Genomic DNA, 72,089 nt, shown 5'->3' with positions numbered 1-72,089 from the left:
TCTGGTAGAAGTGCATTCCCAAAATGAAGCAAACGCTTATAAAGTAAAATATATCTTGATACTGCTATTTTACAGGTAATTTGGCAGCAGGAGGAAGCGTCACACAGTCATCAACCTATTACAGCTGGATCGCTGAACAGGCCATTGATTTCAATCCAGGTTTCACACAACCATCGTTAGCGTGCTCGTCAACCCATACTCAGACTAATCCATGGTGGAGGCTGGACCTGCGTAATACTTACATAGTTAGTAGAGTGGTCGTCACTAATAGACGAGACTGCTGTCCGGAAGGAATAAATGGAGCAGAGATTCGCATCGGAAACTCTTTGGAGAACAATGGCAACAACAATCCTGTGTGAGACCCTCTTTCAGTGGCTTACTTTCCATAGAAATCCCTGATTCCTCAAGGCTGAAAACACAAGTGCAGAAAGAATAAAGTCTAAATGAAGTTTTCTCTGTCTCTCTGTAGATGTGCTGTGATTTCTAGTATTCCAACGGGTGTTTCGTCCACCTACGCTTGTACCAAAATGGTGGGTCGATATGTGAATCTGATCAATCCTGGAAATTCAAGGTTTCTCACTCTGTGTGAGGTGGAGGTCTATGGATCAGGTATGATCAAACAAACTATTTGAAATATGTCCATTTATTAGGGGTGTGCAGCGTGACAATATCTGAAACAATTGCAAAATTATTTGTATCTGCATTTTCGTACAATTAGCCATCTGTTTTCTTCGTAGTTATTGCTGAACAAATATGTGTTGTATAACTGATAAAATATTTTATTTATTATGTATATAACATTTATTAAAATATCTGTCAGAGCCGTTAGCCCGGATAGACAGTTTGAGTTCAAGTCCCGGCTTGAGGACCTTTCATGATCCAATAAATAAATATGTATTTATCTTCTAAAAAAAACAATTATACTAAACAATAAACATGTTGAAAGAAAATATTCCGTGGGTCAAAATAAAAATTAAAACTTTTAGGTATACTATGCATACAAATGCAAAGCTGAACAGAGTGAGACAGAGAAATATCTTGTAACTTATATTATACAAAGTTTAAAAACATTTAAATAGACAAATCAAGTAGTAGAACATGTATATGTATCTTGATTATTAGGCTACTAGAGCTGGTGTTGTTTCTGAGAGACCCACAGAGACGGCAACATGCTGTTTGATATTACTCTTGCCAAGCTCAGTTTCTGAGAGATGCAGGCGTAGACAGCAACGCAGCTTTGATTTGCGCTCATTTCATTCATAAAGTTTCCTCACTCATTCACTTCACGCACTCATTGCATAGAGATTTTAGATGTTAATGTAGGCAATAATATAGTGATACTACTATCCCCTGTCTCACATGTTATCCAGCAAACACGAGGAGTGTGTCAGCCTCAGCCGAATATTATCTGGCAGAAATATTCGTTATGAAGCCATTATTCATGCCTTTCCGAATAAGATATTCGGCTTCGGACACATCCCTACTATTTATTATTTCAATAAGACACAATTGCTGTTGACACTAAACCATGTTCATCCTCACTGCAAGTGAAATTGTATTTAATGTCATTTGGGTTCATATTTTACTTTACTTTGTGTAGTTTTGTTGATAATTTTTGAGGATCTGACCAAGTTGCATCTGTTTAATTTTAAGTGACAGATCAATTTGCACCAGAATATTTTAGATATTATAGACACACAGCCTTTGATGCCAAAAGCAAAAGATGCAATGATGTACACTATATTGCCAAAAGTATTGGGACACGCCTCCAAATCACTGAGTTCAGGTGTTCAGTCACTTAATGGCCACAGGTGTATAAATCAAGCACTAGGCATGCAGACGCTTCTACACACATTTGTGAAAGAATGGGTCACTCTCAGGAGCTCAGAGAACTCAAGCGTGGTACCGTGATCGGTGGCCACCTGTGCAATAAGTCCATTCGGGACATTTCCTCACTACTAAATATTCCACACTCAACTGTTAGTGGGATTATAACAAAGTGGCAGCGATTGGGAACGACAGCAACACAGCCATTAAGTGGTAGGTCAAGAACAAATACAGAGCGGGGTCAGCGCATGCTGAGGGTCACAGTTTGCAGAAGTCACCAACTTTCTGCAGAGTCAAGAGCTCCAGACCTCCAAACTTCTGTGGCCTTCAGATGAGCTCAAGAACAGTGCGTAGAGCTTCCTGGAATGGGTTTCCATGGTAGAGCAGCTCATCCAAGCCTTACATCACCAAGTGCAATGCAAAGCGTGGGATGCAGTGGGGTAAATCAGAAAGTTGCTGGTTCTATCCCAGCAGTTGCCACTACCAGTGTGTCTCACAAGGCACTTTACTCCATGTTGCTCCAGGGATAATATGTAATAAATGCACTGCTGCTTTGGATAAAAGCGTCTGCCAAATGCATACATGTAAATGTAAGTTGAGCAGTGACAACTTTCTCAAGTAGCTTCGAGAGAAACGGAAGATGTGAATTTGGTCTATAATTAGCCATGTCAGATGGGTCTAGGCCAGGATTTTTTTAAGATAGGAGTGACTGTCGCAGTTTTAATTTTGGGGGAATAAAGTAGTTGTGAGATGAGAAGTGAAAGGGGCAATTAAATTGCAGGAGCACACATTTTAAGTAAGGCAGTAGGGGCTGGGTCAAGATGGCAGGACTACGAGTTTGATTAGCTCTGAGATATAAGCTGGGGTGGGAGGGTCAGAAGAGGAGAAGAGAACATAGATGGGAAATGATTATATATAGCTTACTATTTATTTTATCTTGGAAGATGTGTAGAAATCACTTGCATAGGTCAGATGAGTTACTCACGTCAGGTGCAGGAGGGTTAGTAAGCTTATCGACTATGGAAAACGGTAATGGATTCACAGATGTGAGGTTACGATAAGTTGTAGTGGATTTCAGCCTAGGGTAAGGAAGAGGTAACTTAAAGTTTAGTTCAATTAAAAGATGATCAGACAGACCAATTTGAGATCCAGGTCAAGTGTGTGACCTTTTGAGTGTGTAGGATTAAAACATTCAAACACTGACATAAGTTTGTGGGATTCTGCATAATCAGTATCAACATGAATTTTGAAATCACTGATTAATAAAGCATAAGAGGACATAGAACAGGAAACGGTTAACAGTTCACTGAAAAAATTAGAGATTGGTCTTGGAGGGCGATACAGGAGAATCACAAGCATAAGAGTTGAACCAGAAATTTTGAGAACTAAATATTCAAAAGTCAAAGTCTCATGAAAGTCAACAGTCTTTACTGAGATGCTATTGCAGTATGCAGTGGCCAGGCCACCCCCTCTAGATGTCAAACGAGGTTTGCCAAGTAACCATATGGGTTGGAAGGAGTGAGATGATTTAGATGTAAATAGTCATTTGGGGTTTGCAAAGTTGCAGTGAGCAGCAGGAGGTCTAGGCTTTTCTCAGTTATTAATGCAGAGAGTAAAATGTTAAACAGCGTAATTGAAAAATGTATGCAGTCATCGCGTATATGTTGTTTTGACAGAGACGGATCACAGGGTATAGTAATCAACGGGCTTCTTCCTCGATGAACAGCCGGCAGCATAGAATAACGGTTATCCGATCGGTCAGACCAGATAGACGGAATAGCTGAAGACGAGAGACAGCGGTGACAACAGGAACGGTGAACATAACGTGGACGCCTAGCAATCCCAAGCTCACTGCAGAGCATGTAATTGCGTTGAGTCTAGGATGTGAATTCAGTCTATGCAGTTGGAGCAGCGCAGAGACTGAAACATTGCAAGAGATGAAAAACATGGTTAGACTGCAGACGGATCGAGGAAACTGGCATCACTGGCGGTGGTATTCTGACCTAGTCTTGAAATTATATGCAAGAATACAACAGCTCTCTCGCTGATCTATCTGGTTCTAGTCTGGTAGAATCTGGTAGAAGTGCATTCCTAAAATAAAGTAAATGCTAATAAAATAAAATGTATCTTGATACTGTTATTTTACAGCTAATTTGGCAGCAGGAGGAAACGTCACACAGTCATCAACCTATGGCAGCTGGATCGCTGAACAGGCCATTGATTTAAATCCAGGTTTCACACAACCATCGTTAGCGTGTTCCTCGACCCATACTCAGACTAACCCATGGTGGAGGCTGGATCTGCGTCATATTTACAGAGTTAGTAGAGTGGTCGTCACTAACAGAAACGACTGCTGTCCGGAACAAATAAATGGAGCAGAGATTCGCATCGGAAACTCTTTGGATAACAATGGCAACAACAATCCTGTGTGAGACCCTCTTTCAGTGGCTTAATATCCATATAAATCCCTGATTCCTCAAGGCCGAAGACACAAGTGCAGAAAGAATAAAGTCTAAATGAAGTTTTCTCTGTTTCTCTGTAGATGTGCTGTGATTTCTAGTATTCCAGCTGATGTTTCGTCCACCTACGCTTGTAACGATATGGAGGGTCGATATGTGAATCTGATCATTCCTGGAAATTCAAGGCTCACTCTGTGTGAGGTGGAGGTCTATGGAGAAGGTCTAAACAAACACTATGTTGAAATATGTCCTTTTATTATTGATTATACATGCTCTCAGCAGTCAATAAAACACACATGTGGTCGACACTAAACCATGTTCATCCTCACTGCAAGTGAACCTGTATTTACTGTCATCTGGGTCATATTTTGTTTTAATTTGTGTAGTTTTGTTGATGATTTGCACCAGAATAAGATATGTATATTGATAGAGTGTAGATATTATAGACACACAGCCTTTGATGCCAAAAAACAAAAAAGATACAATGATGTATTTTACGATCCTTAAAATGCATGATTAAATGCTTGGTTATCTGCTGCCTGTGACCCATCAGAACCAGTGATCTAAACGATAGAGAGGGACATTGTGTGTGACACAAGCAGATCGCGGCACACATTGACTACCATAGTATTTTTCCCCGCTATGTGTTATATTGGTGAAAAAATATCAACTAGTTTCAACTTTCAATGCATCAACTCAATCGTTTATTTTTCCGGAACCCACACAACACCTACGGTAGCCTCACAGTGTCAGAATGTGCAACGTAAAACAGGCATCCTGAATAGCAGAACTAGAACTGTATATACATACTATATGTTTTACATGAACACAACACTATGGCTGCCGAGATCTGCTTGGTTACAAACACTTTTCCAAATATCTTCCTTCATGTTCAGCAGAAGAAAGAAATTCATACAGGTTTGAAACAACTTGAGGGTGAGTAAATGATGAGAGAATTTAAATGTTTGGGTGAACTATCCCTTTCAGGTCCTTGTTTAAAGCAAACATTTATGAAGCTCAAACTGAAGTCCAGCTCGAGTCTGTCTGATGCCGCTGCGAGAGCCCGGCTCCTGACGCAGGTGAGAGAGAGAGAGAGAGAGAGAGAGAGAGAAACACAGAAATCTGAGCGCATTCGTAGAGGTTTTAAGAGATGTTCTTGTTTTAGCTGGAATCTGTTCTGGCGGGAAGAGGGATTTCTGGTGTGAAGCTGCGCTGGTCTCAACTGCCCAAACAGGAAGTGATGCGGATGGAAGCTGCGCCAGGTGAGTGTGTTCATACAAGAAACACTGGAAAACTGAACAAGAATGTCTGTTAATTAAAAATACACTACAAATGAAATAGGAAACAACGTCTTTCTAATGTTATGAACTTTTCATTTACAGCTCAATGTGCTCAAAGAAAGAAGTGATGACGGGAAAACTTTTGGATCAGTTCTTCAAGCCATCAAGTCAAGTCTTATTTATAGAGCATATAAAGTTGAATACAACCGTAGTTGATCCAAAGTGCTTTACAATACAATACAATACAAATAAATCAATACAAATAAAAGGTCTTATTATGTTCATAATGTATTGCAAAACACTTTTGCTGATACTGAGGTGGGATACGGATAAATTTAGGGACAGGTGTGGTGGTATGGGTAAGTTTAAGGGTAGGTTTAGATGTAAGGGAATATGTTATTACATGCAGGTAATTTTTAAAATGTAAGTACAATGTAAAAACATGTATGTACACAATAAGTGCACTGTATCAAATTATTAATTAAAATGTTAGTACATGGTAGTTACGGCCACCTATTATAAAGTGGATCCAAATAAAATAAAGTGAAACATTACATTACTTGTATATTATCTGTTCCTCAATGTTGATCATCATAAAGTTGTATGTGAAACTTGAAATTACGGATTCCTGAAAATGCTTAAACTCTGAAGTTGCATTAAAGAAATTTGTATTGCATAAAGCGCTATTATTAAACATAAACTTAATTTGACCATTTAAAGCAGTGCTGTTTTATTCATAAAATGAATCCCTGGTGCCTCTCATGTCTCTTCCATACCTGCTTAATCTCAAAACTAGGGTTTGTAATGACAGAGCTGACCAATAAAGAAGACCCTTCTTTGTTCTACAAACTTAAACCCAAGTAACACCTTAAAGCATAAATCCTCTCGTGAAGACAGTACCAAGGCCCAAAATCCACATAGACCTAATGTAACGGATGCAGGCCAGTAAGAGCTGTGTGTGTAAACCTCACTCCCCTGGCCTCAAGAGGAGCACTAGCGACTGACACTAGAGGCTGTGGTCTTAAGTGACCTTGTTAGTGTGTACGCCTTCTACGCCGGAGACCCCAGTTCGAATCCCTTAGTAAAAACAGCACTGTACTGTTTTGCAAAGCTTCCAGAAGAACCAATGAGGTTCATTATTGTGTTACGCAGCACGTTTGAGCTTCAGCAAGAACCAATGAGGTTCATTCTTGTGTTACGCAGCACGTTTGAGCTTCAGCAAGAACCAATGAGGTTCATTCTCGTGTTACGCAGCACGTTTGAGCTTCAGCAAGAACCAATGAGGTTCATTCTTGTGTTACGCAGCATTTTTGAGCTTCAGCAAGAACCAATGAGGTTCATTCTCGTGTTACGCAGCATGTTTGAGCTTCAGCAAGAACCAATGAGGTTCATTATCGTGTTATGCAGCACGTTTGAGCTTCAGCGAGAACCAATGAGGTTCATTCTCGTGTTACGCTGCACGTTTGAGCTTCAGCAAGAACCAATGAGGTTCATTCTCGTGTTTCACAGCATGTTTGAGCCTCAGCAAGAACCAATGAGGTTCATTATCGTGTTACGCAGAACGTTTGAGCTTCAGCGAGAACCAATGAGGTTCATTCTTGTGTTACGCAGCATTTTTGAGCTTCAGCGAGAACCAATGAGGTTCATTCTTGTGTTACGCAGCATTTTTGAGCTTCAGCAAGTAAACCCTGCTCATAATCAGTGTGGGATTACAAATTTAAGAATATGTTTAAAATACATATTGGTACAGTTTAAGGTAAAGAGTGACTACTTTCTAACATGATCAGGTTAATCAGCCCATGGATTGGATACATTAGTCTTTTGTCTTTATGCACTTCCTAACCATTTACCATGACAAGCTTAGAGCAATACTGTCAGAGTGATTGGATTAGCATCTATGCATTTGAATGACACTGTTATGCTGATTGAATTAGGACTGATGACACAGGAATGTTTGGGGTGTGTCCCTATTTCCTATTGCATTGTATTGTTCAGAGTGTCTCCTCCCCTGCTGTATAATCCCTCCCCCTGAAAGGTAAATAAGTTACAGTGTTTGATACTGTTAAGTTAGACTTGATGACCTCAGCCGAAAGACAGCACGTTTTCTCAATAAAGAATCCTGCTGAAAAAACTATCCAAGTGTCACGGGGTGACCCAAAGCAGTTCCTCTTCGGCCGTCCGAAGAAGAACCGCTGTGTGAACCCCTTATCAGTGTCTGCTCCACTACTTACCTCTGGCTGTCCGAAGACGAACCGCTATGAGAATCTCCCTCCGCAGCCTGAAGAAGAAGAGAGTCGGATCAGCCCGTGTGCTTTTAGTTTAGGATTTATTATATTTTAAGTGAATAAAATACCCCTTTTAATACAGATTCCCTTGTTTGGTCTCATGGTGTCTCTGGGTAACTCCTCGAGGTAGTACGCCCAAAAAGGGGTGGTGCGAGACACGGGTGGGGCCACCCCGGCCTGTGACACATACATCTATTGACTAGCTTGTTCAGGTGTGTTTGATTGGGGTTGGGAGTAAACTCTGCAGGGCAGTGGCCCTCCAGGACTGGATTTGAGGAACCCTGGTTTACAAGATTTACTTGTTGCTACTGATATCTTAGAACGTTTGTAATATGAGGTTAGTCCTTTAAATGTAGAATTGTATTTTGCTTTTGTAAAACATGTTCTTAACATTTTCCAGAAGACACTAAAATTATATCAAAATAAAGAACTTGAATGTGTTCAGAACATTTAAAATTAAAATCAGACGGCATGTGAAAAAGTATTCAACCTAAGTTGAATGTATTCAATGAATCTAGAGAAGGCACACTAAATATACTAATATTGAATGACTGAAGTGAGGTCAAATTCATTGTACAATTATTGACTTTACATCTCAAAGACAAAAAAGGTCAGGAACCTAAAGACTCTTCAATTATGAAAACACACATTTGAGGTTCACACATGGAGCTTCATAAAAGCCAAGTGACAAAAATGGACCAACTAAAAATAATTTGTGATCAGAATGCAAACAGCCACTTCACTGGCCCTCTTTGTTCCACCAGCATGTCACAACATCTCATCTACATAAAGTCATTTTCTTAGCTTCTCTCCAAAGAAAAGATGACCAACATTATTTACATACTGTATAGGCATAAGAGTTGTCTGCCTATTCAAATGATTCATGGTATGATTACTCAAATGACAACAAAGTCTATCTGGGGCACAAAAAAATAACACTACAATCAGACATTAGAAATAAATAAGATTCTTGCCAGGTTAATGTAGGTGGATCTTAAAAATCACTTAAAACTCATAACATTGGCCTTATTGCTGGCATCACTACACACCAAAACCAAAGACGCCGGCACAGAGAGAAATTTGGGAACATTTACATGTAGATTTACATTCATGATTTTTTTAACATAAGCAAATGACTTCAAGAAAACTTGGCATGCTTATTGTCAAAACTTGCTTCAAACATGCTAAGTGACAATGAGGTGGACAAAGAAAACCACAGGAAATAAGAATAAGGAAAATAAATGTTTAATGAGGTGGACAAAGCAGTACCCAATACATCACTATATGAACACATGTTAATGTGTCCATTTTAAAGTGTTTCAACTGTTTTATCTTGTCATCTCTGTTAGAAACAGAGCTTCCCCTCAGGAAGGACAAGATACTGGATGGCTTTCACCATGAATTAGAAATGCCTTGTGAAAAAAATCTTGTGATCTTGCAGTGTCTATGAAATGGGAAAGAAAAAAACACTTTAAAATGGCAGGTACAACACTCAAGATGGAAACAACATGATAGATATAGCCTTAGAAAATATGAACCACTTCTGTGATGCCTTTTATTTGGTCACTTTTATTTTTTCTATAGGGAGCTGAGGTCACTGAATTATAACGGCTCATCACCAAATGGTGAGGCGACCTACTAAGCTCAACCTGAGTCTTTAAAGAGCGTAGGGTTTAATGTAAATGAGGCCTGCCATACTCTTACAACCTGAAAGGATGCACTCACTACCAAGCCCGGCACCGGACCCAGAGAAGGGTTACAATGATGGAACAAACCCATCATCTCCTCATCTTCTTCATGCACAATTTCAGTCTACTCTCAGTGAGAGGGACCAAGCCGCTGGGTATAGATGCCTGTCCCTCTTCCCTTAGGAAGATGCACAAACAAACACAAGTTGTGTGTGTGTGATCAAGTGACATAAAGCTTTGAACACAAATCCACACACCACTTGAAATGTTTGCTCACATAAGCCATTCTTACCTTGATTTTGAACAATCACTTCAAACAACACAGTCCCTGAATATGAAAAAGAGAGGATGACATGTTCTCTAGGTGCCACTTATATACTTCCTGGTCACACTAGTATGATGTCATTAGCTGTCGCCGGCCAATACGATTGCTGTGATCTTACAGTTGCTTCAGATACCAGTCACGCCGAGGCGTTTCCCCATAGTGTCTCAGGACAAAGTGCGAGTTTCCTTTCGAAAGGGAACTGAACTGAGCTGGACAATGACATCACTGTTTTCTCCAGAGCAGCCGAAACAAACTTTGTTGCAATATTTTCCTGTTATCACTTTAAAGCTGCTTTGAAACAATCTGCATTGTAAAGAGCACTATGTAAATAAAAAGGACTTGACTTATAGTCAAAGGGTTAGGGTAATTGCTATCTATACCTGGTACTAGTAGTTGCCTCTTATGAAAAGTCAATGTGCCATTTTTAACCTGACTTGGTTTGGATAAAAGAGATTATTGGTACTGCATTGGTACAGACTATTTTGATATAATTTATTACTAAAGGCATTCATATCATTGCTTATTGTTTGCTTGTTTATACACGGATTTGAAAGTTGATTTATTTGAAAAATAATACCCATATACATATCAATATACAGGTGTTGGTTTTCCTGCTGGACATCACTGCCTGACGCACCTCCTCCAGTGCCTTTTGATCTGGTGTGCCGTGACAGCACACTGAACACTTCCATGAGCCTGAACGGGTCATCAGCTGGGGACCACCACTCATCGACATTTCGCTCCTTTAACCCCAGTACGTCTCGTGGTGGCGGAGCGATGGCAGGGATCTCTCCCTGCCACCCCCTGTTGATGCCCTAGGTGTTTGTCCCCCAACCCTTCTCCTTCCTCCTTAGCCACAGCCAGAAACTGCCTTTCTCCGCCTCCTCTGCCAACTCTTTCATGGCTTTCCGATGTCTCGCTCCTGTACATCCCATGTCGCGAAGTAGGCGAGCAGATGAGGAACCTACAAAGCCCCTACACCCCACTTCCACAGGGCGGATAAAGGCTTTCCAGCCCGCCTCACTGCACTCTGTCACCAGATCAGAGTACTTGGCTCGCTTCCGCTCATACGCAGCCTCCACACCTCCCTCCCATGGTACAGTGAGTTCCACCAGGAAGACGGTCTTGCAAGCTTCTGACCACATGACGAGGTCTGGCCGCAGGGATGTTTCCACTATCTCCCTGGGGAACTGGAGCTGCTTTCCCAAGTCGACCCTCATGGTCCACTCACTTCCCGATGAGAGGAGCCTTGCTATATCTCTCTGGCGGGAGGGTATGACACTCTCTCCAGCCCTTGCGAACTGGATGGAATGTCGTCCACGAGCGGAAGGTCTGCTGTTTGCCTCCTTTCTGCATGACTCTACCACCTCTGCCAGCTTCTTCAGTACTTGGTCATGCCGCCACCTATAGCGGCCTTGGGACAATGCTGTCGTGCAGCCCGACAGAATGTGCTGGAGGCTTGTGTTGCTGGTGTTACAAAGGGAACAGATCTCTTCGGCACCAAACCATTGGTAGAGGTTTCGGGGACAAGGCAAGGTGTCATAGGTTGCTCTGATCAGGAAGCTGAGCCTAGCTTGGGGGATCTTCCATAGGTCGGACCATGACATGGACCTGTCAATGAGACCTTCCCATGCCGTCCAACGTCCTTGCTGGCCCTGGGACACCGCTTTGATGTTAAGGCGTTCGTGCTCAGCTCTTGCCACTTCCGCCACCACCATGGCTTTTCGGTCTTCTTTGGAAGCCTTTGACCAGAACAAGGGAATATCGCCCCTCCCAAGGCCTGCCCGACCCTCCTGGACTCTGCTGACCACCTCGCGGTGCTTCAGCCTGCCGATTGCCATGTCGACCTCTTCTTGGGCTTTCCACTTTCTTCCCGTTCTTATCTGGGTGCCCGCTGCTTTCACCAGCTGGTCAGTGGTTTCCCTCAGCTCCAGCACCAGCCGAGCCTTCTCTTGCTTGTATCCCACGATGATGGATCTCAGTGGTAGTTGTAACGTGTTCCTCCCGAAGAGGCCTACCTCCGAGAAGCATCTTGGTAGTCCCAGCCACTTCCTGATAAACGAGTTTGCCAGCCCGTCCATCTTAAAGAGCATCTTAAAGAGCACTTTGTAAATAAAAAGGACTTGACTTATAGTCAAAGGGTTAGGGTCATTGCTATCTATACCTGGTACTAGTAGTTGCCTCTTATGACAAGTCAATGTGCCATTTTTAACCTGACTTGGTTTGGATAAAAGAGATTATTGGTACTGCATTGGTACAGACTATTTTGATATAATTTATTACTAAAGGCATTCATATCATTGCTTATTGTTCGCTTGTTTATACACGGATTTGAAAGTTGATTTATTTGAAAAAATAATACCCAGTTTTTTTGTCTGAGAAATGTTCCAGCTCCAGTCAACAAGAAAGAGAGATATATGGGAATGGAGGAGGAGAAATATGGGAACGGAGGAGGAGAAATATGATCATGTGACAGGACTGACTGAAGTCACACTGGTATGTAAAGCTGAACTTTTGCATCATTCTATTGTCTCTCATCTCTCTCTCTCTCACAGGAAGAACTTTCATTCAGTGCTCAAATAAAAGCAGAAAGAATCGAGAAGTGAACATGAGGGTTTTCTTCAGGACTTTGTCACTTTTACTGGGTAAGTGAAACATCTTTTCTAATATCTTGGGTGTTTCTGAAAGATGAGGCTGGAAACCGAATGTAGATCACTAACAGAAATAACTCATTTTAGAGAAACTGAATATTACCCAGTTGGCCTTTTCTTTCTTAAGTGTAAATCTAACAAAATACTATACTTGACTGGTTCAAATAGAAATCACAATTCTCTCACGATTCTGAAAAATATGTTGGAAACACAGATTTGAATGTTCCGGTGTGATTTTGTCAAAGATTTAATAGACACAGGAGAATCGCTGTAATTTAGAAATGAGATCGTGTGTTTGTTTGAATTGAGATTGAGTTGTTTTAACGATTGAGTCAAGTGCCTTTGAGACTTCACAATTTCCAAAATAAAAATATGATATTTTCCATTTAACTTCATATATGTTATATTAAGGAGACCATAGGCTGTTAGAAAATGCATATTGGTCAAGCTCCAGCACTATTTTATAATTTAACTGCAAGCTGACAATAAACGAGCAAACCATACAATATGTCCACCCTGTCATGGAATAGTTGCACATTATTTTCTAAATAAAATCTAACAAAAAAGATATTTAGTCAAACTTTAAAACAATACTAACTAGCCCTCATTTGTTTATTAAGAAATCTCACACACAGTTTTGTTAACTTGTTAAAATAATTTGTTTATTTTCATAAAAGTTCAAGATGACAGGGTGGACAACAATATGACAGGGTGGAACTTGGCATGACAGGGTGGACAAATGATTTAATTGGTGAACTAGAAGAGAGCAGGAACACAACAGGAACAACATGAAACCCTTGGGCAATATAATATATTGTAATATGGGTGTTATAACTGTTGTAATTTGTGTGTTATAATGCACGTCCACCCTGTCATGGAAGGCTTAGTGACAGGGTGGACAATGACAGGGTGAACGTTTTTTTGCAAAAGTTTGCATTTAATGAACACATGGTGTACCTGCAGTTAGCATAGTGATTCACTGTTGAAGCTGACTGTGCAATTATATATTTATAATTATATATATATATATATATATATATATATATATATATATATATATATATATATATATATATATATATATATATATATATGTTTAAAATATATATTTTGAATTTCTGAATTTTTTTTGTATTAATTAATATTTCACAATGACAGGGTGGACATATTAAGCTTGACAAAACGCAACTATAAACACAATATGATGAAAATTAGGAAATATAAGTATAGATTCTTACTGTGTGTGCAGCAGATATTTTAACCTCCACTGATAAAGACCAAATAGGGGAGGGGATGTCACTGAGTACATCAGTTTGTTTCTTAAAGGGGCTTTTACCCCATAATGACAGGGTGGACAGCAATTTCAGGGACACGTGCAAAATACTTAATATTATTATGAAAATAAAATATAAATTATCAAAATGACAACTAGTTGAGGACAATAAACACATTCAAAAAGTATTTTATTTATGTCATTTAACCATTGTTTAAAATCACTGAAGTTAGCTGAGCACGCTGTGGGACATGCCAAAATCACATACATCCAATCAAAGAAAATGGTATAAAATGAGAAACACATTTCAAGAGACTTATCATTGAACGTGTATGTGTGTAAATGTTTGGCCATGTATAATAAAACCTCAGAATTTCATTATTTTGCATTATGTTCATGATGACTGAGCGATTCTGTTGAGGACACCAAAGGCACTTTATAGTGATAATGACTCGATTATTAGTGCAGCTCTAACTATACAGAAAATATACGGAGCCAATAAAAGGACATGATGAAGGAAAAAATATGAGTTATATGATTTAAAATTATAAATCAAGGTTTTCGGGTTCTCTTAGAAAAAGTTTTGCATTCCCCTGTGGCACGAGCGGACATAAAACTTTTGCGAGAGAATGCAAAAGCATTGAAATATATTTTTCCATCACAATTTTCCTTTAGGGGCTCCATAAAAAATGAAGCCAAATATGAGACAAGTTCAAATTTACAGCAGAATTTGAGTTTGTCTCATATTTGGTGACATTTGCATCATTGATTTTGTTATTTTCCTGTTTATTACTGTGAAGCTGTTTTGAAACATTCAGTGTTGTATATAAAGTGCTATATAAATGAAGGTGACTTGATTTTACTTAAATTTAAGTCAGCTAATACTGACCATCATTCTATTTTTCTCTTTTCAAGGGTTTTTCTCAGTTCAAATCAAGGCAGATGACAGAGAAGGTGAGATTTCATGAATTAACCACTATTACATATTTTGTTAGTTAGTTAGTTAGTTTGTGCCGCTGGGAAACATTTTTAGGGCTCTACAATTTCAGACACATAATGAAAACTCATGAACTTAAAAAGCCCATGCAAAGGAGATTTAAATACCAACGGATTTAAAGATAAAAAATAAAGTAGGTACAGAATAATTCAATCATTAGAAGCAAAGTAGCAGTTTTTGTGACTATACTGTAGTAGGCTATGGACTATTTAGGATTTCTTATTTCTTATTATGCCAGTTTGAAAAATTAAAATAAGCATTACTGAAATGCTTCTTTTTTCAATTAAAATTGGCTGCTGTTCAATTCCTTCCATTCAAGTCAACATAGAAATCACAAAAAGGTTTGCAAATGGGCAGCAAGATGTGTGTAAAAAGAGATTGTGATTTAGTCCTGGAGATGTTGCTTGTCTGTGGGAGTGTTTATGAAATATTGAAGATCCACCCACCTACTGTAACAACATCTCAATGACTCACGATCATCGGCTGTTTGATCATCAGGGCGTTTGTGTTAGTCTTCACACGAGCGCTTTGTAAACATGGGGGCGGTACTTCTACCTACGTCTGGCGTGACCTTTCCGCCGTGATTACGTCATCCTAAGCACCTTGCAGAGCTGCATAAGTTGAACAATTTAGGTTAAAAACTATATATTTTTTATTTTTTTATTTATTTAAATGATCGATCATTTCGCTATATAAGACCCTATTCCTCATCTGGGATCACGCAGAGCCTCTGAAATCCATCGAAGCGCTTTGAAACTGCATTGATTTGGACCTTCACCATTTTGGTTGCAATTGAAAACCATTATATGAAGATAAATCCTGGAATGTTTTCTTAAAAAAAATTCATTTATTTTTGACTGAAGAAAGAAAGACATCAACATCTTGGATGAGATGGGGGTGAGTAAATTATCTGGAAATTTTAATTTTGGAGTGAACTAATCCATTAACTAATGCTGAACAGAGGTGCTGTTCATGGTTAGTTCATGTTAACTAATACAACCTTATTGTAAAGTGTTGCCCTTATTTAATAAGTCACACAGAGATATGCAGAACATACAGGATTCATATTTAAACTGTACTTTTGTGGTTTAATATTCACAGACAGTCTATATGATGATTAGAATAAAGAAGAATAAACTGAACTGTCACAATCCTCGGCTGGATCTGTTGTTCCTCGAAATGACATAGACATAGATCTCCTCGAGACTCCACACAGTCCATCCTGAGAGGAGAGGGGAGAGGACGCTGGCGTTGTCTGTTTGCCACTTCTTCACTCAACTCAAGTTTTAACTGTTTTAACTGTAATGCTAGACTTTCTTAATGACTGTGTAACCAGTAAAATTCATCAGAGCTATAATTGAGACTGTTGCACGGATCTTACCATCTCAGATGACTCCACTCGGCTGTTAGCAGTTTGTAGCAAGTGCCTGCGGCTAGCTGTGTAGCTGACCAGCCATGGCTTTTTCTAGCTCGGCCTACATCTCCAGCTCTCACAGCTCCTTATGGTGTTTACCATGATTCACCTCTCCTGGTCTCTATTTCTTAAGCCATGTCACGGATGATTTTTTGGTGCCGAGTTATTCCTTTATTGTGCATATTGCCTCTGTGGCTGGCGGTTAACAACAGACGTGGAGTTCCTGTGGCTGGCATAATGAATTACTCTGCCACTCAACTGAAGGAATTTAACAACCCTATCATGTAAATCAGTCATTCAAGAACTTGGACTCCTACGACGGCCTCGTTACATCCACAGAAGTGCTCGGCGCAAGCTTGTTTACTCCCGGTCTAGTGACACCATCCCTTCCATCTGGACAGCTGTGCACCATGTTGGATCTCTTCTACGTCATCAGAGGACTGACACTCTGAGGATTAGCACTGGAGATACTGCAACAGCGCCACACATGGAGATAGACAGAAAACATGGAGTGGATTTTAGCCTACTCCGGCCAGTACAGAGACGTGCTGCTTTATCTAACATTAAAATTGAACTTTTTAATAAACCATCCCTCACAAACAAATCCTGCTTTATACATGATCATATTCAAGATAAAAGTTTGCACATAATGTGCCTTACAGAAACCAGATGTTTTTTCTGTTTTAAATGAGACATGTCGTCCTGACTACTGTCATTTCCAAAAAGCTTGTAGCTCTGGCCATGGTGTTGGCCTGGCTGTTATCTACTGCCATCATTTGGATCTATCCCCTCTGACCCTCCCTGAGCTGTTTTCTTTTGAATGTTTGGCATTTAATTGTAAGCCCCCCTCTCAATGACAGTACTATTAATCTACAGGCCACCCAGATCTAACTCATGCTTCATTTCAGAGTTGTACAATTTTCTTTCAACTTTCGGTGCGACCTCTTCCAATATAGTAATACTTGGGAGATTTTAACATTCATGTCAACAATCCTTCCTGCCTTGCTACAGAATTCTAGCAATTATTGGACTGCTTAACCTCAGACAACATGTTGATTTTCCCAAACACATCAAGGGGAATATTCTTGATCTGGTCATTACTGAGTCTGCCTCTCTAAGTGCATCATTTGTGTATGATCTGGGAGTATCTGACCATAAGGTAATTTCCATGGAGCTGTCTTTTCTGTCTTCCTACATCAAGCCCAAACGTGAAATCCATTTCAGAAACCTGAAAAATATTAACACAGAAAACTGAGCTCAAGTCTTCAACATCTCCATTCTGCAAATATCCCATCAGTAACTGAGTCTGTGGAATTTTAAAATAAGACCTTGAGCAGCATTCTGGAATTCCATGCACCCATCAAAGTCAGAACAATTACGTTTTCCCGCTCAGCTCCCTGGTTCACAAGTGACCTGCAGAAATTGAAGGCAGCTGGACGTGCCCTTGAACGATGGTATAAAAAATCTGAACTAACTGTCTATCGGGACCATCAAAAAGCTTATTTGAAGTTCATCAAAGAAGCACAGTCACAATACTATTCAAATATTCCAACTGCCGACCCGCAGTTTGGTATCTCAAGGCTTTTCTGCTGCTTCCCAGAAGTTACTCAACCATCAGGGGGATGGGATACTCCACCTGTGCCCTCGACCTCCTCCCTACAGCTCTGGTGAAATCTAATATTCCTGCCATCAGTCCCCTTATCACCATGATAATAAACCAATCCCTTCAGTCTGGTCATGTTCCATCTGTCCTAAAAACGGCTATAATTAGACCATTACTCAAGAAACCCACGCTCGATCCTCAAACTCTTGCTAATTATAGGCCCATATCCAACCTGCCATTTATTGCTAAGGTGTTGGAGAAAGTAGTTGCCAGGCACCTCTAGGACCACCTCAAACACAACAACATTTTTGAAAAGTTCCAATCTGGCTTCCATTCTGGTCACAGCATGGAAACCGCCTTAGTGAGGGTTACAAATGACTTGCTAATGACAGCTGATGCTGTCCTCCTGGACCTTTCTGCAGCATTCGACACGGTTGACCATGGTTTACTTCTCAAACGACTGTCTAATTCTATTGGACTTGATAACACTGTCTTGCATTGGTTTGAGTCATACTCAAGACAGACAGATCTGAATTTGTGGCCATGGGTAGCTCAAGGTCCCTTTCACATGCCGTTGATTGCGGGGTACCTCAGTGCTCAGTTCTAGGACATATCCTATTAATTCTCTACATGCTTCCTCTCGGTAAAGTCATCAGTCGCTTGGGAATTTCATTCCACTGCTACGCTGATGATGCACAATTATATATGAAAACTGACATTCATTCATCATCATCATCATCATCATCATCATCATCATCATCATCATCATCATCATCATCGTCATCATCATTATCAACACTTACTGCCTGTCTGGAAGAGATAAGGACATGGATGAACCTCAATTTTCTCCAGCTGAACAGCTCAAAGACAGAGGCCATCCTCATTGGTTCCCTTAATCAGATCAGATCATCCACCATAAACTGTATTATATTTTCTGTCCAGGACATCCCTCTGTGATCCATAGTCACCAATCTTGGTGTTAGGTTTGATCAACACTTAACCTTTGAGGCCCACATTAAACATCTTTGCAAAACATATTTTTATGACCTCAGGAATATAGCCAGTCTCCATCCCTCACTCACCCTTCATGATGCTGAGAAACCCGTTCATGCCTTTGTCTCCTCGAGACTGGATTATTGTAACGCTCTTCTCTTTGGGATCCCTAGCAAGAGCATCCAGAAACTCCAGCACATACAGAACAGTGCCGCTACGATCCTGGTGAGAGTGCATTCATATGAACGCATCACACCAATCTCTATATTGGCTTCCCATTTCTGCTCGAATAGAGTATAAAGTTTCCCTCCTCACACATCAGTGCATCCATGGCAATGCTCCAATTTACGTTAAAGAACTCCTTACTCCACAGATCTCAGCACGTTCTCTTTGCTCCACAAACACTCATCGGCTCCATCCCCCTAGGACTAAGACTCGCACTATTGGGGATAGAGCCTTCTGTGCCGCTGCTCCACGCCTGTGGAATACCCACCCTGAACATCTGAGGGCTCCAGAAACGACTAATGGTTTTAAAAAGGGACTAAAAACGTACCTGTTTAGAAAATCTTTCAATGTTTAAATTGCTTTAAGTGTTTACATTTTTCTGCTGATTTTAGTTGGTTGCTGATTTTAACTTAATTCTTAATTGCTCTAATGTAAAGTGCTTTATAAATAAAATGTATTATTATTATTAATTTGCCTTTGAATAGAATTCACTCTCCGTGGGCGAAGCAGATAATGAGGCAGCTCGCGAACGACTGACATCTTTGTTTTCAAACAGATTACATAAACAGAGAATATTTGTTTTCGTGTTTTGTTTTTGATTTACATTATTTAAAACCTGACATTTCAACGTTTCTTCTGACATATGTCTCATGTTTGTGTGGCAAGTATTCAAGTTACAATTCATTTTCAGTATCAGAATGGACTTCATTGAGAGCAGGCACGTGCAGAGGGGAGGGGGGGGCTCTGGGTGCTCGAGCCCCTGCCCTTTTTCAAAATGTATCAAAAGTGCCCCTCTCAGACAAATATCAATGATAATATCGTGGTCAATAAAACTAAATAAATGTGATTATTATAACATGACAATGTATACAATAGTAACGAACGGCTCAAAAGTCTGACAATTTCTGTTGAGGCGTTGCTATAACGCGTTGCTATGGGTTGCGTGCGTTTTGATTGACTGCTGATTTTCCACTGTTCGGAAACGGCTCTAGAGCCTAATATGGTCCTTTCAGAGAGTGTGTGGCCTTACGGGAATAAAGTAAACAAATATTTTTTTTTTCATCCATAATCAGAGCTAATGTGTTGATTTAATTACAAATTTATATATTATATATTTTAAAGTATTACACAATTCACCAATGCCCGTTTGTCATGTATATACACCAACCAATCGTGATCTGGCAAAGCAAGTTCAAATTCCATTGGGCGATGTGAAGTGGTAATTTTCTGTTCTTATTCATAAATCGGTTGAAAATGACATGGACAGACGAACTAACGTTTGTGGAACGATTTCCTGCGGTTTGTCTCATTTTATAAATTGCATCACTGACTAAATGGATTTTAACTGACAACAAACAAAACCATGCAGCAACAGCAAAAGTCGCATTAATGGTAAGTAGTGTTAAATTCACTTGTATTTAGGTATATTGATACACCGTTTACTATTTCATGAAACTATCAAAGTTAACAAAACCCAAGTGCCACCGGCACCTACAGGCCTATGTGAAGTGTAGGCTGGCGAAATGGTTACGTGAAAGGACTTTATTAGCTATATTACCATTTTTGAATATTATGCAGCATTATGAAAGAACTCTCTTACGTTCATCAAGCCTGCATTGATAAAAAACAGCAATATTGTGAAATATTATTAAAATGATGGTTTTCTATTTTAAAATAATTTAAAATATAATTTATTTCTGTGATCACAGCTGGATTTTCAGCATCATTACTCCACTCTTCAGTGTCACATGATCATTCAGAAATCATTCTAATATGAGGATTTAATGTCAATGCTGGAAACTGTGATACTCTTTTCAAGATTCTTTGATTAATAAAAAGTTAAAAAGAATATAATGTAATAATATTGTTATATATGTTATATTTGTTTGTTTTTTTGCCCCTTTTTTACATTTGAGCCCCTGCCCATGAAGAACTCTGCACGGCCCTGATTGAGAGAGAGGTAGCAGATCGCGCATCATGTTTGTCTTCATTATTTTGCAAAAGCACAACATTATGTTTTTATTATGAGTGTACACAAATAAAAGTAGAAACTTAACAGATTCAAATGATGTATAACACTTGTCTGTATTACCAAAATTTACAGAGTATTTTGAGTCTCTTACGCACTGATAAGATATCAAGCAAGTTGGTCGTGCCGGTGTGACCGCCGACCCTGAGGGGTTAAGAAAGCTGAAGTTAAAGGGTAACTAAACCCTAAACCAACTTTTTTTAGTTAATGATCTGTAATACTGGGGCTTTATTAATGCTGTTCATTGATTCGAGTAAATGTTTTGACATTTGGGTATAAAGTGTTTTAATTCTATAAAATATGGTGTAAAACCGCCAAAGTGCTGCTCTCTTATGGTTAAACGGTGGCTACTGCAGTTGAATTGTCCTATTGGACGTTGTGGTACATCGTGACGTAGGATGGCACTTCCAACGGCTCAATACACGCGCCCCTGGCTCGAGCTCACCACGCCCTCAGAAATGTTTTCCCCAATCACATGATGAGAACGGCTTCACTCCAGTATGAACTGTCATGTTACATGAAGTAGAAACATTATGAATGAAACTTATTTGACACATGCTTTAACATTGTAATGAAGAAAATGTGGTTAAATAATGCAGCTGTCAGTACACGTCAGGATTTTCTTGCGATATTATTGCCGTCCGTCATGTGTACAGATAAGTTTCATACATGAGACACACTTTCAAACCCTGACACGCAAGTGGTTGCTGTGGTAACGAACAACAATACCGTAACGTGCTGGCATATATAGTCTTTTATTTGAGGAAATCTGTTTATAATAGGCTATTAGATCTTAACTTATTGGTCCTGCGCTGCTTATTTCATTTCATTTGAATGAAAATACATCACATTTATATCAGATATCTGATCTATTTAGTGGCATTCAGTGAAAGGATTTGACTGTTCATAGATTAGGTCAGTTCTCTTGCGCCGCTGCTTCACTTGCATCGTCGGCATCGGGAGTTAACGCAGTTTGAGCCAGCGGCTCGCATTGATAAGGCTCTGGGTCTGTGTCTACAGACAATTCATCCTCGTCCACTTCATGTGAAGGTGGGGGAGAATGACTGCTCTGTTGCAAAGCTACTGGCATCATTCCAGTCATTCTCCATCTTTGCAATTCGCGAGTCAGACAGCTGTCAATCAATCCGTCACTGCGGGTCTCAGGCACTCACGCCCTCCGCTTAGTCCCACCCTCGGTTCGTCCCCTCTGTCTCCGCTGGGTGGAGTTAAGATCTGAGCTGGGGTTTAGTTACCCTTTCATAAATAATCAGTGATGGCAGTTTTCTTCGATGTCGATGTTTATGAGTTTGAGTTTCTAATAGCAGATAGAATTTGTAATTGGATTAAAGACTTTTTATTTGATAGATTTATTCAAGTCAGAATTGGGAAAGCTATATCTGGAAGCTATATGATGGAAAATGCTACAGCATTATTAGTCCAATACTCTTCAATCATGATTAATGATGTATTTTCTCAAGCTCAAGGAGACATTGGGCGATCATTGTTTGCTGACGACGGAGCATTGTGGAAAAGGATTATAAATCATAATATAGCTGCGAGCAGCAATTATCGGGGTTCAGACGTTTAAGGACTTTAAGCACATGCATAAAAATATATCATGTTTTATTTAGCAAGCATGTAGCCACTTAGAAAACTTAGGAAACCAAAAGTAATTTATAAAAGATCATATAAGAGATTCAGTCAAGAATAATTTTGTATGGGAGTAAATAATGTATGTTGTATTGATGTTTATAAGGAAGATCATTCTGATAATGCATTGGCAGCATTTGAAAGATTATTTTACCCTTTGAAGCAAAAATGCACAGTGAAGAATGTTAGGGCACCACGGATTGATAAGGAGTTGAAAAATATGGTTGAGAGATGTGGTGAAGGGTATAGCAAACAGAACTGCAGAAAAGCAAACAAAGAGGATTGGGAAGTCTATTGCAAATTATAAAATCAAGTAACTAAAATTAATTGGAAAAAGAAAATAATGTTTTACAAAGTTAAAATAAGTTAATGTTCATATGATGGTAAAAACTGTGGAGTACACTCAATTAAATAATTGGTAGGAAATCAAGTCAAACTCCTTTTACTGATACAGGTGACTAATTTTTAACTTAACTATATGAAAATGTAAATTATTTAAATGGTCTTCATAATAAAGTTGATAAATTACGAGAAGGAAATGTTGGTGGTGTGAAGGTTTATTTAAAAAAAAAAATTTAAGACATCCCTGAGTTTTGAATTGAACAAGGTAAATATAAAACAAGCGGGGATGGATAACTTTAGATAAGCAGCCGGCTGTTTGGTGGAAATTGTCAAGGATCAGGACGAGATTCAATTGCAGACAACAAAACTTAATTTATTAAAAATAGTCAACAAAAGAGTTAAGTAAATCCAGCAGGGTGGGCGGGCCGGCAGAGAGAGCGACAGCTGGTGGGCGAGGGACGGGAAACTGGAGAGAGGCAAACCAGAACCGGGGAACGGGAGAGAACCAGGCAGGAACAGCGAGAGAACAGTCTGGGCGGCAGAGGGAGAGAGAGAAACACTAAAAGGAACTCAAACAGGCACTGGAGCCTCAAAACGGGAAACAAAACACGATATCACTAATGACAAGACAAGAGAATGGTTGGCCGGAGCGCAAGGTAACAAACACAAACAATCTGGCACAAGACAGCAAACACGAGAGGATTAAATAAGGGAATAATTAAGGAAGTCTGATACATGACAGGTGATAGCGCTGAACAATAACGCTGATGGAATAACAAGGGGGTGGGGAGACGCCACAATGACAGCAGAGCACATGGCGAACTGTCAAAACAAAACAAAACACGACAGGTCAGATCGAAGACATGACAGAAATAGTTTGCCACATCTTTAATATCAGTATTGAAAAAGGGATTTTTCCTTTAGCTTGGAAAGAAGCAAAGGTTATTCCTCTACAGAACATTTTAGGTTGGCTACGGGTGAAGGATATGACTATTGTCTGTCTGCTTTGTTTTATAAGAAATATTTCTGTGTCTAGAGTTCCTAATGTCCTGTACTGTCAACTTTTGTATAATAGTACAAGTCATAATTTGAACACCAGGCATGCATCAAAGGGATGTTTTTTACTTCCTGTTTCGAAAACCACTGCAAAACAACGGACTGTAATGTCTGGGGGAATGAAAATATGGAACTATTTACCATGAGTTATAGTAAAATGCTTTATGAAAAATCTTTAAAGGAATATTTAACGGCACAATATATATAGTACATTTTTGATTTTGGAATGAATTTTTGGGTTTGTATGTTTCATTGACTTGACTTTTTATTAAACATGTAGTTGTGTATTTTTTACTTGTGGATGGATCATAGATGGAAAAGACCATTTACAACCTATACAGGTATTTTTTATTTTTTTTTTAGGTTTTTTGACAGTTATAGCACCACCCTTTGGTCAATCTCCACCACTTTTTATTGTCCTCAGAGTGTGCCCATACATGTGTCAAATCTGTTGTAAATATAAAATTTATTTGTGAAGTTATAGACACTAGAGCATAAAAATGACCCATGAGCAACATTGATTGGATTTCTTTTTCTTTTTTTTCTCCTTTTTTTTTTTGCCACTTCCTATAAAAATGTTGATATCTGAACATTATTGTTTAGCTATTACCTTATGTTTTCAAATTTCCTGCGGTGGTTTCGCCTCAATCGGACTAACGGTTCGAAGATATTGGCAATTTTTTTTAAAAGTGCTAAATCACACCGTTGCACAAAAAATAAGGCAGAATCTGGCATCGTTTGGACTCGGCAAGGATTCAGGAGTCTAAGGAGGTGACTCCCGTGACAAGCGCTGCTGCAAACCTGCTTTTTCATTTCTTCCATTAACCCATTGTGGCAGGAAATGTATATCTGTGGTCTATTTTTCCTGTTTGTTTGATGATGTTGTCATTGTGTTTGTTACAGTTAAGGATTATATGTATATGTAAAAGCCTCTAAACCTGTAAGTCAAGTAAGTTTCATTTGTATAGAATTTGTCACAATTAACATTGTTTCTTCCCTTGAACATATTCCAGTGGATGCAGCAGGATGGGGCACAGCCAGCCAGTCAACACCATATTACGACTGGTATCCCCGAAAAGCTCTGGATATGAATCCCTCCACCTGCACGCATACACAGGTATATGAAACCAACCCGTGGTGGAAGCTGGATCTGCAGAAGGTGTTCAGCGTGAACAGAGTGGCCATCACTAACAGACCAGACTGCTGCAGCGAGAGGATAAACGGGGCAGAGATTCGGGTCGGAAACGTTTCTTCAGATGTTTCCAGCAACCCCATGTGAGTCTCTCTGATATATTTTTATTTACAGAGTTTCTGTCCAGTTGGCCGGTAACTTTTAAATTTTTTATTAAGCATCTTTAGAACCAGTTCACTGTTTGCCTCCACTGTTCACTGGTGATAACTCTGACCAGTTATACAGAACATCCTGTTGATATGAATCAGAGACTTCAGCAAACTGTTTTTTTTATCTCTGTTTTCCGTGTGAATATATAATGAAGTGTAATTTATTCCTGTGATCAAAGCTGAATTTTCAGCATCATTATTCCAGTCTTCAGTGTCACACGATCCTTCAGAAATCATTTTAATATTTGCTGCTCAAGAAAAAAATTATGATTATTATCAATGTTGAATATATTTGTGGAAATTATGATACTTTTTCAAGATTATTTGAAAAGAAAGTTAAAATGAACAGCATTTATTTGCATCTATTACATTTATTATTAAATTAAAGCATTATTATAGTATTTGAATGATTTCTGAATGATCATGTGACACTGAAGACTGGAGTATTAATGTATTCATATAAATAAATATATATATATATATATATATATATATATATATATATATATATATATATATATATATATATATATATATATATATATATATATATATATATATATATATATATATACATTTTACAATATATTCACACTGAAAACAGTTGACTTGAAATTGTAGTAATATTTAGCAATTTTACTGTTTTTGTTGTATTTGATTAAACACATGCAGCCTCTGTGAGCATAAGATACTTCTTTGAAACACTTTTGACAGCAACATAAAACGTTCTTCAATTCGATACGGATGTAAATGTAAATAAAGATAACTTGCTTTTCAGTATGTGTTTTCAGATGTCGATTCAGTTCAATGAAAGATCCATCAGAATTATTCAAACTGGCCTCTCGTATTTTTGAACAAATTAATGGCATGATGGCAAAGTTGGATGTGCGTTGGAACGTTTGTGTCTAATCTGTTTATTTTAAGTTTTTTTTGGAAGTTTTTTAATTCTGGATTATTAGCATGATCAATCCCTGATGACATGATTATGGCTACACTTAACAATCGTACCTTTGTTTGCCTTCTGTGGCTGTGGACATTGATTGTTTGGAATGCCGCACAAACATTCCAGGTGTTGAGAGAGCCGGGCTTGAAATTAGCTTCTTCAGCTGTGGGTTTTTGCACCAAGTTTATTGGATCCTGACGCTGATATGTCAGAAATCAAGACCAGGGCCAAAGGAAGAAAGAGAGGCACAGAGGAGGTGTCCGGGTCAGAAACCGTTGGCGGGGATATAAACCTGTTCTACCCTCGGTTATTATGGGGAATGTCTGTTCCCTTGTCAACAAGGCGGGGGCGAGTTGACAGCTTGTTTGAAGTTTGATCGCATGTTCCGGCAGACCAGTTTAATCAGCTTTTCTGAGACATGGCTGTCAGACAGGATACCTGATTCATATGTGGAGATGGAAGGCTTCACACCTCACAGGGGGGACAGAGATCAAGCAAGCACGGGTAAGAAGCAAGGTGGAGGTGTCTGTTTGTAGGTGAATGACCGGTGGTGTCATACTCAACAGAGAGAGTCTGTGACCCTAACATTGAGCTCAATGCAGTGAGCTGCCGACCTTACTATCTACCCAGGGAGTTTTCCCATGTCATTGTCATGGTGGCATATATTCCTCCATTGGGTAATGGGAAGTGTGCCACTGAGACAATTTCAAGAATCAAGCATGACTTACAGTGCTCCTGATGCACTGGTTATCTTAAACGGGGACTTAAATCAGTGCTCTCTCTCCACCACTTTACCGTCTCTTAAACAAATGGTGATGTGTCCTACGAGGGGGTGACAAAACTATTGACTTGTTTTATACGAGTGTTAAGGATGGCTATGTTGCAAAATTGCTTCCTCAGTTGGGTAATTCCGACCATAACCTGATAACCTTGATGTCCAGGGATGGACTGGGAACAAAAATCGGGCCTGGCATTTTGGCCCAGACCGGCCTTCACCACATAAGATCACAAATACCACCCGTCCTCCCAGCTAGAATCTTTTTGTTATAAGAATGTTCTGAGAACATTACCATGCATTGTTCTATAAACGTTTTCAGCGGGTATTTTTATTTTTGTTCCCAGAATGTTCTTTTAAAAGTTAGGATAACATTCTTTTGAAAACATTCTAAAAATGTTTAGTAGTAACATTCTTATAACATTATTGCCTAACGTTCTTATAACGTTTTCAGCGGGTAGTTTTATTTTTGTTCCCAGAATGTTCTTTTAAAAGTTAGGATAACATTCTTTTGAAAACATTCTAAAAATGTTTAGTAGTAACATTATTATAACATTAATGAATACATTTATTTACCAGGGATGCATTAAATTGGTCAAGTGACAGTATAGACATTTATAATGTTGCAAAAGCTTTATATTTCAAATAAATGCTGTTCTTTTGAACTTTCTATTCATCAAAGAATCCTAAAATAAAAAAATTTGACCGAACGGTTTCAACATTGATAATAATCATAAATGTTTCTTGAGCAGTAAATCATCATATTAGAATGATTTCTGAAGGATCATGTGACTAAAGACTGGAGTAATGGTGCTCAAAATTCAGCTTTGCATATCAGGAATAAATTACATTGTAAAAGGTTTTATTTTAATAATATTGCACATTACAGCTTTTTTTATTTCTAATAACATAAATGCAGCCTTGGTGAGCAGAAGACACTTCTTTAAAAACATAAAAAAATCTTACCGTTCTAAAACTTTTGACCGGTAGTATATATATATATATATATATATATATATATATATATATATATATATATATATATATATATATATATATATATATATATATATATATATATATATATATATATATATATAATAAAAATATATAATTATATAATTTCATGATTGAAGAGGCCCTGTGTTTTAATTTGAAGAGGCCTTTCGTGGGTTTTTGTCTGCCAATGCAGATAGAAAAGTTAGCCTACAATTCTCATTAATTCTCAAAGTTTGCATGATGTGCAACGTTTTCACAATAATACAACGGATCATCAACATAATATATTAAAACAATTATTTTACTTAGCCGGGAATATGTAAAAGAACTAGCTTAAAGGTCAACTGATTCTTGTTAAAGGTCCCGTTCTTCGTGTTTTTTTGAAGCTTTGATTGTGTTTACAGTGTGCAATATAACATGTGTTCATGTTTCGCGTGTAAAAAAACACAGTATTTTTCACACAATGTACTTATCTGTGTACCGCTGTTTCCACTGTCCTAAAAACGGCTGGTGATTTCCTTGTTCTATAAAGTCCCTCCTTCAGAAATACGTAACGAGTTCTGATTGTGCCAGCGCTTACCGTGTTGTAATTCGACCGCAGCTTAGCGCACGTGCCAGCAGTTCCTGTGTTGTGATTCGACAGCAGCTTAGCGCATGTTGGAAAGATCACGCCTCTTAACGTAGAGATGAATGCGTTCAATAATCTCTACAGCGTCCCTGGGAAAGCCAAACAAAGGTGATTTGACTCCTGGATGAAAATAACAGCGTCTCGACGACATGGCGATAAACACACTCAACGCAACAGTTCCTTTTCTCCACGCGACCGTCCGCTTCTCCACGTGGGACAGCAACAAGACCGCGCCCCCTTTTTCGCGTTTCTTTGTGGGCGGAGGTTAGTCTGTTCTACTGCTCTACTGACGTAATTATAGCAGGAAGTACCAGGATGTAGTCCAAGCCAGCCGTTCGCTGTAGGCTTTGAAAGGGAACTTCTGTTAAATAAAATATCTCGCTTGGCATTGAACTTTGAGCTTTATAATTTTACAGGTATTATTTATGCTCTAACAGCAACATTACACACTAACTAAAGTTTGAACAATGGGATCATGCGGAATGGGACCTTTAACTAGCTGCTCCGACCTTTTTAACACTGACGTTATGTCTTTCTACTCCCGCACACTTAGCCAAACTGCAATCATACAGTGTATAGCATGCCTAATTCTTTTATTTGTGACAAACAGAGGTGACACGGAGAACAAAGGCAAGTGAAAGCAGAGTTTATTACTGAACCAGGAAGTGAGCAGGTGCGGTGAGAGTCAGAGTGATAGTTGCTGGTAATGCTGGATATGTTGGTAATACGATACGTCTTGGAATCTTGAACACAGGAACAATGGATCGAAGGAGACGAGGACCAGGAGACAGGACGAGACGAGGAGACACTCAGGGTTCGTAGGAGATCAGGTAAGTTATCAGGTGAGTCCGAGGAAGCAAGCATGTAGGGTCATGTGCAAACGATACCGGACAGTGACTGAGTGTGAGCGTGGGGCTTAAGTGCAGATGGTGACTACTGTGGTGATGACGTGCAGGTGTGTGTGCTCAGTACACAGGTGATTGGGATCGTTGTGGTAGTGAGGGGGTGGAGCCTGGCGTGCTTGTAACATTACCCCCCCCTCCACGGCCATCTCCTGAGTGGTCGACCTCTACCCCGCAGTGCCGGTCGATCAGGGCGGGTAGCGTGGAATGTCTCTAGTAGATTCGGATCAAGGATGTCATGCCTGGGTACCCACGATCTTTCTTCAGGGCCGTACCCCTCCCAGTCTACCAGGTACTGTAGTTGACCACCACGACGCCGGGAGTCCAAGATGTCCTGGACCTGATACGCTGCGCCGTCGTCCACGAGAAGTGGAGGGGGAGGCTCCGGAGTAACGCCAGGCTCTGAGGAAACAGAAACAGAGGGGTAGTGAGGTTTCAGGAGAGACACGTGGAAAGTGGGGTGAATCCGGTACTGAGGGGGTAGTTGGAGCTTATACGTCACCGGATTGATCTGCTGCAGGATCTCGAAGGGGCCAATGAACCTGGGACTCAACTTTTTGCACTGCAGACGCAGTCTGATGTCCCGGGTGGACAGCCAGACCTTCTGCCCCACCTGGAACGTCGGAGCATCGGAGCAGTGAAGGTCGGCTGTCCACCTGCGTCTGCAGAGTGCCCGTTGTAGTTGGTGATGAGCTGAGTCCCAGACCCTCTCACTCTCCCGGAACCAGTAGTCAACCGCAGGGACATCGGAGGGCTCCCCAGACCAGGGGAAGAGGGGCGTTTGATAGCCGAGTACGCACTGGAAAGGTGTCAGGCCGGTGGTGGGTTGTCGAAGTGAGTTCTGTGCGTACTCGGCCCATCCTAGGAACTGGTTCCAGGAGTCCTGGTGGCCGTGACAGAAGGTACGGAGGAAACGGCCAATCTCCTGGATCTTTCTTTCCATCTGCCCGTTCGTCTGAGGATGGTATCCGGACGTGAGGCTGACGGTCACACCTAGGAGTGCGAAGAAGGCCTTCCATACCTTAGAAATGAATTGAGGACCTCTGTCAGATACGATATCTTCGGGAATGCCATAATACCAGAAGACGTGGTTAAACATGGCTTCTGCGGTCTCTAGGGCTGTGGGAAGTCCTCGTAGTGGGAGCAGCCGGCAGGACTTTGAGAAGTGATCGACCACTACGAGTCGAATTGGGCAGGTCTGTGATGAAGTCCACCCCTAGGTGTGACCACAGACGGTTGGGAATGGGCAGAGGCAGGAGTTTCCCAGCTGGCAGGTGTCGAGGGCTTTTGGCCATGGCGCATTCCCGGCATCCCCGCACGTACCTTCTGACATCAGCTGGCATGTGTGGCCACCAGAAGCGCTGGCGTAGCAGCGAGAGGGTTTCATTGACCCCAGGGTGACCAGTGCCCAGTGATGTATGTGAGGAGTGAATCAGAGGGATGCGTTGTGCTCGAGTGATGTATTGCAAGCCCGGAGGACAGCCCGGCGGCACGTTGGTGGAGGCATTGGTAGAGGGCAGGGTCTCTTCTGACCATGTGATGGGACTGAGGAAGTGCTTCGTGGGGAGAATGGGTTCCTCTTCTTCCTCGGAACGTTCCTCTGGGCCGTGGATGCGGGAAAGGGCATCCGCCTTGATGTTCTTGGCCCCTGGCCGGTAGGAAATGTGGAAGTCGAACCTCGTGAAGAAGAGTGCCCAGCGAGCCTGTTGGGGGTTGAGTCGTCTTGCCTCTCGGAGATACCCCAGGTTCTTATGGTCAATCAGGACCAGGAACGGATGTTTGGAGCCCTCTAGCCAGTGCCTCCACTCCTCTAGTGCGAGCTTGATGGCAAGGAGCTCTCGGTTGCCGATGTCATAGTTAACCTCCGCCGGGCTGAGCTTGCGGGAGAAGAAGGCACATGGATGGAGACGGCTGGGGTTCCCCTGCTGCTGAGAAAGGACCCCACCCACCCCGGTGGTAGAGGCATCCACCTCCACGACAAAGGGAATCTCGGGATCAGGATGGACCAGGAGGGGAGTTTTCGTGAAGGTGTCCTTCAGGGTCTGGAAGGCTTGGTTGGCGGATGGGGTCCAATGACAGAGACTTGGGCTTGTTGCGGAGCAGGCTGGTGAGGGGACTGGCGATGGAGCTGTAGTTTTGAATGAAGCGTCGATAGAAATTTGTGAAACCCAGGAAACGTTGTAGTACCTTCACGGAAGTGGGAGTTTGCCAAGACCGGATGGCTTCCACCTTCCTCTCATCCATCCGGATGCCACTGTGATCTATGTTGTACCCGAGGAACTGCACAGAGGGCTGGTGGAATGAGCACTCCTCTGCCTTGAGGTAGAGCTGGTAGTTCCTCAGGCGTTGTAGGACCTCCGCAACGTGACGGCGATGGTCGGGCATGCTCCGGGAGTAGATCAAGATGTCATCTATGTATACCAGCACGAACCTGTGGAGACACTCCCGGAGCACCTCGTGGATGAAGTCCTGGAATACGGAGGGGGCGTTGGCGAGTCCATATGGCATCACTAGATACTCGTAGTGACCAGTGGGCGTGACAAAGGCGGTCTTCCACTCGTCCCCCTCACGTATCCGGATGAGGTTGTAGGCGCTACGGAGGTCCAACTTCGTGAACATAGTGGCACCACGGAGATGTTCCAGGGCAGCTGAGACGAGAGGAAGGGGGTAACGGAACTTAACTGTAATTTTGTTTAATGACCGGTAGTCGATACAAGGATCTTTGCCACGAAGAAGAAGCTCGAAGCAGCAGGGGAGGTGGATAGACGGATGTAGCCTTGCTCCAGCGCCTCCTTGATGTACTCCTCCATGGCCTTCTCCTCTGGAAGAGAAAGGGGATAGATTTTCCCCCTGGGCACTGGTTCACCTGGCAGCAGATCGATGGCGCAGTCCCATGGCCGATGGGGAGGCAGCTTGGAGGCCCGTTGGGGACAGAAGACGTCTCTGAAGGGGGCGTAACAGGAGGGGACATCCACCGATCGTCTCTCTACCGGACTCTTGATGGACGTGGCACAGACAGGGAGATCTTGGGGACGCGGAGAGGGACGAATCGGTGGAGATGGGAAGCAGTCCGGGAAGCAGCTGTCGCCCCACTTCAGGACCTCTCCTGTCTTCCAGGAGATGACTGGGTTGTGCTGCTCTAACCACAGGCGCCCTAAGATGATGTCAGCGGTGGATTCCTCCAGAACCAGCAGGTGTAGTCACTCCATGTGGAGGATTCCAACTTGCACTCCGATGGGACCCACGGAGCGACTAACCTGCCTCCGACTGAGTGGTCTGCCCGTTACCGACTGGACTTGGTAGGTCGTCATAGTTGCAGACGTGCGGAGCTTGAGCTGATGGCAGAGGGTTCCCGAGATGAAGTTCCCGGCTGACCCAGAATCGAGGAGGGCAGTAACTGAAAGGGAAATTCCAGCAGCAGTAAGGTTCACAGTTGTGGTGAGTGGCTTCATTTTAGAGAGTGAAGGAATGATTGCACTCACCATGGGTCGAGGAGGACGGACTGGGCATTCCGAGATGTAATGCCCAGGTAGACCGCAGTAGAGACAGAGATTCTGGGTCAGCCGTCTCTGCCGTTCAGCTGATGTCAGTCGGGTGTTCTCCAGTTGCATGGGCTCGGGGTTGGGTTCTGGAGTGCTGACATCACCTGGTCGGCGGAGGAAAAATGACGACTGGCCCTGGTGCTCTTCTATGCACGACTGCATACGAGAGGCGAAGCGGATGGAGAGTTGGATGAAGCGTTCTAGCCCGATGGTATCCTCGTATGCAGCGAGATGCAGCCGCACCCGAGGATCCAGACCCTGTCGGTAAGTCGTAATGTAATCAAGGACTGCTCGTTCCATCCACTAGCAGCAGCGAGGGTTCGAAACTGTAGAGCATACTCATTAACTGTGGAGGTACCTTGTTTCAGATGATATAACTGTTCTCCGATCGACGAATCCCATGATGGTTTCCCAAAGACCTCCTTAAAGTGAGACAGGAACCCTGACAGGGTCTGGATCACTGGACTGTCTGTGGACCACATGGATTCCGCCCAACGGAGCGCTTTACCGGAGAGTTGAGATGTGATGAACGCTACCTTAGTGCGATCGTTAGGGTACAAGCGCGGCTGCATCTCCAGGACCAGCGAACATTGCAGAAGGAATCCGTTGCAATCCTCCGCCGAACCAGAGAAGGCCGCCGGTCTGGCCATGGGACTGGCGTACTCGGGGGGCGAAGAAGTGGTTGTGTGGATCCCGGAAGTGCTCGCCGGTGAAGGTGCAGGTGCGCTGGTGGGAAGAGCTCGCCGAACGGCGTCGACGAGCTCTTGGAATGGATCCGGGGTGCTCATCCTGGTGCGCTGTGTTGGTCCGGTATTCTGTTACAAACAGAGGTGACACGGAGAACAAAGGCAAGTGAAAGCAGAGTTTATTACTGAACCAGGAAGTGAGCAGGTGCGGTGAGAGTCAGAGTGATAGTAGCTGGTAATGCTGGATATGTTGGTAATACGATACGTCTTGGAAACTTGAACACAGGAACAATGGATCGAAGGAGACGAGGACCAGGAGACAGGATGAGACGAGGAGACACTCAGGGTTCGTATGAGATCAGGTAAGTTATCAGGTGAGTCCGAGGAAGCAAGCATGTAGGGTCATGTGCAAACGATACCGGACAGTGACTGAGTGTGAGCGTGGGGCTTAAGTGCAGATGGTGATTATTGTGGTGATGACGTGCACGTGTGTGTGCTCAGTACTCAGGTGATTGGGATCGTTGTGGTAGTGAGGGGGTGGAGCCTGGCGTGCTTGTAACATTATCGTTGTAGTGTTATCATCGACAGTTTGTCCACAGTCCACCAGTTGTTTTTGGCTCATTTTTATCAAGGCTTACCGCAGGTTCTACCCTCACTCCTTCATCTCTGTCCCTCTCCTCTTGAGTCTCCTCGACACCTACACTAACACCACCACCACTTTCATCAGCCACGGGAGCTGGTGAAGGTCCTGCTGCTGGCAAAAACATTTGTGTCAATTTGACACATTTTGCAGCGTCTGCCTGAAGAGCCTGTTTTTTTTTTCTCACGCAGCTTCTCTGCACCTCCTTTGCGTTTCCTCTCCATGATCACACTGATACTGCATGCAGACAGAAATCCCATAGATGGTGCTGTTCAAAGATATGATTGGGCCAGTCCAGTGTCAATCAAGAAAACCAATGGGCCGCTGAGCTACGTGTTTCATGGGCCGCGTCTGTCAGAAGGAAAAAAAAACTAGTTTATGTGATATTTTTGACTAAAGTGTTTTGGGCCAGCAGCCCAGTATCAATTGAAAAAACATTGGGCTGCCAATCTAGCTGTTCATGGGCCAACAAAAAAAAAAAAAACTTCTGCGGTCGGCCCAAAAAGCACGTCGGCCCACCGGGAAAGTGCCCGGTATGCCAGATGGCCAGTCCGCCTGTGTTGATGTCCAAATATTCACCGGTGATACGGAAACAGTCGACTACGTCAAAGACTGTGCGCATCTGGTCAGAGGATGCCTGTGAAACATTAAGGGGGTTGTTTTGAGTGCACAGATTGGAATGTGATATTTAATGGAGACAGTGATCTGGACAGTATCTGTGACAAAGTGACTTGTTATATCAATTACTGTGTTGAGTATTTAATTACTAGTAAACAAATCAAAATATTTCCCAATAAAAAACCATGGGTTACCAGAGAAGTTAAAGCTGCTATTAATAAGAAGAAAGCTGCTTTTTATAGTTGTGATAAAGATAGGATTAAAGATGCTCAAAGAGAGCTGAAAGTCATTATCAGACAGGGCAAACAAAAATATAAGGAAATGGTTGAAGGAAATATGTCCTGTACCAAGACAAGAGGGCTATGTTAACACTGCAACGGACACTCTATGCTCCACCTTAACTTCATGTCTAGACAATATCTGCCCTCTTACTTTTAGGCCAGCACGAGCTACTCCCTCTAACCCTTGGTTATCTGATGTTATTCGTGAACATCGGACAACACTCAGGGCAGCAGAGAGGAAATGGCATAAATCAAATCACCCATCAGATCTAGCTAAGTATCAGTCTTTGCTCTCATCCTTCTCGAATGAAGTTCATGCAGCTAAATATTCTTATTTCCAAAACAAAATCAGCAGCACCACAAACTCACGCACATTATTCAGAACCTTCAACTCTCTGCTCTGTCCTCCTCCACCACCCCCCACCACCTCCCTATCTCCAGACGACTTTGCACAATTCTTCACAAACAAAACAACAACTATCAGCAATCAGTTCTCACCCCCACACACTGTGGATTTTAGATCAGCCACTTCCACGACCGAACATACTCTCTCCTCATTTTCCACACTCACTGAGGCCGAAGTATCTAAACTTCTCCTCTCCAGCCATCCTACCACCTGTCCTCTCGATCCCATTCCCTCACACCTCCTTCAAGCCATCTCTCCTACTCTCCTTCCTGCACTCACACACATCATCAACACATCGCTCTGCACTGGCACCTTCCCTACCACTTTCAAGCAGGCTCGGGTAACTCCACTGCTTAAGAAACCCACTTTAAACGCATCACTCATAGATAACTACAGACCTGTCTCTCTCCTGCCATTCATAGCAAAAACTCTTGAACGAGTTGTTTTCAACCAGGTTTCATCCTTCCTCTCACAGAATAACCAGCTGGACTCGAACCAATCCGGTTTCAAAAGGGGCCACTCCACAGAGACCTCATTACTGTCGGTCACCGAAGCCCTGCGGATAGCTAAAGCTGAGTCCAAATCATCAGTCCTTGTGCTCCTTGATCTATCTGCTGCCTTTGACACGGTAAATCATCAAATCCTTCTGTCCACCCTCTCATCACTGGGCATCACAGGGACTCCGCTCCATTGGTTTGAATCTTATCTCACAGGTAGGTCCTTCAAGGTTGCCTGGAGAGGAGAGGAATCCCGAGCGCATCAACTGACCACGGGGGTTCCTCAGGGCTCAGTGCTTGGACCTCTCCTTTTCTCCATTTACACTACTTCATTAGGTCCCATCATACAGGCACATGGCTTCTCATATCACTGCTATGCCGATGACACTCAGCTCTACCTTTCATTCCAACCAGACGACCCCACAGTAGCTGCACGAATCTCCGGCTGTCTGGCTGACATCTCTGCATGGATGAGTAAAAATCACCTACAGCTCAACCTGGCAAAGACTGAGTTCCTCATCTTTCCCGCCAGTCCCACTATGCAACATGAGTTCACCATCCAGCTAGGTGCATCCCTGATCTCCCCTTCAAAATCACTCAGAAATCTTGGAGTTACATTTGATGACCAGTTGTCCTTCAGAGATCACATTGCTAAGACAGCTCGCTCTTGCAGGTTTGCGCTCTACAACATCAGGAAGATCAGACCGTTCCTAACAGAACACGCAACACAGCTTCTTGTCCAGGCCCTGGTTATTTCTAGACTTGACTACTGCAATGCGCTTCTGGCTGGACTCCCCTCTTGTGCGATCCAAACACTTCGAATGATCCAGAATGCAGCGGCACGTCTGGTCTTCAACGAGCCCAAAAGGACCCACGTCACACCACTCTTCATCTCTCTGCACTGGCTACCACTCGCTGCTCGCATCAAGTTTAAGTCGCTGACGCTTGCCTACAGAGCCACCACGCGCTCAGCTCCTGCATACTTTGACTCGATTCTATGTCGCCACACCCCCACCAGAAGCCTTCGTTCAGCTAAGGAGCGAAGGCTTGTGGTACCATCACAGAGAGGCAAAAAATCCCTCTCCAGAACATTTTCATTCAACGTTCCCAGCTGGTGGAACGATCTGCCCACCGCCATCCGAAATGCGGATTCATTGACAACATTCAAAAGTCAACTAAAAACTCATCTCTTCCGTGAGCACTTAACCTCCTAAAAAAAAAAAAAAAAAAAAAAATTTCCTTTCCTCTTTTCCTCCTCTTTCCCTCCCTACTCTAACCTGTGCTACACTGAGAAATGTACACGGACCAAGTATTTCAGGCACTTGTTGCGCTCACTCGACTCTTCACGACCAATCGCTTATTGTTCCCCCAAGTTGTAAGTCGCTTTGGATAAAAGCGTCTGCTAAATGCATAAATGTAAATGTAAATGTCTATGGAATGGTGTGAAGTCTATTACTGGATATGGGACCAGTAATCCCAGTTTATGTAAATTGGGTATACAGGTTAATGATGCCAATGCTAGTTTTGCAAGGTTTGATGAATTCGATTTTTCGTCTCTACATGAGAATGTTCTTTCCAATCTTAGAGCAGCTCTGAGGATTGTAGCCCAAATGAATCTTAACTTTGAAGAGGTTTGTCAGCAGTTAAGGCGTATTAAATCTAATAAGGCAGCAGGCCCTGATGGTGTTCATCCATGCACCATAAAAGTGTGTGCTGACCAGCTCTGCTCCATCCTTCATTCATTGTTTTCTTTGTCTCTATCTTCTGCTAAGATCCCAGTTATGTGGAAAACATTTTGCCTCGTCCCTATTGCCAAAAAAGCTAAGGTGTCCAACAACCTTGCTAACCTGAGACCTATAGCTCTGACTTCACACATTATGAAGTGTTTTGATAGGGTTGTACTGGATCACCTGACTAGGCAGGTGTCTGCTTTTCAGGACTCCTTGCAATTCTCTGATGATACTGCCTTAGTAGGTCTACTTAATCAGGACGATGATCTTGCTTATAGAGCTTATAGTCTTTTTCCAGCTGGTGTGAGTCTAACTTTTCAAAACTGAATGTAGAGAAGACTAAAGAACTTGTGATCGATTTTAGAAAGAAAAAAGAGAAGGTCCTTCCTGTCACAATTAATGGTCAGTTGATCGGAATTGTACAGTCATATAAATTCTTAGGCGTCCACTTGAATGAAAAATTTAATTGGAAAGATAATACTAATGTCCTAATGAAGAAGGCCCAGTCAAGACTTTTCTTTTTGAGAAAACTTAGATCATTCAACATCAGCCTGTTGAGGACAAAAATAGGATAAATAAACTGATCAAGAGGGCTGACTCGGTTATTGGTCTTACTCCAGACTTACTTGAGGTCACTGTGGAGAAGAGGATAAGCTTTTTGAAAGCCATCCACTACACAACCTTTTTAAATGACTTAGAAGCTCTTTCAGTGAGCGATTGATAATGCCTCAGTGCTCTAGTGAGCGGATGAGAGGGTATTTTGTCCCAGCAGTGGTCAGATATTTCAATGAACACTATTAAATTTTATTTATTTATTGCATTCTGTACTTTTAAATTGTAAAATTTTATCATGTCTCACTGGCTCTTTTACTGGTTTTAATAGTATCTTAATTTATCTGTCTGTTAATTGTATGTTTTGTTTGTTGGCTTTATTGTCAAAGTTGGTGGCAAACCAGTTTCCCTACAAGGATTCAATCTAATCAAATCACATCACTAGAGGTCCCAGTTCACAACAAGAATCCCTTTGAAGACAAAAGGGTGTGATAAGACCCTCAACAAAGAATACCAAAAACAAGTGACCGTTTTGATCAGGATTGTCAGAGGTGACAATTGTTCTGAAGGTGTGAATGACCATGGACCGTGTAGGGACACTAAACCAGTTCTGTCTAGAACACAGTAAGAATAAATAAAATAAAATATCTATAAACACATTGGCTTGAAACCACAAAATGGACAGGAAACTGTAAGGAACATGTCATATACGTCTTTTTATTCATCCAGGGAACTGTGTACACACAGTAGAAACTGCACCTGGAATAAGAGCCAATGTAATCTCACCCACTGACAGAGAAATGGACATCTGGGTGATATCTCAAACAATTTGCATCAAGTTTGGACTCTACGAGTTCAGAACACTGCCACTAGGACTCTGAGAAAGGTTTGGAAAATAAATAAAGCATTTCCACGGTTCAACTGTGTATTTTGGGACAATGCAGCAAGCTCTACAGGATGGAAAGGTGGGATGTGATGGGCGGACACTTGAAAGGCTACTACCCAATCACAACACTACAGTAGGAAGGCGGGTATTAGTAATCCCCTCCCCAATTAGAAGGAATACAACCTTTCCCAAGCAAACACACCCTTATGAGTTTCTGACCTGACGAGGGAAGGAACAATAGCATGACCAAGGTTATACTCTTCTGAGTAAACCTTCACCCGCACTGACCTTCAAGCAGACCAACTACTCCTGCTGAGACATCAGCTCCAGAAATCAATGCCTGACCTGCTTGACTCTTGCCATTGTAACCTTCAGTCTACAAAGAATCCTGTGGATCAATCACTGCCTGACCTACAGTTCTCCGCATTACACAAGGACCATCAGTGAACCCGCAGCACTGAAACTGTTGGAAACTGTTGACTCATAAGTGTCATTAGTTTGTGAATTGGACTACACTAACGCTGTAATTTACTAAAAGGAAGTGGACAATAAGAGTAATTGGTAACACTTTAGATTACAGCCCTGGAAAGTACTGCGTAAGTAAAACTAATTTACAGCGTTACTTTCAGTAATTATAGTGTAACTATAAAGTACATACGTGTAGGTATGAGAGAACAATATGTACTATTTAGGGAATAAAGGGGTAACTTTGTCACTGCTTTTTGTGGATGAAGTTGTCATGTTGGCCTCTTCAGACCAGGATGTTCAGTGTGCACTGGGGCGGTTTGCAGCCGAGTGTGAAGCGGATGGGATGAGAATCAGCACCTCCAAATCCGAGGCCATGGTTCTCAGATGGAAAAGTGTGGCTTGCCCGCTTCAGGTTGGTGGGAGAATTCGTGCCTCAAGTGAAGGAGTTCAAGTATCTTGGGGTCTTGTTCACGAGTGAGGGAAGGATGGAACGGGAAATTGACAGACGGATCAGTGCAGCTTCTGCAGTAATGCGGGCGATGTACCGGTCTGTCGTGATGAAGAAGGAGCTGAGCTGTAAGGCTGTAAGGGGTTCCTACTGGGTCATGACCAACAGTACAAGATCCCGGATACAGTCGGCCGAAATGATCTTTCTCCGCAGGGTGGCTGGGCTCGGGCATCTATTTTGGATGCCTCCTGGATGCCTTCCCAGGGATAGATAGTATAAAACATAACATGGTATATAAGTTGGGGAAAATATAAAACCATATAATATACAGTTTTCATTTAGAGAAAAGATGATAAGTGAAGAGTCATAATAATTAACTCACACTATTGTCTCTCTCTAGATGTGCTGTAATTTCTAGTATCCCAGCAGGAGCTTCCTACAGCTACTCGTGTAATAGGATGGAGGGACGATATATATTTGTGGTTATTCCTGGAACTTCTAAGATTCTTACTCTCTGTGAGGTGAAAGTCTATGTGGTTTATCCAGGTAATTCATAACAACCTGGTCTAAACCCTTTAACAGGGGAATTTGACTTTTGACTTTGACTCATTCCATTCAAGTGGTTTTAATATAGTTATAGAGTGTAGTTCTAGTCTAGAAACTGACAGATCTGGTAGAAGTGCATTCCTAAAATGAAGTAAATATTGGTTAAATAAAATATTTCTTGATACTGTTATTTTACAGGTAATTTGGCAATAGGAAGAAGCGTCACACAGTCATCAACCTATCCCAGCTGGATTGCTGACAAGGCCATTGATTTCAATCCAGGGTTTTTCCCACATCCATCGTTAGTGTGCTCGTTAACCAATTATCAGACTAACCCATGGTGGAGGCTGGATCTGGGTCATATTTACAGAGTTAGTAAAGTGGTTGTCACTAACAGACTAGACTGCTGTCCAGAACGAATAAATGGAGCAGAGATTCGCATTGGAAATTCTTTGGAGAACAATGGCAACAACAATTCTGTGTGAGACCCTCTTTCAGTGGCTTAATATCCATAGAAATCCCTGATTCCTCAAGGCTGAAAACACAAGTACAGAAAGAATAAAGTCTAAATGAAGTTTTCTCTGTCTCTCTGTAGATGTGCTGTGATTTCTAGTATTCCAGCTGGTGTTTCGTCTACCTATGCTTGTAACGATATGGAGGGTCGATATGTGAATCTGATCATTCCTGGAGATTCAAGGGTTCTCAGTCTGTGTGAGGTGGAGGTCTATGGAGAAGGTCTGATCAAAAAAACTATGTTGAAATGTGTCAATTTATTATTGATTATACATGCTCTCAGCAGTCAATAAAACACATGTGGTCAACACTAAACTATGTTCATCCTCACGGCAAGTGAACCTGTATTTTACTGTCATCTAAGAGAAATTATTGGAGGGAATTTTGCAACAATATTGGGGAAGATATTGAAATTAATGAATTCATGTTTGGAATATGATAAGGAAAATGGGAGGAAAGCAAAGAAATAGCAGCATTCCTGTCTTGGTATATAATGACAAACTAGTAGTATCAGACAGCGAAAAAGCGGATGTACTAGCAGAAACATTTACTAAAGTGCATAGTAGTTAATATTTGTCAGATGAAATGAGGCGGTATAGGGAACATATCCTATGAGAGTAAGAACCCTCAACTATTGGAAGAAAAAGGACCATCTGGATGTACTTTGGATTCAGAGTTTACTCTGTATGAGCTGAAGAAAGCGCTTGCAGGGGTTAAACAAACTTCAGCAGGAAAAGATTATATTTGTTATGAGATGGTAAAACATCTATCAGAGGCATCATTAAGTATAATTTTAAGTCTCTTTAACTCCTTGTCTGTCAGCCCCCATTTTGGCAAGTGGGGAATTTTTACATACCCATAATAAAAAGGCTGCTGCTCACAAGTTATTCTGAATAGACACATGACCAATATATTGCTAGAAAGCCAACACTTGAGATTTTACAGCTTTTCAGAATTACTCAGACAGTTATTAATATGGAGATATATAGGCTCAAACATAAAAAAATAAAAATATTAATAATATATTTTTAAATGTATAAATATAGTATGTGAATGTAATATAACAACTTCTAACCACAACTAAAGTGAAGCCACAAGTGTGGTCATGCTTCATTTCAAATCTGAGGCTATTATGTCCAAAACTATGAATTTTATAAAACCTTTTCTAAGACCATGTCAGGATTTTTTTATTTTTAAGAGAAAATGCTATCAAAATATGTTGTTGGCCAAACACCCATTTGCAGTCTTTTGTCTAATGTCTGACGAGGAGAATAGCTCAATTAATGCTACAATGACCTCAATCGACGGTCGTTTTACACCTTTGAGTGTATGCGACTTAATCCTCATTATACTATAATCGTTATTCTTTAGTTTTTTTATAGCCTCATTAAAAGTCATTATAGCCTTTATGCTAGCAAGAATGGTAAATTTTTACAGCATGTCACAGTAATCCACATATTATCTGAAGTCTTTCTAAAAAGTAAATAAATAAATAAAACATCCTTGGAATCTTATGTGAATTATTGTAACAAAATTGACAAAGCTCCTGGTCCAACAGGTGCATTAGAGCTACAGTTAGCATCAAGCTACATAACACAATATAAAGATTAAAATTACATTGTAATTCGATTCATTGTCTTATCGGGGAGGAAGGAAGAAGACGGGGTCGGCGTGACTGGGACTTGTGACTTTAATACTCAAACTTTCAGATACAAACACAACAGGCGCACGTGGGCGCATAAACACAACAAATAAACTCAGAACGTCGTCATATCAATCACTCGGTTTCCACTTCGTGTCCTCTGGTAAGCAGGCGTGTGCGCAGTCCCAGTCCAACTCTCTCTCTCGTCTCTCTCCCCGCAGCGGCTTATATGCAGTGTCTCCACGACAATTACTGCAATCAGACACAGGTGTTCATCATCTGCACTTGACCTACTTACTCACCGCTCGGCTCCACTCTCTCTCTCCCACTACAGACCTCGCGAAACCACGCCCCCTCCGCCACATACATATTCACTCAAAATGTCACTTAAGACCACCATCAAGTGTGTGTATTAGCCTCCTGTTGCGATATAATGAGATTTCATTAATATGGTGATGGTTAAAACATGTTATATTTAGCATGTTATATGGAGCTAATCGCTACACCTGCTAGCAGTTATAATGTAAACATCCATTATTGATATAAAATAGCCGAAATCACATGAAAAATCACACAAAAACCTTATACCATAGTTATTGTGTGTTTATTAGCTTCTTAGTTAATGCGTAGAAATGTAGAATTGGTTCGTTCTTCACAGACAGAATGAGGAAGTGTAAACACAGAACAGCGTCATGCAGAGGGCAGGATTGAGCACGTAAAATGATTGACAGCAGGAGAGAACGAATGAGTGCATGATGACTCGGATTTGACACAAATCAGGAAGAGGAGACAGAGAGAGCTCTGTACATGTTTCAGCTCTATGGAGATCGGATAATTCAGTGAGAAATTAATAGAAATGGTATTCTGTATGATTAAATATTTTGCAAACGTGTGATAATAAATCAATATTTCTCCAAATATGTGCACTTTTTAACTAAGAGCTGAACTGAAATCTGTTATTTACGAGCTGTGTGTACACAACGTAACCGCTGAAGACGAGAGAGAATTAATTTGCGTGTTATATTCCATTCAAAATATTGTTCATTACAGATCGACTATTATGCACTCCTGACATAAATTAAGAAATTAATGTCACTTGTTACGAACCCCGCATTAAATGTGCTCGTTAGAAAAGGGGAACGCAACATAAAAGGACACGCAAGACCAAAGAAAGCATTTTTATCATTTATTACGTCTCACAGGTGTCGCATCAGGCAACTGGGAGGACGATTTCCAACCCCAACAAAATAAACAAACTAAATAACAAACACACAAAACGAACAACAAAAGAAACACAGAAAAAAGATACTCAAACACACAGCTCCAGCTACCAGCCAGACGGTCGCACATCAAGCTCTTCCAGTTGCAACTCATCATCAGCATGGAGCTAGGTAAACATCAAATGACTTCTCAAGGGTGCTCAGCACTTCACAAACTCAGTGACTAAAGTGGTCGGGCGACTGGAATAAGATGGAAGTAGCACGATCAGCCAGCCACACGGTTACTCTCCCTCCGTCCTATATTCAATTCTCAGCGTCATTACCAAATCGGCAGCAGGTGTTCAAGGGCGGAGCTTACCCTCGGAAGAAAAGAAAACCAAAATTAATACCAAAAAATAACACAACAGAACCCAAGCAAACTACTCATAATAAGACTATTAATAATCCCAATAATAATCAATAATCAAGATAATAATATTGTTAATAGTAGAGCTTGGATCGTAACACACTGCAACCCAGTTTTATTATAAACAGTGTTCAAATATTGAAGCTGGAGTCTTTAATCTGTCTAATGATACAGAGTTTGTCCAGATGAAGTTAGAGTGTGATGTTTTAACTAGCAGGGGGTTAGAGGGTAGAGAGAGCATTTTCTTGTGGTGCCCGCCTGAGCAGTTGGTGCCCTACGGGCAGCGCGTGATGCGCATAGTGGGAGCGGCGGCACTGTATATAGATTGAATGTAGATATTATAGACACACAGCCTTTGATGCCAAAAAAAAAGATACAACAATGTATTTTAGGATCCTTCAAAATTATTAAATGCAGTTATCTGTTGTCTATGACCCATCAGAACCAGTGATCTAAACGATAGAGAGTTACATTGTGTGTGACACAAGCAGATCTCGGCACAGATTTCCCCACAATGGCTGCCAAGATCTGCTTGGTTACAAACATTCTTCCAAATATCTTCCTTTGCGTTCAGCAGAAGAAATAAATTCATGCAGGTTTGAAACAACTTGAGTGTGAGTAAATGATGACAGCATTTTCATTTTTGGGTGAACTATCCCTTTCAGGTCCTTGTTTAAAGCAAACGTTTGTGAAGCTCAAACTGAAGTCCAGCTCGAGTCTGTCTGATCCCGCAGCGAGAGCCCAGCTCCTGACGCAGGTGAGAGAGAGAGAGAGAGAGAGAGAGAAACACACAGAAATCTGAGCGCATTCATAGAGGTTTTAAGAGATGTGCTTGTTTCAGCTGGAATCTGCTCTGGCGGGAAGAGGGATTTCGAATGTGACGCTGCGCTGGTCTCAACTGCCCAAACAGGAAGTGATGCGGAAGGAAGTTGCGCCAGGTAAGTGTGTTCATACAAGAAATACTGGAAAACTGAACAATGTCAATTAATGTCAATTAATTAAAAATACACTATAAATGAAATAGAAACAACGTCTTTATAATGTAATGAACTTTTCATTTACAGCTCAATGTGCTCAAAGAAAGAAGTGATGACGGGAAAACTTTTGGATCAGTTCTTCAAGCCATCAAGTCAAGTCTTATTTATAGAACATATAAAGTTTAATACAACCGTAGTTGATCCAAAGTGCTTTACAATATAATACAAATAAATCAATTAAAATAAAATAAAGACAAACATTACATTACTTGTATATTCTCCTCAATGTTGATCATCATAAATTTGTATGTGAAAATTGAAATTATGGATTCATGAAAATGCTCAAACTCTGAAGTTGCTTTAAAGAAATTTGTATCACATAAAGTGCTATTATTAAACTTAAAGTTATTTTGACCATTTATAGCAGTGCTGTTTTGTTCATAAAATGAATCCCTGGTGCCTAAATGTGGAAGGAGACCTCTCATGTCTCTCTCATTCCCGCTTAATCTCAAAACTAGGGTATGTAATGACAGAGCTGACCAATAAAGATGACCCTCCTTTGTTCTATCAAACTTAAACCAAGTAAAATCTATTTGCATAAATCTGTGGCCAACAGAGACAGTACCAAGGCCAAGTACCGCAGCACGTTTGAGCTTCAGAAAGAACCAATGAGGTTCATTCTCGTGTTACGCAGCACATTTGAGCTTCAGCAAGAACCAATGGGGATTTTGCTACCCTGCTCATGATCAGTGATCATAACTTTAAGATATTGTTACAACACAGAAGGGACAGAGAAAAGAAAGCAGGGAACGGATGTTTTTATTGAACAACCAGATGAGGTATCGGCAGATCAACTGGTGAGTGAACGTGGAAGTGCCAGGATACTGAGGTGGATGACTGAGTGATAATGTCCTTATACTTGCAGATGGAAACAGACTGGAGACTGACAGGAGCGGAGAGGACTCAGGAGAACTTCACAGGAGACGAGGAGGCAATGAGGGAGACTTGGAGACAACACTTAGAGGTTCTTAGAGGTAAGAATTCAGGTAAGTCTTAAAGGTCCCATGGCATGGCATTTTTCTATTATTTTATAGTGTTTTCTGAGGTGTACTTATATTGTTAGTATGATTTTTACATCATAAAATGTCATAATTTAGAAATAAAAGGCATTTTTTCTATACTGCTGTTTGCCCTGTGGCTGAATGCCCTGCTTCAAGAGGCGTGTCTGCTGTGAGACTTCAGTAAAAAACGCCCACTGTTGTGATTGGCTGACATCTTTGCATTTTAAATGAGCGGAGGGGGCGTGGTTTAACGAGGCACGAGCAGGCACGAGTCTGCCAGAGACGGATGGACCTGTGTTCACTTCTCATCAGTTCTCTCAGCATGTCTCAGTTCAGGGTGAACTGTTGTAGTTACTAGCATATACTTCAGGTTATTAGTTTATTTCTAGTCGGAGGGGCTGTAACTCATGTCAGAAAGTTAGTAACTTTAGTAAATTATGGATCAGCGCTGACTCGAGACGCGAACCGTTTAGAACGATTCAGGCCGATTTGGTGAACTGGTTCGGTTCACTAAAAAGAACCGATTCAAAAGAATGATTCGTTCGCGAAACGGACATCACGGAGACGGAGCGATTACAAAGTTATTTATAGTAACTACTGAGTTGTGAGAGCGCTGTCTGTCAGCGCGAGTTTATTGTTTGTATCTGAGAGTTCTGAATAAACACGAGTCCCAGTCACGCCGAGTCCGTCTTCATCATTATTCTACCAACTTTGTAACACATGCAATGTACCATTACAGCGAGATGAACGAGTTAGTAAGTGTTGAGTAACTTATAGCATTATTTCTAGATATGTTCCAATCATATGATAAGCGTCAGTGACGTGCATTGAGTAACGTTACACAGCGCAAACAAAGACACAACAGCAGTAATCGAATGTAATCCAGTTTATTGTGGGGAAAGCTGGCTAGCCTAGCCCAGATATGCTCACGCTTACCCTCCTTCTGCTTAATCTCACGCCGCGTTTGGTGCCTCCGCTGTGGGCCAGATGCAGTACTGGGGGTCGGGGATGTTGAAGGCCGAGCTTCGGCGTGTGTGAGGTTTATCTCTAAAGACGTGACTCTGCTGGTGTTGTGCAGAAAAGACTGTATGCACATTTAAGAACAGATAGACGCGACGAGGACGTACAAAAACACTGACTCACAAGATATAAAACACCTTTCTGTCGGGAGAGAAGCCGCAGCGTGTGCACGAATAATAAATAATTAGCTACACATAAGAAATCACTGATCACAGATCAGAAGGAACTGAAGAAAGACTTCTGTTTTCATTTGTACATCCAAACACTGAGAAACTGCCAGTGTTCACTCGTTCACAAGTAATGATCTCTGGAGCGTTTGCATGGGTGTGCCAGATTCTCTGGGCGGAGGAAAGGGAGGTAACCATTCCTGCTTGGACGTCAAACCAGGAGACTTCAGGATTGGCTAGTCTGGCCTGTCATTTTCTCAAAGGCAGAGAAAGACAGCCAGAACTCGGTTTTACACCGATCAACATTTCTATCCACTTGGGGACAATATTCAGGCTAGGGGAACTCATATTAATGTTGAAATACCTCATAAAATGAAAATTTCATGCCATGGGACCTTTAATGCAAATGAGACCGGACAAAGACTGAGTGTCATAGAGTGTCTTTTGTGCTGGAAGTGATTGCCGTGCTGTTGTGGTGCAGGTGTGAGTGATCAGCACTCTGTGGGCTCGCTGCACCAAATGGGCGCCCATTTCTCAATCGAGTGCATTGTTAAATGGACACTTTACCCCAAACCATGATAAGGTGGGGTAAAAGACCCACTGACCCGTGGTTGACACCTGACTGCCTAATCTTTACCGTAGTCTTCCTCTTGTTCACAAAGTGCCTAATTGTCATCCTTTTGTCCACGAGTAGCCTAAAGTGCCCCCTGACTGCCTAATCTTAATCCTTTTGTCCACGAGTAGCCTAAAGTGTCCCCTTCCAGCCTAATATTCATCCTTTTGTTCATGAGTAGCCTAAAGTGTCCCCTTCCAGCCTAATCTTCATCCTTTTGTCCACGAGTAGCCTAAAGTGCCCCCTAACTGCCTATTATTCACCATAGTCTTCCTCTTGTTCACAAATAGCCAAAAGTGACCCCTGACTGCCTAATCTCTCCCAAATCAAGGGTCCCTGTATGCAGTGAGCGTACAATCCATTAATAGGCCATATTTCATATTTACAATGTGACAACAGAAATCCACCCAACACCAACACCAGAGTTTACAGGAATCCACCCGCTGTTATTTAACTGAGCTATATAAATATGTGTAAATACACACATTCATGTACACAATACAACACAGTGATGCACATTACAGCTATTAATTGTGCATTATTAGCCTAAAATTTATCCGTACACGGACTGCATACATACTGCAGACTTTTGGACAAAACCGCCTATATCTCGAAAAGGACGTGTCCCAGTGGCTCGTCCTCTGGGGTGGTGAGGGGTCCCTAGGGGCACTCTCGGACCCCAGAGTCCCGAGCCTCTAGGACCTTCCAAAAAGCACCCTTTCCTGTTGGGCCCTGTATCTCGGCCCGCGGGGGCCCTAGAAGCTCGGGCCAGGGTGTCGGAGAGGGCCTTCCGAGACCCTCCTTTGACCCTCCTTTGGTGCCTGTAGGCGGCTTGGTTGCGGAAATGTAGCCGTTTGAATTTCGGAGCCTGGGACATGGGGCAAAATAGGCCGAAAGGGGACAAATGCGCATTCCGTGGCTGGAAGCGGATGAATTCACTGAAAACTTTATGTCTGATTTTTAGGAAACATTATCACATATCATCACATATGGTAAAGTACACCTGTACCCAGTCCGTGTACAATGCATTAATGTACCTGGTGGGACCACAGATGGGATGACTCACATTTGGTCCAGGATGGAACTCTGACTGGATGTATTGGGAAGCAGGCCGAGTTGGAGCTGCATACTCTGGGGTTATGGGGCTCCCATAGGTACCTTCCCATGCCCGGAGTCTGGAGCTCCAACTCGGCTTGCTTTCCAAGATACACTCGGTCAAAGTCCCATCTTTTTACCAGGCATAACTCCAAAGCCAAGCCGAGCTGGGAGCTGGGGACGGTGGGCCCTACGAGACCCCTCCATGCCCGGAAGCACGAGCTCCAACTCGGCTCGACTCCCGAGATACACCCGGTTATACATATGGGACATATCTGTAACAACAATGAGTTTCGGGGATAATTAATTCAAATGGGGTGAATATTCATGAGTCTATGAATATGATTTGCTTGTTGTACACAAAAATATTAACTTATAACGGAACCTTTAATCATGTAAAAGTAACCTTACCCAAATTGATTTCAGTTATCTATAATTTCTTCTTGTCCTGCGAGTTGGAAATTAGATTTCTCCATCAAATATCAATCTTACAAACTTTAAAGAAACATTAATCTGCTTGATCAGGACAAATAATATTTCCTAGGTTTGTACAGTTTGTATTACTGAAGTAGTAACAAGAAAATCAAGCTTGATTGGTAGCTAAGATATTACGTCTCATTGACTTCGATCTTTGTGAGCAAAATAATATGGATTCAATTCAATGAAATTATTGAGTTTTAATAAAACAACTAGAATATACAGAACTACGATTCACACAAGGGAAATATGCATATATATGTAGGGAGAAAACAAACAATATGGTACAAACAGGGGAAAATCAAACTTAACGAATAATATAAAGGGGGAGAGAATTAAGGAAAGAGAGAATTAAGGAAAGAGAGAATGAAACAGGGAGAGGAGAGAGAGAGAGAGAGAGAGAGAGAGAGAGAGAGAGAGAGAGAGAGAGAGAGAGAGAGAGAGAGAGAGAGAGGCAACTTTATCGCACAGCCCTTTGCAAGAGACCTCAAGAAATTAATAATCCCGTAAACAGGAATAATTCAGACAACCTTTTAACCGCAGTTTGATTGTGAAATGAAATACTTGCTTTGATCTGGGTTCTCGTGTGTGTGTCTGAGTTCTAATTACCTCTGAGTCTCTTCAGAGCAGCGAGGTACGGATCTTCGGGTCCGGGGAGAATTTTCGGGCACCGGAAAAAGTTGTTCTATGAAGCTGGCGGTCTTTCTCTCTCGGGTGGAATGCCAGGGGTCTCTCTCGTTGGCGGAATGCCAAGGGTGGTCTTTCTCTCTTTGGCGGAATGCGACGAGTTAACGGTCAGTTTTCGTTCTTATAGATGAGATGGCTGATGCCCTTATCTTGAGATGACCCAATCACGTCCGGTAGACCAAAGGCGCGAGTCTCCCTTTGTCTGTTGAACCCCCCTCCTCTTGGCTAATCAAAAGGGGTGATATTTTTAAGCCTCTATTCTTAGAAAGCTGATACTTTTGTAATAATACATCCTGTTGTAATTTGTGAATGAGATTCGGTACAGTCGGGTTCCTGCGATTGGGAAGATACCACACACTATAATTCTGCGATTTGAGAGTACAGAGATACAGGATTTCCACAGTTACTGGCGTACAGAGTTTGATTTACATACAGTAAACATCCTAGCTATTTTAATACATTGTATAAAGACATTAAATCATCAAAATATATATATATTTAATACGTTGTGGAGGCAGTTTTGATCCAAACGGTCCATATATGGCTGATGTTTGTGAGTCACGAGACAGTCCAGTGTATTCGGGCTAAGTGTGTGCGTCAGAGGTCGCACAAGAGTCGTGTGGGTGCGGGGGGGAGAGTCACACGCAGATCTTGGGGTGCCATAAAATTCAACGCTCCAATCGTTTCGGGCGACATAGCGGCGCCTTAGGTTGTAAATTAGTTATCTGGTGGTCATACAAAAGCCCTTTTGTTTACGTATGATCTGATTAGAGCATCACGAGATGCTGTGAGGAGTACAAGCTTTGGTCATTTGCCAGATGGCGGAAGCTGCCATGCCATTATTGTTACATATCGGTTATCCTCTCATTTCCAAAGTGCACCCTTTCCTGTTGGGGCCCATATCTCGGTCGGCGGAGGCCCTAGAAGCTCAGGCCAGGGCACGTCAGAGATGGCCTCCAAAGACCCTCCTTCGACCTGAGTTTGGTGCCTCTAGGCGGCTTGGTCGCGTAGTTATAGCCATTTGAATTTCAGAGCCTGGGACATCTGGCGAAATAGGCTGAAAGGGGACAAATGCGCACTCCGTGGATGTATTTCTTTTTACCTGAAACTTCCCCCAAACTCCTGATTCCCTCTCCAGGGAGATCACCGAAATATACCCAAAATCTATTGGATTTAATGTCAGTTCTCACTATACAGTATTATATGTGTTTGATATCGTTTGAAATGTCTTGTATACCACATAAGTATACAAGAAGTTAATAAGAGTCTTTAGAGCTCAGAGATATTTTACTTAAGGTGGTGGGTGTGGCTTTTGGAGCCATTTGATCTCGTCAATACAGGTCATATGGGACAGTGATTAAATGTAAATTACCATTGTTAGCATGTGTTTCTATTTGAAAGAGATTTCGGTCTTGGTCTGAGCAATATGAGGAAGTGGAGCAGAAAGATCAGGGCGCATACTGTAATGAGGTTGGCCCGTAATGCAGAGTGCCTTGACAGTTACCTTCCTTGGAACGAGATTTTAGTGGCCTTACACCTCCCAATCCTCCTTGCTCACAGTTCCGTTGGCTGTACCCTTTGCCACATCTCTCTCAACTCATTCTCAGTCCATGTTGCCCTAACATTCTTCGCTGTACATTTTTCCATAGGTGCATGTTTGTCCACCAAAGGGTAAAATAATATATCAAATGCTGACAATGATCTTCCTTATAAACATCAATCCAACATACATTAATTGGACAAAATGCATCTGGAATACATTTAGACAAAATTATTCTTTACTGAATCTCTTATATGATCTTTTATCATTTACTTTTGGTTTCCTAAGTTTTCTAAGTGGTTACATGCTTGCTAAATAAAACAATATATTTTTATGCATATGTGCTTAAACGCCTTGAACTCCTTGAACCGCGATAAATGCTACTTGCAGCTTTAATGTTTTTTGTATTGGCGTGTTCTGATCTTTGTTCTTGGGAAGGGGGTGTATTTATAATTTGCTTGAAAGACTTGTGTGAATTATATTCTCGTCGGATTTCAGGAAGCATTTTTTTAATTTTATAGAATTACTCAGATATGAATAGAATCAGTCAATCACATGGAGAAGGCACCATGAGGCTTCTGTGTTGGAATGTGAGAGGTATGAACCAACCAAAAGTTACACTCTGAAATTATATTTCTACAAGAGACTCACAAAAACAAACCGCAAAAGCGCTTCTTAATCCAGGATGGGCAGCTCAAATATATCAGTCGAATTTTCCTACAAAATTAAGAGTCGCGATTATTATAAAGAAACAAATACCATTTATACATAAACGGATGATATTTGATAATAAGGGTAGATATATAATTGTCTGTGGTGAAATAAATTCAGTTCATATTACACTGGTCAACCTGTATGGTCCTAATTACGATGACCCATGTTTTAAAAAAAAAAAGTCTTAGACAAAATACCACATTATGCATGTAATCTGATTGTTGGAGGAGATTTTAACTGTGCCATTGACCCGGTTAAAGATGCACAGCCAAACCGTAGCATAAAGAGTAAAGCTGAAGCAACTTTACACACTTATTTGAGGAATCTCAACATGGTAGATATATAGCGGCATTTAAACCCATCAGCTCGAGAATATTCTTTTTACTCATCAACACAAATCTTATTGGAGAATTTTTTTAATTTTATTATAGATTAAAATTGGTTAAAAATGTTTAAGTTCACTCAATATCATAACAAATTAAGATCAGATCATGCCCCAGTATCACTGGACCTAAAATTGAAATTGGAAAAAGGGACATATGATTGAAGATTTGACAACTCTCTTTTGAGTGATATAAAATTCTGATTACATAAAAGTAACAATTGGGTACCTTTTGTCTGAAAACGACATTGGTAATGTGACTGACTCAGTGCTATGGGACTTGATGAAAGCCGTTATTAGGGGCAATATAATTTCATTTCAGATAATGAAAAACAAAGAAGATAAAAAGAGATTAAATGAAATAGCCTAATTACAAAATTTGTCCAAAAAAGTTATAAAATGAATTATAATTCAACTACTTTAAAGAAAATTGTAGCATTGAGAATTGAATATAATACTATCCTTGCCAAGAAAAATAGCTAAACAACTTAACCAAATTAAACAATGGCATTTTGAATTAGGCAAGAAGCTTCACAAACTACTAGCCTGACAGCTTAAACAGTTTCAAGCATCTAGAGCCATTCATAAAATTCAGACAGAGAGGGGCGAAATATTAACTGATCCCAGACGAATAAATGAATGCTTTGCAGACTTTTATTGTCACAGGATGTTTTGAGTGTTGTTTCGTGTGTTTCATGTTTTTAAGTTTATCATGTTCACTGTCATGTTTCTTAGTTTGCCATGTTCACTGTCTTGTTTCCTAGTTTGTCATGTGACTCCTATGCCCTCATGTGTTCTTGTGTCATGTTGTCATTGGTTCATTGTCATGTTGTCATTGGTTCATTGTTCACAGGTGTCCCTTGTCTTGTCATCAGTCTCAGTGTATTTAAGCCCTCATGTTTGTCATTTGTCATGTATTTTTCCGATATTTACAAATAAGGGATTTTGCTAGAAAGCACTTAACCCTCTACTGCATAGCGTTGCTCTCAGGCAACGGAAAGTGTTTTTAAGTTTAATTTCCAGTACATGTTTCTTTAAATAATTGCAACCAATCAAAATGGTCAAATGATTGCTATAGAATGGTCCAATAAGGTTTGGGAGTCACTATCAAGCATCATTTGAAGGCGGGGCTTCCTTTTCTGACATGTGGTCACATGAGCACATGGTGTGAGAAGAAGGTAAGATTATTTGCTTCAGTAATCTTATTTACAATGACATGAACTGTAAATAAAAAATATATGTATGTGCATGAAGGTGTAGAGAAGTTGTTTGTCAAGTTTTATTAACTTTTTTTTAATTTAGCATGTTTAGAAATTCAGTTTTTCTTCTTGTTGCCTCAGGGCAACGTTATGCGATAAGGGGTACTTTTTATGGAGGTCTTTGCTGACAATGTGTTTGGATGTTATCACACATCATTACATGTTATTTGTGCACAATATGGTAAAATAATAATAATAACTTCATAGCCACGCCCTAGCAACCAGTTACAGCACCCTAGCAACCATATATCAACATTAACGAGCCATATCTCAGTACCAGAGCATTGTAGAAATACAGAGTTGGGCTCTTTTGACTCAGACTGGCCAATAGTCTTTCAATATCACCCCATTAACTGTATAGCCATACCCTAGCAACCATTTAGAGCACCCTAGCAACCGTATTGCAACATAAAGAAGCCATATCTCAGCCCCAGAACATCGTACAGTCATGAGGGTGGGCTCTTTTGACTCAGACTGGCCAATAGTCTTTAAATATCACCCCAAGAACTGTATAGACAAATCGTAGCAACCATGTACAGTACCCTAGCAACAGTACAAACACATTAATAAGCCATATCTCAGCCCCAGAACATCCTACAGACATGTTGCTTGGCTTTTTTGCATCCCAGTAGCATCTGAGAGGATTTTTTTTGCCACGGCAAGCACCACTCACATTTTCTTCAGGAAATGTACATTCTAGAGTGAGAAAGTGAACTGTTCAAACAGGTTCTACAGTGTTTGAAAAAAGAAAACTACCTCTGTTTGATGGATTGACAAATAAGTTTTAGTCAGATTAAATACTTTTTACTTGCTAAGACATATTTGAAGTGTTTTTAAAAGGAAAATTACCACTGTTTGATGTGTGTAAATGGACCAAATGCTACAATTAAATATTTGAAACCCATTATTAATTGAAAAGAGTGCCAGTTCCCTCTTGATTTTCCTAATAAACATTGAGACAATATTACATTTTTCTCTGTGATTTACTACCTATACTGCATAGCGTTGCCCTGAGGCAACAAAATAAAATCTGCTAAGGGGGTGGGTTTTAAAAAAAAAATTTTTTTGTTTGTTAATCTGTTATCTTAAATCTTCAAGAATCTTCATTTTTTATGCAAAAACTTAATTCATGCATTAGAGGGTTAATTGGTTTTGAAAACATCCCTGTACATCACACTTTGGGAAGTCTAAGTAACTGCAGTCCAACTGAACGAGGCGCAGTCTCTTTCTTTTTGCGTTACTACTAGATAAGGTGAACACAAACGCTGATCATATTAGGAAAAATTGGGAAGAGGAACTTGGTGTTGAACTTTCTGGTGAGTCATGGGAAAGCTGTCTTTTCTGCTCTATTAACACAAAGCATACTGTAATCCAATTCAAAGTCATTCATAGGCTTCATTATTCGAGGACCAAATTACATAGGATTTACCCTAATGTATCCTCTATATGTAACAAATGTAAAGTCTCAGAAGGTACGTTGTCTCATGTTTTTTAGTCATGTCATAGAATTAGACCATTCTGGCAGAATATATTCAAATTTCTTTCAGATGCATATAAAATTGATTTGCCACCTGAGCCAAAATTGGGCATTCTTGGAGATACTCAAATATTGGAAGTAAATATGTGTCGCAAGCTGTTTCTTTAAGCATGATCTTAGCTAAGAAGGCAATTTTACAGAAATGGAAGTCTGAGTTTGTACTGGCCTTTGAAATTTGGCTTCGAGAATTAAGTTATGTGTTACCTCTAGAAGAACTGAGATATATGATATTATATAAACAAAAGACATTTTAAAAAATATGGAACCCAATAAAAATATTCATTAACAATTAAAGGCCTAGTGGTTATGGTTAATGGTGTGCTCTTATTTGTACTGATTGTTTATTTTTCAAGGAGCTATAGTACATTCGACAACTCTGTGTGTTACCGTCTTTGTTTAGTTTTGTTCATGTTAAGGGAACAAGTAGTAGACCTAAAATTATTTTTCAATTTTTAGGCTGTGTGTGTGTGTGTGTGTGTGTGTGTGTGTGTGTGTGTGTGTGTGTGTGTGTGTGTGTGTGTGTGTGTGTGTGTGTGTGTGTGTGTGTATATATATATATCCTGTTCGGGCGAACCAGCCTCTTACTGCATTTCGTTGCCTTGTACCTGTACTTGTGTAATGACAATAAAGTTGAATCTAATCTAATACACATTATATATATATATATATATATATATATATATATATATATATATATATATATATATATATATATATATATATATATATATATATATATATATATATATATATGCTCATCAAGCCTGCATTTATTTAATCAAAAATACAGAAAAAACAATGTAATAATATTTCACAATATTAGGCTACTATGTTCTATTTAACTTTTTAGTAATCAAAGAATCTTGAAAAGAGTATCACAGTTTCCATCATTGACATTAAATCCTCATATTAGAATGATTTCTGAATGATCATGTGACACTGAAGAGTGGAGTAATGATGCTGAAAATCCAGCTGTGATCACTGGAATAAATTATATTTTAAATTATTTTAAAATAGAAAACCATTATTTTAATATATTTCGCAATATTGCTGTTTTTTTATCAAATAAATGCAGGCTTGAAGAACATAAGACACTTCTTTCATAATGCTGCATAATATTAAAGATTGGTAATAAGTCCTTTCATGTAACCATTTCGCCAGCCTACACTTAGCTTAATAGGCCTGTAGGTGCCGGTGGCACTTGGGTTTTGTTAACTTTGATAGTTTCATGAAATAGTAAACGGTGTATCAATATAGGCTACATAAATACAAGTGAATTTAACACTACTTACCATTAATGCGACTTTTGCTGCTGAATGGTTTTGTGCAGGGATTTGTTAGTTGTCAGTTAAAATCCATTTTGTCAGTGATGCAATTTATAAAATGAGACAAACCGCAGGAAAATGTTTCACAAACGTTAGTTCGTCTGTCCATGATATTTTCAACCGATTTATGAATAAGAACAGAAAATTACCGCTCCACTTCACATCGCCCAATGGAATTTGAACTTGTTTTGCCAGATCACGATTGGTTGGTGTATATACATGACAAACGGGCATTGGTGAATTGTGTAATATTTTAAAATATATAGCTAATATATAGATTTGTAATTAAATCAACACATTAGCTCTGAGTATGGATGAAAAAAAAAATATTGGTTTACTTTTTTCCCGTGAGGCTACACGCTCTCTGAAAGGACCATATTTGGCTTTAGAGCCGTTTCCGAACAGTGGAAAATCAGCTGTCAATCAAAACGCACGCGACCCATAGCAACGTGTTATGGTAACGCCTCAACAGAAATTGTCCGACTTTTAAGCCGTTCGTTACTATTGTATACATTGTCATGTTATAATAATCACATTTATTTAGTTTTATTGACCACGATATTATCATTGATATTTGTCTGAGAGGGGCACTTTTGATTCATTTTGAAAAAGGGCAGGGGCTCGAGCACCCAAAGCCACCCCCCCCCCCCCCCTGCACGTGCCTGCATGTGCATAAACAACGACTAAAGCTGCCAGAAGTTTTTGCCCCAAATTTCAAAGACATATTTAAATGATTAAAGCTAGAGGCATATCTTAACTTTAATCATGTAAACTACCTACATACAGCATGTTATTATGCATATGTGTTTGGGACAGAGGGGAACCAGGTCGCATTTACAGCAGATATATGCAGCCCATAATAAATAAAGGCACGAGACGTACTGGGGTCAGAGAAGAACACCGGAAAATGTGACCGTCTGTTGCAATACACGCGCCACGGTTCAGCTGCGCGAGAGAACACTGGCAGCAGGGTTGCCAGGTTTTGACAACAAAACCCACCCATTCGTTACTCAAAACTAGCCCAAAACAAGCCCAATCGCGTTTCGGGGAGGTTCTCCGGTAAACATCGCGTTTGGGGGGTTAAATATGTGGGGTTTTTTTGCAGGGCTGCCTGCTAAAATTTTCATTCCCGGGGATAAATATCACATAATTGGGATCGCTTCAACCCGCGGACATGAGACAACAGTTTAGCAACAGTGTAGAAGTAGCCCAATTCCGCGGAAAAAACGCGGCCTTGGCAACACTGACTGGCAGTGTGAAAGCTCTCGCTCTCCACGCGCACAGCTTCTGCTCTGCCACCGCGCGCAGTGTGAAACCAGTGTTACAGAGCGAACAAAGCACAGTTTTACTTGGCGTCTGTTTAAAGTACTCCCACACTTTTGAATGTCGCGGTCTGGCTTTATATGATAAATTATCATTTTCACTATGCCCGGGAGCTGAAGCTGCCATTATTATAGATCTTCTGTTCTATTCTAGAACGTAAATAATGTGCCGTCGACGCGTCTACGCATTTCACGCACGTCGACGTATTTTCGTAGACGACGTCATCGATGACGTCGACGCGTCGTTGCAGCCCTAATGTGAAGGTGTAATGAGTTTGTATGTATGCGTACATTTGTATATATGTCCATATAATGTGTGTATATAGGTGTATGAGTGTATGTATACAGTCATGGCCAAAAGTGTTGGCGTGTTGGCCCCTGACATTTTTCCAGAAAATGAAGTATTTCTCACAGAAAAGTATTGCAATTACACGTTTTGCTATACACGTGTTTATTTCCTTTGTGTGTATTGGAACAACATAAAAGAACAGATGGAAAAAAGCAAATTTGACATAATGAACTATGAGGCAAACACCCCGTCTCAGTGCGTAGGACCCTGTAGAATGGAACGCACACATAGTGTGAGCTAACAAGGTAATGGGGTACAGGTGGGTGTAATCAATGAGTGCTGATGAGTCCGGGCAAAGGATTATGGGAGATGTAGTCCTTGATGGAGTGACAGTCCGGGGTGGAGTGCCCTCAGGTGGTAATCAGGGGCACTCTCACTGGTGATTGTGACAAGTAGTAATTTCTTGCTAAAAATGACATCAGAAGTGGAAAACATTGGTCAAAACTTACATTTACACACAAACTGACCAGTAACCGCAACTTTCAGATGCCATCTTTCTTTTGAACTGTCACCGAATGGAACGCAGAGGATTGTGGGATATCAAAGGCAACATGCATCTATTGACTAGCTTGTTCAGGTGTGTTTGATTGAGGTTGGAAGTAAAGTCTGCAGGGCAGTGGCCCTCCAGGACTGGATTTGAGGAACCCTGGGCCCGGTTTTTCAAAAGGTTTAATCCGGATAAAATGTATCCGGATTTAGTAATCCTTTTTTTGCGATCCGTGATCACGTAATCCAGCTTACTTTTGGAGCCAGTTTTTTAAAGCAACATCGGATTGGATCAATCTGATCCGGATAGGAACTTTTCTCGGATAGGATTATCTGGATAACCAGTGCTGGATAACCAGTGCTCAAACAGGATAGGAAATCACAATGTAGAACTATAGATATGTAAAGAGCAACAAGTAGAATAGCCAGTGTGGGGTCAATATAAGTTTATTTTTATTTGAAATGAAAACACACATTTAAAAAAAACTAAAAACAAGAAAAACCCCACCCCATCCTCTTCCAGCAGTCCGCTCATCTGAGACCTACAACACAAACACTGTACATTGAGGATATTTATAACAAGTATCAAGTATAGATGTACTGAATTAAAAAAAAGACTTAATGTCAAATACTCCACAATAATTTCAGACTTCCTCATCTGATGTGGAGAGACCAGCTTGTCTGAGCGTAGCCTTTAGGAGGCGGATCTCAAGTCTGGCCTTGGTTTGCTGCAGTTTGGTCAGAGTCAGTTGTTCCTCTGCCAGATGAAAGCTGTGCTTCTGCCCTTTCAGTCTCTTTTTGCAGAAGTGCATTGTAATCATCATCTTTGTTTGATGAAGGGTGCTTCAAGCCTATGAGGATCCAGCTTCTTCCTCAGGAACAGAGCTGAGATTCTATATAAATACGCTCTCTGGATCAGCCTCAGGAGGAACTGGCAGATTCACCTCCTCCTCCTCAATCCAAGGCTCGCCATCCCCTACAACACCTTGAATACCATGGAGAACTTGCGACTTCTCACCTCCAATGATGTCGAGGACCACATCTGTGTAATCTCCCCTCTTAAATGGCTTGTTGCCTGTTTGTGGGTTTTTGGCTTCAGCATGGTCCTTTGTTGCCCTGGCCTTAAGATTCTTCCACCGCAATTTGATTTGGTCTGTGGTCCTACTTTGGCCAGACCCTATGACATTCACATTTTCTGTGATTAAAATCCAAATATAATTTTTCTTTTTGTTGGTATCCTTAGCAGAATTAAAACTTCCCACTATTGGCACCGAACACCCTCTAGTAGTGCATTGGTTTCAGCAGCAGTGAAGTTACAGCTTCTTGAGTTCATGGTTCCGTTGCTTTACTATAGTGAACATTGTTCATCAATTATAGGCCTTGGGTCCAATTGCCTCAATTGAACACAAGCCAAAACTAATCAGTTGTAATATGTGTGTTTGAAAAGACCAACTACACAGCCATTTAAATCAGCCTTTCTCAGAGGATTCACAGAGAGACAGTGAAATGGCCGGTGTTGTCCACCGCCACCACCACTTTGCCAGGAGAGGATACCGTCAAAGGGTGTATGTTGAACGTACCAAGCCACTGGAGCAATACACCACTGAGGAGCTGTATGTCCGGCGTCGCTTTGGGAAGGCTGATATAGAGTGCCTTGTGAACCTTCTCAGGCAAAAACTTCAACACAGAACCCAAAGGAGTCACGGTCTGTCTGTGGAAGACCAGATCCTCATTGCTCTCCGATTTTATGCATGTGGGACTTTCTATCAAGTTGTTGGTGACTATATGGGAGTGGTGAAATCAGCTGTGTGATGTGGTGAGAGATGTGTCATGTGGTGAGAGATGTGTCAATCGCACTGGCCAGCCTGGTCAATGAATTTGTTTCTTTTCCAAAGGACAACCAGATTGCCCAGGCCAAGCGCAGCTTTTTTCTTTTGGGGAATATCCCCAATACTATTGGAGCAATCGACTGCACACATGTGCATATACAAGCACCTTGTGAGAATGAATGGGAGTTTATAAACCGAAAGGGGAGGCACAGCATCAATGTCCAACTTGTGTGTGATGCTGACCTCATCATCACCAACTGCGTTGTCAAGTGGCCTGGGTCTGTCCATGATGCAGGCATCCTGAGGGAGAGCGCTCTATATAGAGACCTCCAAACCAACCGACCGGATGGCATAATATTAGGAGACAGTGCCTACCCACTTCTACCATGGCTGATGACTCCTTTTCTAACAGCAAATAAACCGGCGCAGGCACGCTTCAACACTGCTCATTGCAGAGCAAGATGTGCAATTGAGCGTTTAAATGGAGTTCTTAAGAGGCGCTTTGCATGCCTTAACTACCTGAGAGCGGAACCACAGAAAGCATGCAACATAACCCTTGCCTGTATTGTCCTGCACAACATCGCTACTAAGCGCAATGTCCCTCTCTGTGCTGACAATGATGCACCTGAGCCCCTTGGAGACCCTAACCAACCTCCTGCATTCTGCCAGAACGAGCAAACAGGACGTGCAACAAGGGACGCAATAGTTAGACACTATTTTTTTTTCTTTTTTTTTCTTTTTTTCTTTTTTTTATTGTGACATGAAACATTTTTTATGATAAATGATGACATGCATGAATAAACATTCAAAAAAAATAATAAATAAAATAAATTAAGGGACTAGAGTAACAATAATAGACAGGAATAATGCCAATTACATATAACAATATTGGTGACTAGGTTAGTCACAAAATTTAACAATCAAATCCTACAGAAAAGCATTAGCAAAATATTTCCCATACATATTTCTATCATCAGCATTGGCATACTCATATAATGGAGATTGATACATGTCATTTGAAACAAAAAAGAACATCAGAACACAAAAGAACCCAGACCATTCTTGGTAAATTCTTATGCTCACCTCTAGAAAGAGGGGCCCAACACCCCAGAAATCCCTAGTTGCCACACATGACAATTTTTCTCAAATCCAAAGGCAAGTGATCTATAAATGGAGACCATAAATTCTGAAAGCTCTGTGCATTACCCCTAAACACAGCAGTCAGTCTCTCATGGGGCAAAACAGCAAAAATCTCTCTATACCACTGAGTGACAGAGGGGGGAGTGTCATTAATCCATCTAATAAGGATGCATTTCCTTGCCACAAGTAGCAGTTTATCTAACAGTTTGTAACCTGTTGCATCCAGTGTCAGTGTTGTTGCTTGTCTTTTGGATGGGAGCCCCAAAAGAAAAAGACCAGGATCCTTTTTCAATTTTATCTGAAGAATGGTGCCAATTTCGCAAGCAATGAAACTCCAGAATCTAGAGATGTATTCACAACTCCAAAAACAGTGAAAGTATGTCCCTAACTCTGTATGGCACTTAGCACACAGGGCAGATATAGAATGATCAATTTTATTAATTATAACAGGTGTCACATGTAATCTATGCAATATCTTATATTGGGTCTCTCTGAGCCGGTTACAAGTAAAAGTGGACCTCACACACTTAATGGCCTCCTGCCAGTCATCATCTATATATTCATTGCACAAATCTTCCTCCCATTTGCGAGCCACTGTGTTCAAAAGTCCAGTGGAATTAGAATATATAAAAGAATAAAACCTAGATATAAAATGAGAAGCATTTGTTGTGTTGGCAAAGAAACTCTCCAGATTGCTAAGTGCTGGTGAATTCAGCACAGGACTTTGCTTTGAGAAAACATAATGGCGAATTTGTAAATAACCAAAGTGGTGTTGCTTTGGGAGATCAAACTTCTGTTGTAATTGTTGGAAGGACATTAGGGAGCCATCCTGGAACAAGTCTCCCAGTATACGAATCCCCTTCATGTGCCATGCTTTAAAGACAGGTGAGCCTAAGCCAGGGGCAAAATCCTGATTTAAGTAAATCGGACTCAGCATAAAAAGAATTTCACCTCTCCCAAAGAACCTTGAGATCTGTCGCCAAACTTTAACAGAATTGTAAAGTATCGGGTTTTTCCTCACTATATCAACATGCTTATAGGGGCAAGCAAACAGGCTCCAAATAGAAAATGGGGAGCACGCCCAGGAGTCCACATTCAGACTCAGATTACAGTAAGACCTATACCACTCCCAAATGAGTCTGGCATGGCAAGCCCAATTATAATATAAAATATTTGGCATAGCTAAACCACCCAGTTCTACTGGCATCTGCAAAGATTTTATCTTTTGTCTAGGCTTCTTGCCATTCCATGCAAATCTAGAGAAAGCACTTTCCAGCTCTGCGGCGACTTTCCTGCTTAACCATAGGGGTAACATCTGAAGAGGGTACAATAATCGAGGAAGAATATTCATCTTGATTAAACTTATCCTACCGAGCAGCGAAAGAGGAAGAGCTTGTCAGCGGTTTAAATCTTTTTTTTACAGTGTGAATAATCGGGGCACAGTTAAGTTTCCATAATTTGTTCAGGTCAGTTGACACATTAATCCCAAGGTAAACAAATCCAGATTTAGACCATTTAAAGGGGAAGTTAGTCAAAGATTCTGTATTAAAGTTGCCTAAGGGTAAGGCTTCCGATTTACTAAAGTTAATTTTGTACCCTGAGATTAAACCAAACTCATAAAATAGAGACAGCATTGTTGGTATAGATAATTCGGGTGATGATAAAAACAGCAGAATATCATCTGCATACAATGCTATTTTATGCTCTACACCCATCATTGAAATACCCCTTATATCTCTATGCTGTCTAATAGCCTCCGCTAGAGGTTCCAAAGCCAGCGCGAACAAAAGTGGGCTCAACGGACAACCCTGTCTGGTGCCCCTAGCAAGTGGGAAGGGATCTGACCGTAAGCCGTTAGTAATAACACAGGACGTAGGGGAAAGATAGATAGTTTGAATCCATTTCAGAAAGTCACCATCTATACCAAATCTCTGTAAAGCCTCAAACAGATACCCCCACTCCACCCTGTCAAAAGCTTTCTCTGCATCCAGAGATACAGAGATAGCCTCACAGTGCTGTTGGTTGGTGTACTGTATTACATTCAGGAGCCTCCTTATATTTGTAACAGAAAAACGCTTCTGAATAAAGCCAGTCTGATCAGGGTTAATGAGGTTGGGGAGAACTATCTCGAGTCTTCTGGCTAGCAATTTAGAGAGTATTTTAGCATCAACTCCAATTAAACTAATGGGTCTATAAGAGCTACATACATTGGGAGATTTATCCTTTTTAAGAATTAGCGAAATATTTGCTAAATTTAAAGGGGGTCGAAGCTGGCCATTTTTCAATGAATCTACAAACATTTCAGTGAGTGATCCTACTATATCTTTTCCCATTTTTTTATAGAATTCTGGGCAAAATCCATCTGGCCCAGGGGCCTTCCCTCCCCTCAAAGAGTTTATAGTGTTAAGAACTTCCTCCTCTGTAATTGGCTTACATATGTCTGCTCGCTCCTCCAGTGAGAGAGAGGGGAGTTTAATATTATTAAGGAAATGGTTCATCCTTTGCTCTGTGGAGTGGCATTCTGATGAATAAAGATTTTGATAAAATTCTCTCTTAATAATTATATTAATATATTTGTTTTCAAATCTATTAGCCCCAGAATTATCCTTTAAAGATGAAATTACATTGGTCTCTGCCCTCCCCCTTTCCAATCGCGCAAGAAGACGGCCTGGTTTGTTCCCTGATTCATAGAGTCTTTGTCTAGCAAAGAAAATAGATGATTCTGCCTTCTTAATTAATAGCTGATCTAAAGCAGAACGGGCTGCATTAAGCTGCTGGGATAAGCCTCTAGAGGGTGACTCTTTAAAATCTCTCTCCAGCGTCAGAATTTTCTTCTCGAGCTCTATTATATTTCTCATAGCCTCTTTCTTTTTAGCGGAGGTATAAGATATAATAACCCCTCTCAGATAGGCTTTTGCTGACTCCCATAAAATGGATGAATTTACTTCAGGAGATTTATTAATGTCAATAAAGTATTTCCAGTGCTGTTTAAGATATTGCATGAATTTAGGACTGCTCAGTAAAGAAGGATTCAGTCGCCATTGTCTACTGTACGGATCTTTATATGGGGGATGAACTATTATTGTAATGGGAGAGTGGTCAGATAAAGTCCTAATTCCAATGGAGCAGTCCATCGTTCTGTCCAATAGCCCTTGCGATGACAAGAATAGATCGATACGCGAAAATGTTTGGTGAGGCTGCGAGAAAAAAGTAAAATCTTTGCCCCTCGTATGAACTGACCTCCAAACATCAAACAGTTCCAGATCCTTGCAAAATTCTGAAAGCCTAAGACTTTTCCTTGGTTTGGTACCTCTTGGAGGAGACTGATCTATGGATGGGTCTAGCACGCAGTTAAAATCCCCTCCCAAGAGTATGAGAGAGCAAGAGAATGAAGAAATGTCAGCAAGTAATTTGGGGAAAAATTGAGGTTCATATGCTGTGTGGGGCATAAATGCAGCCGATTAGCACATGTTCCCCGTATAAAAAACCTGAGAGAAGTACATAGCGACCTTCATTATCTGTAATCGATTTTTCTAATTTAAAGGAGAGATTTTTATGAAGAAGAATTGCAACTCCCCTGCTGTTGGATTTATATGAGGAGAAAAAAACCTGGCCAACCCAGCTTCTACGCAACTTCATGTGCTCTGTCAGAGAGATGGGTTTCTTGAAGCAACGCAATCTGACATTTCTCCTTCTGAAAAAAAGAGAGAAGTTTTTGCCTTTTGACAACATGGTTAATGCCTTTTACATTAAGGCTAACTAATTTAAGATCACTCATAGACAAATTTTACCATATGAGATTTATATATATATATTTTTTTTTATGAAAGATCTCTGGGGTGTTAAAACAACATGAAGAATGGTCACAATAATGAACGAAGCAACACAAAACAAAACCACAACCTCCCTGCCCAATTATCAAAAAAGATTACAAACCTAGCTTGATAAGTACATCCCTCCCCCCCAAACAAGCTTGAAAACAAAAGTGTGGAGGACGCGAAAAAAAGCAGCCACATTACACCAAATGATGGAGTTTATCTCTATCTAACACCCCCACTCCCATTACGCGTAATATTACGCAACAGTAACCAAGTGGCTATAATTACTGTATGTATCCTACACATTAAGTGTACCATGTGTTTAAACACCACGTTGTTACTGGACAGTAGGAAATAAAAAAAAATAAAGTATTTCTATGTTCCGTGATATGAAAAAAATAAACTATAACCATTTTACAGAAATAGGAATAAACAGCTGCGTCACAGCATCACAGAAGAAAGAATAAGAAAAAGTATTTAAATGTGCCGTTAGTCTAAACACCACACTGGTGCTGGACAGTAGAAAAACTTTTTTTTTTTTTTTTTTTTTTTTTATAAAATAAAATTGAAGTCTTTAAATATACCTTGAATCGAAAACCACAATGGTGCTGGACAGTAGAAATAAATAAATAAATAAAGTCTTTGAATGTAACGTAAGTCTAAACACCCCACTGGTGCTGAACAGTAGAAGATAAAATAAAATAAATCTTTAAATGTACTGTGAGACTCAACCTCACAATGGTGCTGGACAGAAGAAAATAAGAAAAATAAAGTCTTTGAATGTACCATGAGTCTAAACACCACACTGGTGCTGGACAGTAGAAGATAAAATAAAAATAAAATAAATCTTAAAATGTACTGTGAGACTCAACCCCACACTTGTGCTAGACAGAAGAAAATAAGAAATAAAGTCTTAAGTTTATCGTGAGAAGTGTCTTTAGAGTACCTGTCTGTCCAAGCATTTACCGCCTGTAATGTGACGCAGCGCTCATCCCAGCCATTCGTGCAAACTTATTATGTTAGTCCAACCCGTTCAGATACACCTGTGCATCTTGTGCAGAATGGAAGGAGTGGTCAGACCCATTAAGCTTGAAACAGAGGTTGGCAGGGTAGCGCATCCCAAAACGGACACCTCTCTGAATGAGCTGACCGCAGACGTCATTGTTAGCCCGTCTCGCCTCTCTGACTTTAACTGACAGGTCTTGCGTGACAAAAATGTCACTGCCCTCGTATGTTAGACGATCCTTCTTCTTTGCAGCAGCCAGGATTTTACTCTTGTCCGAGTAGTTGTGAAGTTTAATCAGCACAGGACGTGCGCGGTTGGGTTTAAGCGGGCCAAGTGTTCTATGCGCCCGGTCGATTTTAACCACGCCATGTTTTGTTTCAATCTCCAGTAGCTTGGGTAGCCAGGTTTGAAAAAAATGAACAGGTTGGCGACCCTCTGCGCCTTCCTTCAGACCGATGATACGAATATTGTCCCGCCGGCTGCGATTTTCGGCGTCCTCCCCTCTCTCAGAGAGGGACTGTACTGTTTTTTCCAACGCCGCTACCTTGTTGTGAAGTTCCGCCAATTTATCCTCGTTCTGGGAAACCCAACTCTCCGCCTCCGTGATACGCTTCGTGTTATCCTCTAGTCGGGTTGTGATTGAGTCCAACGTCGACTCAAAATGGGCGAATTTCTCGTCCAGGAAGGCGCTTAAATTCTCAGTTACAGCCTGTGCCAGACTGGACTGTTCAGTTGAGGAGCCACCATCTTTGTTACCCTGACTAGCAGGCGGTTGGCATTTTGCTGTCGTGCGGCCCCTTCTAGTTTCTTGTTGGGAAACCATGGTACCTGATCCTGACATGTGTACGAGTTGGGTGATGAAAATTAAAGTAAAACAGCCACACAGTTTAATGTAAAAGTGAGAAAATAACGCGATGGTCGCGGGAGCTCGGCGAAAACGTGCCACTTAGAACGAGAGCATCACGTGACTCCTAGACACTATTTCTGATTTGGATTTGTTTTGGATTTCAAAAATCAGTGATTGCCATTCTTTGCATTTTTTTGGTTATTCTGTAATCATTGCATGCATCACTAATAAATATTCTAAAAACAAAAATATTTTCGATTGTGATGAATATATATATCAATTTGTGACAGAATAAAATGTATTGTTTTTGCTCAATTTTGACAGCTGTTTGGGGGATTATTTTATGAGGCCAAACTCTTTCTACTTTGCTGTAGGCCTAAACTGAAAGGCTGAATACGTTAAAGCCTACCTAATCACTGTAGCCTGACGGATGAACAAATAAAATTAAAACCTTATGAATAAATAGGATATCTTGTAAGATACTGCATGATCCAAATATAGTATTATTTGATACATTTTTAAAGTTTTCATTACATTTTGGGCATGAAATCAACGCTGAATCCACCCTTCTGATGGGATCAGTTTAATCCAGATTTTTTGGATCAAAGTGATCCAAATCCTACAAAAAAGTTCTGAAAAACCCAAACTAAAGGTTTTATCCGGATCAAAACCAAGATTGGATTACGTGATCTAATCCGATTATGTAATCCGTTTTTTCTTTTGAAAAACACATTTTCAAGATTTGATCCAATCCGTTATCCAAAATCCTAGTGGATTACTTTTGAAAAACCGGGCTCTGGTTTTCAAGATTTACTTGTTGCTACTGATATCTAACATCTGAATTTGTAACATGAGGTTAGTCCTTTAATGTAGAATTGTATTTTGCTATTGTAAAACATGTTCTTAACATTTTCCAGAAGACACTAAAATTATATTAAAATAAAGAAATCGAATGTGTTCAGGACAACATTTAAAATTAAAATCAGATGTCATGTGAAAAAGTATTCAACCTAAATTGAATGTATTCAGTTAATCTAGAGAAGGCACACTAAATTACTGACTTTACATCTCAAAGACACAAAAGGTCAAGAACAAAAGACATCTGAGGATCACACATGGAGCTTGATAAAAGCCAAGTGACAAAAATTGACCAACTAAATATAATTTGTGGTCCGAATGCAAACAGCCACTACACTGTCCATATTTGTTCCACCAGCATGTCACAACATCTCATCTACATAAAGTAATTTTCTTAGCTTCTCTCCAAAGAAAATATGACAAAATTATTTGCATACAGGCATAAGAGTTGTCTGCCTATTCAAATGATTTGTGGTATGCCTACTCAAATGACAACGAAGTCTATCGGGGGCACAAAAAAGAACACTATAATAATATTATTAGAAATAAATAAGATTCTTACCAGGTTAATGTAGGTGGATCTTGAAAATCACTTAAAACTCGTAAATAACGTTCATTGTAATCCATTGCATACCTTTCTATCAAAGTTATCTGACTTTATCAAGATGCATTTATTCTGACACAGTTTATCTGTGAGTTCGTCATATTTTATTACCATTGTCTAAACTATAGCAAATAAACTGTGATAATGTGAGAAAATGTTGAGAAGTGTGAGAAGGTGTCGGTTTGACTGGAAATAACCTTGCTTTGCCTAATGGCAATATACTTCATCTTCATCCTTGAAACTTCAAAGTCGTATATTTAAACAGCGCATGGACCATATTAAATTGATTACCAGGAATTTGTTGGCGGGCCTGATTAAAAGTAGTAGCGAGCTGTGTAATTGACACATGTGCCTTAATGAGTCATTAATGCACCTTTAAGTGGAGGTCCCAACTACTTTTCAAAAAGCTTAAAAAAATAACCTTTAAGATTCCCTTACAGTTGCAGTCACCAGGAACCTCAAAAGGTTAATCTTTGAACCTTTTCTTCTTAGAGTGTACAGTGTTGTGTCACCAAGTTGTGCCCTAAAACAAATCTTTTACTTAACAGGAATGTTCCAATCACTTTAAAGATGATGAGGCATTAGATCAGAGGTGGCCAACGTCGATCCTGGAGAGCCACAGTCCTGCAGAGTTTTGCTCCAAACTTGCTAATCAAGGTGTTAGGAGTAACCAGAAAGCTTCAGGCAGAAGAGTTTTTATCAGGGTTGGAGCAAAACTCTGCAGGACTGTGGCTCTCCAGAGCTCTCGACATTGGGCCACCCCTGCAATAGATTAACATAATTTCAAAACTGTTCTTTGTCTTTCCATAAGGGAAATGATGCTGAAACCACAGTCTGTGACTTCTTGGCAACCCTCTTATGTTTTTATGTTTTCATTAGGAGTTTTGTCAAATGTACATTTACACACAAACTGACCAGTAACCACAACTTTCAGACGCCATCTCTCTTTCGAACTGTCACCGGATGGAACGCATAGGATTGTGGGATATCATAGGCAGCGAAGGATACATCTATGTTGCCTTCAAAAATCGATCAGAGGCAGGAAGTGAAGCTAACACTGGATTCGATACATCTATTGAATAGCTTGTTCAGGTGTGTTTGATTGGGGTTGGAAGTAAGCTCTGCAGGGCAGTGGCCCATCAGGACTGGATTTGAGGAACCCTGGTTTACAAGATTTACTTGTTGCTACTGATATCTAACATCGGAGTTTGTAATATGAGGTTAGTGCTTTAACCCCTTGCCTGTTTTGGCAAGTGGGGGATTTTGACATACCCATAGCATTTGTCTAATGTCTGGCGAGGAGAACACCTCAATTAATGCTATAATGTCCTCAATCGACAATCATTTTACACCTTTGAGTGTAAATCCTCATTATTGTTTTATCGTTATTATTTTGTCTGTATTCAGTGATTAGCAATAGCCTTTATAATGGCACAAATGGACCATTAAGCCATTAAGCACTCTCAGTAACCCACATATTATCTGAAGTCTTTCTAAAAAAAAAAACTAAAACATCCTTGGAACCTTATGTGAATTATTGTAACAAAATAGATAAAGCTCCTGTCCAACCGATGCATTAGAGCTACAGTTAGCATTAAGCTACATAACACAGTATAAAGATTAAAATTACACTTCACTCAAAATGTCACTTTAGACCACCATCGAGTGTTTGTATTAGCTTCCTGTCGCGATATAATGGGGATTTCATTCATGTGGTGATGTTAAAACGTGTTATATTTAGCATTTTATATGGAGCTAATCGCTACACCTGTTAACAGTTACAATGTAAACATCGCTTATTGATATAAAATAGCCGAAATCACATGAAAAATCACACAAAAACCTTATACCATAGTTATCGTATGTTTACTAGCTTCTTAGTTCACACGTAGAAATGTGGAATTGGTTCGTTCTTCACAGAGACAGAATGAGGAAGTGTAAACACAGAACAGCGTCATGCAGGGCAGGATTGAGTCACGTAAGATGATTGACAGCTCTAGACAACGAATGAGTGCATGATAACTCTGACGTAAATCAGGAAAAGGAGACACAGAGAGAGCTCTGTACATTTTTCAGCTCTATGTAGATCGGATAATTCAGTGAGAAATGGATAGAAATGGTATTCTGTATGATGAAATATTTTCCAAACGTGATAATAAATCAATATTTCTACAAATATGTGCACTTTTTAACTAAGAGCTGAACTGAAA

At 40.7% G+C, this 72,089-nt stretch overlaps 1 protein-coding gene across 1 annotated transcript; it reads left to right on the top strand.

Annotated features, from left to right (window-relative positions):
• Positions 1 to 12,303: 12,303 nt before the first annotated feature.
• On the top strand, positions 12,304 to 48,570 carry LOC307118773 (uncharacterized protein; the record flags this gene model as incomplete). The annotated part of the gene is made up of 12 exons (XM_079804552.1): positions 12,304 to 12,360; positions 14,704 to 14,742; positions 18,969 to 19,020; positions 25,111 to 25,372; positions 40,840 to 40,985; positions 41,184 to 41,466; positions 41,581 to 41,720; positions 45,432 to 45,523; positions 45,608 to 45,704; positions 46,527 to 46,600; positions 46,669 to 46,777; positions 48,473 to 48,570. The coding sequence occupies 12 exons, from the start codon at positions 12,304 to 12,306 to the stop codon at positions 48,568 to 48,570; spliced, it is 1,449 nt and encodes a 482-aa protein (XP_079660678.1).
• Between the last annotated feature and the right edge of the window lie 23,519 nt (positions 48,571 to 72,089).

This window comes from Gobio gobio (assembly GCF_949357685.1).
Source record: "Gobio gobio genome assembly, chromosome: 2".
NCBI lineage: Eukaryota > Metazoa > Chordata > Actinopteri > Cypriniformes > Gobionidae > Gobio > Gobio gobio.
This window is presented reverse-complemented; position numbering and strand designations above follow the sequence as displayed.